This window comes from Aquarana catesbeiana, linkage group LG08 (assembly GCF_042186555.1).
Source record: "Aquarana catesbeiana isolate 2022-GZ linkage group LG08, ASM4218655v1, whole genome shotgun sequence".
Classification (NCBI taxonomy): domain Eukaryota; kingdom Metazoa; phylum Chordata; class Amphibia; order Anura; family Ranidae; genus Aquarana; species Aquarana catesbeiana.
Window position 1 is genome coordinate 101,941,220 of NC_133331.1, and position 72,089 is coordinate 102,013,308.

Genomic DNA, 72,089 nt, shown 5'->3' on the forward strand with positions numbered 1-72,089 from the left:
ATAGGGATCTATTAATAAAAGCTGAATAAAGTGTCACTGTAATTTTCCTAAGAGATTAATGCATGTAGTGTCAGATCCATCTAGTGGCCAAAATGCGGTATAGTTTTTTGAAATACCTCAATGAGAAAACTATACCGCATTTTGGCCACTAGATGGCGCTGATGGTACAGGCATTAACCTCTTGGAAAAATTACAGTGATACTTTCATCAGTTTGCATGAATGCTTCTGACATCCATGCAACAAATGTTTTATAAATAGGTTGCATAGTGGTTTCTTTTACATTTGTGATGTATCCACCCTTTTGCAGGACAGAATATTTTACATGTTTAACATACATTTACTACAGTAAACCCGAGCTCCCAACTGTCCCTGATTTTGAGGGACTGTCCCTGATTTGGAGCAATGTCTCTCTGTCCCTCTTTCCCCCTAATCTGTCCCTCATTTTGGTCTGATCTATACAGTTGTATATAAAATGCACTTTTTATCTTTCAAAAAGTGTTTCCCAGTGCTAAACCTTTCATCCAAAATCAAAATTTGTAAATTTTAAAAGCCAATATAAAGGAATAGTAGTAAAAAAAAGCCCTGGTGGGTTTAAATAATCTTTTTTTTAGGTTAATTCTCCTTTAAGGGGGCGTAACAGGGGGCCTATGCCACGTAGGCATAGGACGGTATCCTATGCCTACATGATTTTGCTAGTAGGTGTCGCTCATTCCCATCTCAAAAAGTTGGGAGGTATGCAGTAAACATTTACTTAGTACTTGTATATTTTTTTATGTATTTTGGTTGCACAAGTATTATTGCAGAGGTTACCACTCCATAAAATACTTTTGCTTCAACAGGAGATAACTGTGATTTTCTTATAAGGTGTTTATTGAGGAGAGAAGAAAAAACCTGTTTGAAGTCATGATAAAATACATCTTTATGAGATAATTCATAAAATGAGACTTTCAATAATTTAAACCCATTTTATGTAAATAATAGCAATTCAATACCTATGTGGTTATGTTTGCGGAGTGCATGTTTATGCCTCGTGAGAGAAAATAACGAATGGAGTCAAGTAAATACAGCCTAGGGTATGTGTAAGTATCATGCAATTTAAAAGAAAGTTTAGAATATATTGCTGAACTTCATTCATATTTCACAGAGATAAATTGAAGGTTGTTTAAGAGTTTTCTTGCAGCATATATTAATTCACTAAGATATATAATTTGATCTTCTTCTTGGTAAATTGCTGCAAGTGAAAATTATGGCTTGCCTGCCACCTGCTGGACAGCATATCCTATTGCAATGTATTCTGTAGAGGAAATGTAGATATTAACTGTAGCAAGGACTTTTTTCCACCTAATAGATAATTTGTCACCAGTAGAGGACAGTTTGAACCAGTAATATTTATGACATTATCAGTATAAGCACTAATTCATAAAATATTCACTCAAGAATGCGCTTAGCCATTAATTATGCTATTGACGCAGGAAGGATGGCTTTTCTATATGTTAATAAATAATCTTTATTTTATATTAAATACTTCAAGAAAGCAAACACAAAACTACTACACAAAAAAACATATTTTAAGCAGAAAAACATATTTTAAGCAGAAAAACATATTGTAAAAGATATCTATACATTATATAATGCAAAAGCAAAGGAAACCTTCCATAAAATATGCACAGGGAACTCCATTGCTACCTACCTCTGAAAATGCTAGTTGCCTGTTTATACTAACCCTTTGGTTTCCATTTTATTCTGACCCTCAATAAGTGCACAGATCAGGAAAGTCAGAGAAAAGTCAGACAAGCTTATCTACATACTCGTTCTGGGTAAGTAATGTAAAGTTTTGAAGCATGATGGTCAGCATGACAGCCAGGCAACAAGCCAGCCTGCATTAGGGTTGCCACCTCATCCCATTAAACCCTAACACATATTAGTTACTCAGGTTCTGAGGCTAACTTAATGCCGATAAGGCACTGAGTATAATTACATCTAAATCAGCCAGAGAACCTGTGTAATTAATATGTGTTTGGTTTTAAAGGGATGAGCTGGCAACCCTAGCCTGCATGCTTCTCTCCTTCTTTAAAATATATGCTTCAAAGTATATTTTTTTAGTTTTAGATAAAGTGGAGACCTGTTTATATTGCTGTGTCCCCATTAAGGAGATTCACCCTCTCTATTTATCCTAGTGACAAATATCGCTATGTTCGAGAGTACACACTGCCATCCCAAACCAAGCGTAGTGACATCATCCAAGCAGTGACCCTACGCGTTTTGTCACAGGGCACTTGACTTCATCAAAAAAAGAAAAAGAAAATCAAAAAGAATTATCCTTATCGTAAACTGAAAAAAATTATTATAACATATATAAAACAATTATTTTATATAAAAAAATACTATGAAAAAATGTATAAATCTACTAAAGAATCCCCTTTATATTTTGTGTTTATCTGCCCAGTATTTCACAATATCCCTACACCCTTACATATCATTACCTATTAAAATCAATACTACATTATTCCTCTCATTTACACGCCGCAATATTACAGTTTTGCAGAGTTCTGTGGATGGGAAACTACAAGTACCAACAACCTTTACCGCTATTGGCTTGCAGTTCTCAATGAACTACCATGGCGCTGTTGAGTGCTGTGGTAGTTCACTGTCTCTTCCTGTCAGTGTGTCTCTGCCTGCCTGTACAAGGTACGAGCAGACAGATACACTCAAGGAATCCTGCATGGCACTCACAATCTGCTGATGGTGGGTGCAATGCTTTACAAGCTCCAAGTAAAGAAAATAAAATACATTTCTTTTTACCTGCAAAAGGATGAAAAGGATGTGCATGTATTTTCTTTTTTTTTTTTAAAGGTGAACTTATCCTTTAGAACCACAGGAAGAATCACTTCTCTAGTACAGCTCCCTTCCTCCTACCATCTCTGCTCTTCTGGGAGTTTATTTAAATACTTTGTATGCTGACCCAGCTCATCCACTCCCCTCCTCTCCCTACATAACATTTTATATAACAACCAGGGGAGGAGTAAATTAGTTAATTAGTAACCTAATTTTTAGGTTGTGGGAACCCCTGCTAAAACCATTTCATTAGGAGTAAGTGAAAAAGATGCCTCATACATTGGTGGTCAGTGGAAGGAATGCAACCCCTTATAGTTTTCATCAGAATTCTACCCTTTGAGACAGATAAAATTATCATTGGTGTCATGGCACTGGTTGGGTCGTGGAACAATGCAGGCACCATTGAGATTAAGGAACCCTTAGCCACCTTTGTAGGAACACTGGTTGAAAATGTCTGCTATAGAATGTCACTTGAGTGGCAGCTCTGAGTCTGCTGGAGCTGCTGACATAACATTTCACATGGTGGTGCCCACCAACAGTCTCAGCACTTTTGGATATCCACATAAGGTAGGTTTTTACAGGTAAATAGCATGCACAAAATATGTTAAATGTTGATATATTCTTAAGGGAAAGCTTTTGTTAAAATAAATAGTTTGATGATGTGGTCTCTTTAACCCCTTCGGATCCGCGCTATAGCCAAATGATGGCTACAGCGCGGACCTACTTTGCCGGGAAGCGGTCAATAGACGTCCTCCCCTTTGCATGCTCCCCGCGCGTGGCACCCGCTGTGATCACTGAGTCAATGAGACTCGGGTGACCACAGATCGGAGTATCCCGGCCCCTTACCACGTGATCAGCTGTCAGCCAATGACAGCTGATCATGTGATGTAAACAGAAGATCGGTAATAGTTTTTTTTTTCTCCTCGCGTGAGGAGAAAAAAAAGCAGATCATCGACTTCTCTCGGTCGGTCCCGAAGAGGAAGATGCACAGCCATCTCATCTGTGCCCACCAGTACCGCCTGCCAGTGCCCACAGTGCCACAAATCAGTGCCCACCAGTGCATAACTGTGCCAGCAATAAGTGCCCCCTATCAATGCCCACGAACGCCACCTATCAATGTCCACCAGTGGTGCCAATCAGTGCCTCATCAGTGCCACCAGTAAGCAAGTGGTTAAAACACTGGTGGTATAGTGGTCAGCAGAGTTACCAACTGTCAGTAAATTTACAAACAGTCTGTAAAATCCATAATTTTTGCATCTGGCCATGAATGTCTGTAACGGACATATTGTCTCAAAGGGTAGAATTCCAATGAAAACTATAAGGGGTTGAATTCCTTCCACTGACCACCATGTATGAGGCATATTTTTCACTTACTCCTAATGAATTGGTTTTAGCAGAGATTCCCAGGACCTAAAAATTATTTTATGGGTTTCTCTGGAGTGGTCAGTATCCCTCTTCAGTCATAGATGAAAATTACAAAGTGTCAGTTTGGAGCCAAATATTCAGGACCATTCAGGAGCTCATAGTTTATAATGTATCATTTCTACATTTGAGAGTTGCAGAAGCACACAAAATAATAGTAAATGGGTTATTTATATTGTCATTGGTATTCATGAACATTTATATCAATATACATATTAGTAGTATGAGCACAGAGAAATAATGATTATAGAAAATCTAACGCTAACAATATAACAGGTTTAGTTGTATACATTCACCTTACAAATGTTGGGCATAAGTGAAAAGTATCCATTGAGTTGCTTGTTATGCATGTCTTATAGAGCACCCAATCAGCTTCTAATTCAGATGTTATTATAAGAGTTCCCTAATGCTGAACTGTGTATAGATGAATGCAGAAAAAAAAATCATTAATAATTAATAGTTTCTATCTGAGTCGCCTCTGCTTGGCAGCAGTAGCAGTGTCCCTTTTGTAGAATCTTCATGAAAGTCTGTTTGAGCTTAGGATTCCCAATGGCAAGCACAAGGGAGTGTAGGGAAGGGTAAGCACCAATGACCATAGTGCAAAAACTGCCCTCCATTCCTTTAACTAATATTCCGGATACGTAGAGATTAAATGCTAATGTGTAAAGGGAGAAGAAAATTAAGAAGGCACCCAACATTTTAACAGCTCTATAATGGGCATGTAGCGATGGCTCTCTGAAGCCAGTTCTCTCTTGCCCTTTAACCTTGCGCATGTGCCTGAAAAGAGAGCCCACAACCAGCCCAGATGAAACACAAAACAGAAGAAATGGAGGAGCAGTGCTCACCGCTGAAGTGGCAGAGAAGGTTGCGAAGTCTGAGCCACCTAAAATAAATGGTGACGACCTATTATTTTTGTCAAATTTGTCCACGTTGAAAACATTGTTGAGGCTAGTGTAAGTATAAGAGTTGCTACATAGTGCTGAGATTCCAGCGCTAGCTAAGATAAAATAAGGGACGCATCTGTCAAAATGGGTTTTCAAAAAGACAAAAATGCATTGCTGAATATTGACTATTCTTACACAGTAGAATGTGGAGAGTAAAGCAGTCAGCCATATGTTGATGTTATGGAAAAACAGCCATACATATTGTAGATTGTTTATGCTGCTTTGTGAGTTAACAGCATCTGAAAATACGTACGACAACAAGTACAAACCTAACACCAGAAACTGAAAACCAAAGCGAGACAAACTAAGGCAAGTAAGAATTATGTTGCCAGAGCCAAGTTTTTTCTGGGTCACCAGGACTAGTAAGAATACAATCGCAATGTAACCATTCACCAAGGTTCCAATGAGGGTCTCCAACGCCAACAAAGATAATGATAAGCATTCATATGGCGACAGTCCTGGAGGCGGCAGTTGTGAATTTACTTGCTGTGTTTGATTGTCTGGCTTATACATTTTCTCTCTTTTTATCTTGGATATGAATGTGTCTCTCTTGTTTGGTTTGCTGTACTCTTCGAATCGGACTCCTTCCCTGGTGTATGTTCCTCTTTTATGTACGAAAAAAGGATTATGTTAGATTTAATGTGTTGTGCTGTCAGTATATTGAATGCAAATGAAAAGAACATTTACTCATGAGGTATCCATATTGTTGACTCTTTGCATATATCATTTGCTACGCGATTCAAAGTTGGCGTGTATATTTTCAGTGTTTAATGCTAATTAACGACCGCATCATTTTGAACACAGGATGTTTCCACTTTATGGCACACACGCTATGGAAAATGATTTGTTTGTCTACTTTTTTAGAGTCAAATTATTAAAACTTAAAATAATGTTTTGATGCCATCTGGTGGACATTGAAAAACAGTTGCAAAAAACTGTTGCAAAACAGTTGAGTAAGGGGTACTAAGATGAAAAAGAAAATAGAGCTGCAATGCAGAAGGTGAACACTGCTTTGTAACATGGGGTCCTAGAATAACAAATGGATGTAGCTATATGTCATTATTATTATTATTACTATACAGGATTTATATAGTGCCAACAGTTTGTGCAGTGCTTTACAAAATGAAGGCAGACATTACAGTAACAATACAATTTGTTACAAGAGGAATCAGAGGGTCCTGCTCATTAGAGCTTACAATCTAGAAGGGAGGGTCAAGTGATCAGGCACGGACTGGGACAAAAAATAGGCCCGGGCATTTTAGGCTGAGCAGCCCATTTTTTTTTTCACACAGATCAGGGAAGTATGACATGTTTGATATTTAACCAACCCCCTCGTCGGGCCCCCTCCTGTCACAGGGCACTGCCAGTCATAAGCAGCTGAGACATTTCATGGTCTGCAGCTGCACATATACAAGAGGAGTGTATATGTGCGGCTATCCTGGCTGGAAAGCTCAGGATTATTCAGACTAGAATCCAAACACACCTGAGCTCACCCCTGCCAATGGGAATGCTGTAGCTGGCTTTAAGGCCTCAGCCCGGGTTCACACTACTGCGGTGTGAGATACCACATGTAATTCGCACAGGAATCACAGCACATCCCTGTGTGAATGTGGTATCTCTGGGGTGCGATTTGACCCATGGATTTGTATGGCTCAAATCGCACTGCATTTACACCACACTGGTGCAGGACCCTTTTTTGTCTGCACCAGAATCAGATTGGACAGCTGCAGAGCTGGCCGCGGTGAGGCTGGGTGAGCGGCATCAGCCCAAGGAGCAGCCCAGCTGCCTTGGGAGTGGGCGGTGGGGACTGGGGACCCGGCCAGAAGGACATGGATGCAGCCCTCTCCGCGGAGTTGGCCACGGAGAGCCCGGCAGCGGGTGAGCAGGGGCCGGCCCAAGCAGCTGCCCAGGAAGTCAGAGTCAGGCCCAAAATTGACATGCTGTCTGGCAGCCCTGGCCCACTGGGCATATGCCGGTGTGCCCTATGGCCAGTTAGGGCCTGCAAGTGATACAAAAGGTAATAACTGTGCGGGATGAACTGATGGAAAAAGTAAAAAACAGTGGATTAGTTAGAAGCAGGATAGGCTTCTTTAAAGAGAAGGGTTTTCAGGGATCATCTAAAGATGGATATATTAGGAGACAGTCAGACAGATTGGGGTAGGGAGTTCCAAAGGATGGGAGAAGCTCTAGAGAAATCCTGGAGGCAAGCATGGGAGGAGGTGAGAAGGGAGCTAGAGAGCAGGAGGTCTTGGGAGGACGAAAGAGATCGGCTTGGTTGATATTTTGAGACCAGGTTAGTGATGTAGCGGGGGGGCATAGTTGTGGATGGCTTTGTAAGTTGCTGTTTGTACTAACATTGGGTTAGTGGAAGCCAGTGGAGGGATTGGAAGAGAGGGTTGGAGGACATTGAGCGGTTGGTAAGGTGGATGAGTCTTGCCGAAGCATTCATGATAGAGTGAAGGGGATAGCCTATGTAAAGGTAATCCACTGAGGAGGGAACGGGAGATGAACAGGGAGTGAATCAGAAACGTAGTGGTGTCAATAGTCAACCACTTTCCGACCACCCCATAGAAGTTTTACTGCTACAGGATGGCCGCTTTGTGCAGAATCACAGAATCTGCACTTTTGGGTTTTTGGCAAGAGCGTGCACTGCCGGCGGCTCGCTCCTGCTGTGATTTTACACAGCGGGAGCGGATCAGCAGGTCCCGAGGACTCGATGTCTGCCAGGACCTGCCAATCGTTCGGTCCTCTGACAGAATGACAATCTGCCTATGTAAACAAGACAGACTGTCATTCCGTGAGTACAGAAGACATGGATCCTGTGTTCCTGTGAAGCAGGAACACCGATTCATGTCTTCAAGTAGTAAAAGCACCTCCCCACAGTTAGTAATCATCCCCTAGGCACACATTTGACCCTTTGATCACCCCTGATGTTAACCCCTTCCCTGCTATTTTTAGCGTTGATCACTGTAGTAATGTCACTGGTCCCCAAAAAAGCATCAAAAGTGTCAGTTAGGTGTCATCTGCCGCAATATTGCAGTCCCACTATCACTGCCATTACAAGTAAAAAAAAAATAAATATCCCATAGTTTGTAGATGCTGTAACTTTTGCGCAAACCAATCAATATATGCTTATTGGGATTTTTTACCAAAAATATGTAGCAGAATACATATTGGCCTAAATTGATGAAGAAATTAAATTTTTAAAAATTTTTTATTGGATGTGTTTTACAGCAGAAAGTAAAGCTTCGTACACATGATGGGATTGTTGGTCAACAGAGCGTCAGACTTTTGTCAAAAGGGCGTGTGCCAGAATCTTGTCTTGCATACTAACGGAACACAATTGTCGGCCAACAAACACGAACGTAGTGACATACTACGTGGAATTTCAGCTCTTGAGCGTCACCCTTTGGGCACCTTCTGCTAATGTCGCGTTTGGTGAGCATTTATTCCGAGCATGCGTGTTTGTACTTTGGACTATTGTGTGACGGACTTGTGTACAGACAATACGAATATCTGACAACAGACCATTGTCCACAGAAAATTTACTAGTCTGCCGTCCAACATTTGTTGGCCAAAAGTTGGACAACAATTGTCTAAAGGAGGGTACTAATGGTCGGATTTTAGGCAAACAGTCTGTCATCACACAATCCGCTGCCAACAATTGGGTCGTGTACAAGGCTTAAGATATATTGTTTTTTTTTTTCAAAATTGTCAGTTGTTCTTTGTTTCTAGTCCAAAAAAATTAAAACCGCAGAGGTGATCAAAAACCACCAAAAGAAAACTCTATTTGTAGGAAAAAAAGATCAATTTTATTTAGGTACAGTGTCACACGACCACGTAATTGTCAGTTAAAGCAATGCAGTGCCATATCGCAAAAAATGGCCCGGTCAGGAAGGGGGGGTAAAACTTCTGGAACAGCTGAAGTGGTTAAAAAGGGGCGTATTCTTGAGATGTTGCAGAGGTTGTCATGACCAAGAAAGTTGACACATTGCTGTAGTATGAAAGAAAAAACCCTGTGGTTTTTATCATAAGATGAGTGTGCTGCTGCCTTCTACCTACATTGTGTCTGTGGACAGTTAGGGGACGTCCAGTCTTGACATTCTGCAAGGGGCATATTTATAAAGCAGTAAATGTGAAATTCACCGATTATTGATAGCTATATAAATATACCCTCCTGGAGGATGAATGATTGTGGTCAGTTGCACATTGAAACTGGTGGTAGGAAAAAAATGTAAGTGTATTAACCAGTTGCCGAGCGCGGCACGCCGATATACATCGGCACAATGGCAGCGGTGGGCAAATGGGCGTACCTGTAGCGCCACGCATGTGCCTGCTGCGTACAGCTTGACTGTCCTTGCGGGAACGGCGGACTCGATGTCCGGTGCCTTCATCGCCCCCTAGTGGTTAACCCCTTCACTGCCAGTGAAAAAAAATCACAATAAGCGTATATTGATTGGTTTGCGCAAAAGTTATATCGTCTACAAAATAGGGGATAGTTTTATGGCATTTTTATTATTATTATTTTTTTATTCGTAATGGCGGCGATCTGCAATTTTTATCGCAACTGCAACATTATGGCGGACACATCGGACACTTTTGACACTATTTTGAGACCATTGTCATTTATACAGCGATCAGTGCTATAAAAATGCACTGATTACTGTGTAAATGACACTGGCAGGGAAGGGGTTAAACACTAGGGGGCGATCAAGGGGTTAAGTGTGTCCTAGGGAGTGATTCTAACTGTGGGGGGATGGGCTACCACTGACATGCCAGCGATCACAGCTCCCGATGACAGGGAGTAGTAAATCCCTGTCATGTCACTAGGCAGAACAGGGAAATGCCTTGTTTACATAGGCATCTCCCCATTCTGCCACCCCGTGACATGATTGCGGGATACCGGCGGACATCAAGTCCGTGGGAGCCGCAGGCACTGTAACGCACCCCACCGGCAGCACGCGCAAGCCCACTAGCCCCACAAATTAAAGGGAATGTACATTTGCCCACTGCTGCCATTGTGCTGACGTATATCGGCATGCAGCAGTCGACAAGTGGTTAATAGTTGCAATAACTCCCTTCCAAAAGAGATGCAGTTTTGGGCAACACCATGGTCTCTAGAGTCTCTAGAGCACCTAGTACAGTCTGAATTTTCTCGTATGCCCATCCTGTACAATCTGGCAAGAAATGTACCCGTAAGACAATAAAGAGCTGGGACAGACGTTGTGCTGTATTGAGAGAGTACAATTGTATGGTACGTAGTACCTCCTCCCATTGGTCTTCCTCAAACATACCCACATTGTTCTCCCAGCTGGTTATTACTCTGGTTGGGAAGCTGTTTTGAAATATGGACATTAGCATGGAATAAGATCTGGAGATAAAACCCTTACAGTGGGATAATTCCGTCACGTAGTGGAAGACAGGAGTCGGAGATTGTATCCATAGGACTCTGCCTGCCTGCGATCTCACCGCATGGTGTAGCTGCACATAAGGGAAATACAGGGATTGGGGCAGCCCAAATTTAGCCCGTAATTCTTGAAAGGAGCACAATTTCCCGCTAGTAAAGATATGCACCAGGTGTGTGATACCATAGAAATTCCATCTTGCTGTACATATAAGGTATTGTAGTTCCTCATTGTATTTATTGTTCCAAATTGGACTATAGCCAATGAAACCAGTGACATCCTGTAGCTGTCTAACTTTGTTCCATATCTTTTGCATTAGGACATACGTAGGGATTGAGTTTATTAGATTTAGCAAAGGCCAATGCTTTCAGACCCATGGCTACATTATTTGTTCCTGCGACCTGTGTAAGAAGGGCCATGGTTGGGTCTCCTTTGCCCCCCACCCTGGTAGTCTTCTTGGGGATAACATGGGCAATATATTGGAGCTGGGCTGCTATGGGAGGGGTGTACTCACTTTTGTGAGATACTGTATAATCTTAGAAGATTTTTGTTGAATTGAATGGTTTGGTTACAGGTACTGTTTTCTATTTAAAGTGGATGTAAACCCAAGAAAATGTTTTTTAATTAAGGCTTGCACCTTGTACAGTATAGGATTTCATGTCATCTGTGCCCAGTCTTGCCACAAAGAGTTAATTCAGCTCTCAGCAGTCCTGTTATTTTTTTTCAGTGAGATAAACACTGACACACAGAGAAATAGGAGTCAGTTCTTCCCCCTTGCTGTAAATGACAGGTGCTTTACATATCTCATGCAGGAGCCTAAGAGAAACATTCAGATCCCCTCCTCCTTTCTTCTCCAGCTCTCCCAGGATTGGCTGCTCCACACTTCAGAATGATTGGGCATGCTGAAGTTATGTGGTGACTTTTCTGGGTTTTGACTAGATGTTAGTGATCATAGCAGAAATACGCAGGAGAAAATGCATGTTGACAAGGGGAGTGTAGAGGTGGATGGGGAGTCTACTGACATCACGACTCCACCCACTGAGCTCCAGACAACAGACCCACCCACAGAATCTGCAGGTTTTTGGGTCTCATAATAGACAGAGGGGAGACATTTGACAGGTAAAGATACATGCAGTAGGCATGTATATCCTTATAGATAACCACTATGACAGTAGTTTAGAAAGGATGAGAGTGGGTTTACATCCACTTTAAGGCTTGGGTTTCATATTGTTGGACCTGGGTATAAGAAGGCCTCTGTGCTATATAATTTAAGGGGAATTCTGTGTTCAGGCAGGTTTTTCCTCTATGATGTACTGATGTTAGGGTTCCAAGAGTTACCACTCTAGTAAAGACACAAGACACTGGTGTTTTCTTCCAAGAATCAGCCTGCAGATGTTAGTGCTGCAAAAAAATGGCTGGCAGAAAAGGTTTAATGGGTCAGAATTGGCCAAAATGTAAACACAAGCAAAACATTAAGGTTTAAAAAAATGTTACCCTAGTGAATTACTACAAAAATTTGCCAGGACATTCCCACCTGTCCATATTCACATATTTACATGGGACCTTCTCAAGTTGTATAACGTGATAGAGCTGAACTTTGTGTTCGAGGTTAGCACAGCTGGCTTGGTCTGTTATTTAACACTTCCGTTTGTATAGGCGTTTGCGTTGTAATGTGCAAGGTTTTTGGTAGTAAAATCCACTCTGGTAACAAAATATGCCACATTTGCATGTTCAGTTTCTGTTTTGCGGAACTTTACACAGAAGAGGTAACAAAAGCACACAACGGAATTAGCTCCTACAAATAACAAGGGATAATGGTCAGGGTTTAAACTGAGGCTCTTAATTGCTAAATATTTAATGTTTCCCCTGCAGCTGGAAAAGTCCAGACACACATTGTTGACAGTACTGAGGGTAATGGTGGTGCTGCACATTGCATACATTTAAAACAGGTAGGAAGCTGCCAGCTGCCTCTCAGATGTTTTGGTCAGAAGCCATTGGGGCTCTTGGCAGCTGGCCTCTCTGCTGTTAGTTTTTCCTTTTTGACCTGATGTCAAAGCGTATGAAATATTTGGATCGTTTTGTCTGAATTTCAGCTAGTCATATCTGAAGCATATGCAGATGCTATATTTTCATTAAAAATGCTTAAATCCCTAGCAGGTAGCTCAAGTATTGTAATAAATATTGTCAGCACTTCTTATGAGGACTCATAAAGAAGACAGGGAGGGGAGCGTACAGGAAGGACAAATTGGTGACATTGAGCCTCATAATCCACAGGCCCTGTGGTACTTTCACTTGCACCTATGGAATTAGTTTCACCACTGTCTGAGTATAATTAAAGCTAATTTCTAGGCAAGTACTGTAGCTAAAAACACCACTGAATTACATGTTTAAAATGTCTTGGCTGATAAAACATTTGTAATCCTATTCAGCCAGACTTGCAGTCCAGCCGCTCAAGACAGTATAGCAAGGTTGGTGACTTTACTGCATTTAAGAAAATTAGCTTGATCATTGACCTGTCCCCAGCCTGCTGATTGGCCATTGAAGGAGAATCACTACTCATGCTCAGAATTGCATTAACTGTACGGCACAATGCAGTTTATAACCTAATAGGCCTTCATTTTTCTAGTTTAATTCCTGTTGGGTAAGTATAATAGGAAACGAATATAAAGACATTGCTTATACAGGCTGTTTTTAAAAACACCTTCATATTTTTTAATTAATACATAAATGGATTAGATAGTGGCCTTTCATAGTTGTCCGCAGTTAACCTTTTATTATCCTACTAAAAAACAAAATGTAGCCAGGTGCTGCTGGCTGTGTGATCCTCCACAACTCTCACCCTGAGCTTCCCTGCTGTGTGAGTATCGAAGCAGCTCTGTGTGAAATCCTCCCGCTCGCTCCTGTTCCCCCTCCCTCCTGGCAGCAGAAGACCTGAGCCATACAGGGGGGGGGGGGTGAGTATTTATAATGCAGATGCTAAGGATTCTGAAAACTGTAGTCCTTAAAGGGGCGCTGCACAATAAAAGTCAATGGAGGCTAATGGAGCTGCAGATTTTGATATCCAGAATTGCTTGCCACACAGAGGAGGAGAGATCAGTGTTTTTTCTGGACAATTCCTTAGACATTGGGGAGACCCGTGCTGGGAAAGAGACAATGCAGATCACTTTCTCGAGTCTGTGCACTGTATGAGAGAGATCCTGGGACTGAGACACTGAGAGGTCTTTCGCTGAGCTGGGACCAGAGCTGGAGACACCTGTTGCCTGTGTCAGTAAGAGGTTTATGAGGACCAGAGCTGAGTCTCGTGGTAACCTGAACAGGAGGTTCAGAGACTTTTAGCACAGCAGACCGCGTACAGGACCAGACTCATTGCATGTCTTTAGGGGTGAGCCAAATCTTCTGCTCTTATCTCTACTCTCACACATTTAAGGCAATAGAGATCGATCCTTTTCAGCAGCCCATCAGCCATCCATTACACACTTTTAAAAGGACAGCTTTATGTGCACCACTTTATAGAAGGGCCCCAATGAATGCTAGCCAACATTGACATTGAGGTGCCAGGTACTTTGCTGTCACCTCCAGGGTTACCCCTTCATTAGGAACACACCCACCATTGGGGCTGTATGCAATGTGTGCACACAAGGATCTTTACTCTTTTGGACTAGCTAACACTGATACTTGAGATCCAGATTGCATTGGTTAAAATTGGCTTAGCATCACTGCAGTATAATAATTGACATAATTTAGGCCAGTGTTCACCCTATTTAGTTCAGCAGCTTTAAACATGTTGAACTGCCTGTCTACTGGTTTATGCCTTGTTAACTTGCTTGATTACAATATACTTCCTTTATCTTATCACTCAGCAGTCTGTGGCCTATTTAGTGAATACTGGTATGGTGTGGCAATATACTAACTCTTGGTTTGAACAGTTTACAACCTGGTGTTTCAGTAGGGACCAAGCAGTTTAACCACTTGACCCTCAGGCCTTTCCTGGCACTTTTTGTTTACAATATAACAATCAGTGTTTTTTGCTAGAACATTTCTTAGAACCTCCAAACATTATATATTTTCTTAAAGCAGAGGCCATAGAGAATAGATTGGTGCATTTTTTTATGTCACATGGTATATGCGCAAGTTTAAAAAATACAGTTTTTTTTATTTTAATGTAAAAAAACAATATATAACCCATTTTTGGTAAAAAAAAAGTAATCAGATACCAAACATGTCACTTATTAAAACTGTGCATGCCCATACGATGGCGAGAAGCTACATACATTTGAACTACTACCCATAGGCGATGATTTAAAAGCCTTTACAGTACCACTTTAGATTTACACAGGAGGTCTGGTGCTAGAATTACTGCCCATGATCTGACATTCGCGGTCATACATCACATGTGTGTGATGAACGCTGTTTGCGCGCATGCGGGACCGAATGTGCATTTGCTTTTGCACGCGAGCACGGGGGGCACTTTCAATTTGTTTTTTGTTTTTTTTATTTTTTATTTATTTTTATATTTACACTGTCACTTTTCATTTTTTTATCACTTTTATTGCTGTCACAAGGAATGTAAACATTCTTATTGCAGCAATAGGCATGTGATAGATACTCTTTATGGAGAGATCTGGGTGTCTACCTTTAAAAGCATTTGATCACACCAAGATCGGTGTGATCAAATTCTTTTCATTTTTAAAACTGGTGCCGTTTACATCTGGGTATGTCAGGTCATCGCTTCTAATTCCCTGTATTATAGAGACATACAAAGCAGTTCCAGTCTTTGTTCTTCTCTATGATCAGCCAGCGGAAGCACCGGTGTTCTGCCAAAACAGCCAACTCACCAAAATCTCCAACCACCTCACTTTCGGTGACTCTCCAGCAGCTGTATTTGGAGATTTGGACGAGTTGGCTGTTTTCACAGAACACCGACAGCGTATACACAATGGTATACGATGAGTTGATTGTTTTGACAGAACACCGGCTAAGGAGAAAAAAAGTTGCCACTGCCTTGGAGGCGGCCATGTTGTGAGTTATTAGCGGGCGGACTAACAATGTTTACTTATTACAGCCCTCAAATTTTCCACTCGCCTACTCGCATTTTGCAAGTGGAAAATGGGGGCTTGCGAGCTGGGCTGCCTGCCTGGTAGAGGGGGGGAGAGCACCGCCGGCGGGGTTAATTGGGAGCCGCTCTCCCAGCGATCGATCCGGGGAGGAAGAGGAGAGCCGCAGGATAGCACGCTGTTACCGGCGCTTACATTATAATTATCTCCGCTCTGCTCGACACAGCCCCGCCTCCTCCTGACCTGCGCCTGTGATAGACAGAATGCCGGTCCAATGCTGGGATGCGTTTGATCTATCACAGGCATGGGTCAGGAGGAGGCGGGGCTGTGTCGAGCAGAGCGGAGACAAATATAATGTAAGCGCCAGTAACAGCGTGCTATCCTGCGGCTCTCCTCTTCCTCCAGCCATGCATTCCTCTGCCCAGGCGAGGCTGCAATGGGCACAGTGAGACTGCACTGGGCACAGTAAGGCTGATATGGGCACAGTGTGGTTGCAATGGGCACAGTGAGATTGCAATGGCCACAGTGTGGTTGCAATGGGCACAGTGTGGCTGCAATGGGCACAGTGAGACTGCAATGAGCACAGAGAGGATGATATGGGCACAGTGTGGTTGCAATGGGCACAATGAGGCTGCTATGGGCGCAGTGTGGTTGCAATGGGCACAGTGATGCTGCAATTGGCACAGTGAGACTACAATGGGCACAGTGAGGCTGATATGGGCACAGTGTGGCTGATATGGGCACAGTGTGGTTGCAATGGGCACAGTGAGACTGCAATGGGTACAGTGTGGCTGCAACAGGCACAGAGTGGCTGCAATGGGCACAGAGTGGCTGCAACGGCCACAATGTGGCTGCAATGGTGGGCATAGTGTGGCTGCAATGGTGGGCACAGTGTGGCTGCAATGGTGGGCACAGTGTGGCTGCAATGGTGGGCACAGTGAGGCTGCAATAGTGGGCACAGTGTGTCTGCAAAAGTGGGCACAGGTGAGGCTGCATTGATGAGCGCAGGGGAGGCTGCATTGATGAGCACAGGTGAGGCTGCATTGAGGGGCACAGGTGAGGCTTCACTGATAAAGTTGTTGTTAATATTTATTTTTGTAACTTATTTTTGCATAAAACATTTAAGTGTCATTTCATGAGATAACTTATGAGGGCATGTTCAGGGGCCGGGCAGGGTAGGGATTGAGTGGGCCCCGGGTGGGCCCCACTCAGGCCCTGCGCCTGTAATAGACAGAATGCCGGTCCAATGCTGGGATGCGTTTGATCTATCACAGGCATGGGTCAGGAGGAGGCGGGGCTGTGTCGAGCAGAGCGGAGACAATTATAATGTAAGCGCCGGTAACAGCATGCTATCCTGCGGCTCTCCTCTTCCTCCAGCCATGCATTCCTTTGCCCAGGCGAGGCTGCAATGGGCACAGTGAGACTGCATTGGGCACAGTAAGGCTGATATGGGCACAGTGTGGTTGCAATGGGCACAGTGAGACTGCAATGGGCACAGTGAGGCTGATATGGGCACAGTGTGGTTGCAATGGGCACAGTGAGGCTGAAATGGGCACAGTGTGGTTGCAATGGGCACAGTGATGCTGCAATTGGCACAGTGAGACTAAAATGGGCACAGTGAGGTTGATATGGGCACAGTGAGGCTGATATGGGCACAGTGTGGCTGCAATGGGCACAGTGTGGTTGCAATGGGCACAGTGAGATTGCATTGGCTCAGTGTGGCTGCAACGGACACAGTGTGGCTGCAACGGGAACAGTGTGGCTGCAACGGACACAATGTGGCTGCAATGGTGGGCATAGGGTGGCTGCAATGGTGGGCACAGTGTGGCTGCAATGGTGGGCACAGTGTGGCTGCAATGGTGGGAACAGTGTGGCTGCAATGGTGGGCACAGTGAGACTGCAATAGTGGGCACAGTGTGTCTGCAAAAGTGGGCACAGGTGAGGCTGCATTGATGAGCGCAGGTGAGTCTGCATTGAGGGGCACAGGTGAGGGTGCACTGATAAAGTTGTTGTTAATATTTATTTTTGTAACTTATTTTTGCATAAAACATTTAAGTGTCATTTCATGAGATAACTTATGAGGGCATGTTCAGGGGCAGGGCAGGGTAGGGATTGATTGGGGCACTGGTGGCAAGTAACCCCTGAGGCCTTGCTAGTAGTTTAGGACTTGAAATTTTGAGCCCTGCTTATTATATCGTGTACCGTATTGTATACGCTGCCGGTGTTCTGTGAAAACAGGTAATTCATCGATATCTTGAATTACTGCTGCTGGAGAATCACTGGAAGTGACCTGGTTGGAGATTTTGGCCGGTTGGCTGTTTTGGCAGAACATGGGCTGGTTGATCGGGTGTCCCAGTGGGATGGGACAGCCCAATGAAACTGCGGAAGGCAGCGTGAGGGGGGGAGTCCACTCTCGCTGCTTGTAAATGTAATCCAGTGGCTTGCTTTTACAAGGATTGCTTTTACAAGAGAGCGTTTGCTCTAAAAAAACAGTACCAGGATGATACCTGCAGCTGCAGGCATCATCCCAGTATAACCACTTGAAGTCTAGAGATATATGGGTACATCGCTGACAGCAAGTGGTTAAAGAGTCCAGGCAAAACAGAGGACCCATCATAACCACTGGTTCTTGCTGAGGTAAGCACTAAAAAGTAAAAAAATAGAATAAAAAGATTATGCAATAGGTTCTGGAATGGTGGGATATGTTTAAGTAAGAACACTGGCAGAAATGAGAATATACTGTATGTGTCATGAACATACTGCTCCTAGTTCTGCATGCCGCGTACACACGAGTGGACTTTTCGACCAGACTGGTTCCGACGGACCAGTCAAAAATCTGACGGACTTTAGATTTGGAACATGTTTCAAATCTTTACGTCGGAACTCCACCGGACCCAGTTGCTATTGAAAAGTCCGCTCCTCTGTATGCTAGTCCGATGGACGAAAACTGACGCTAGGGCAGCTATTGGCTACTGGCTATCAACTTCCTTATTTTAGTCCAGTCATACGTCATCACGGACGAATAAGTCGGACTTTGGTGTGATCGTGTGTAGGCAAGTCTGTTCGTTGGGAAAGTCCGTCGGAAGTCCGCCGAAAGTCCATCGGATAGACTGTCAGACCAGTCCGGTCGAAAAGTCCACTTGTGTGTACGCGGCATAAAGCACACAGGATCACAGAGGCGCAACAGGCATCCATCTGTGAACAGACGTGCACTAATGCTCAGGGGCGTGCGCAGATCACAGGGATCGAGCACACGCACACAGTAACTATTCCTTGGCGCACAGTGACCTTCAAAAGGGGTTTCAGCTGCACCAGTTCTTTGCTGTTTGATTTGCAGATTTACCCTGTGACCTGATCCTGAGCCTGCATCTGATCTAAACTTACCCGGCTTCCTGACCTCACTGCTGTCTCCAGTCCTGACCCTTCGCTTCTTCGCTATCCTTGCTCTGTTTACTTGTCTGCCTGATCCTCTGTTACCAACCCGGCCTGAACTCTGACCATTCCTTGCCTGCTGTCTCTGCTCACTGATCCGCTGTGTATGACATGGTTTGTTTGACCTTTCTCCTGCCTGCTGTCCTGCATCTTTGTGCATCTGCAATTGCTGCCCTCAGCGCTCCTGCATCTGCTGATCTGCATCCACAAGTGCACCTGCATCCTGTACCCTAAATCCACAGCACCTAAGAGCCGGCTTGTTCAGCTGCCATCATCTTCAGCCAAGAGAACCCTGCAGGCACTCATACCTCACTGTACTCCTACGATCACTGTCACAACTCCAGTGACTCTGAAACCAGGGCTGTACAAGAAGTCTCCCTCTGCACGTCAGGCTCACCTCCAAGGTACATGTCAGGATGGTTCACCTTACTGAAAATTGTGCTGAAGTGTGTAATTACATATGGACAGGTAAGCCTAATAAGCATGTTCTCATTCTAATACCTGTGGATGTTTAACATTGATTGATCACCATTCACCAACCTCCAGTTTCTGTTACATACAAATACTGACCTAATGCTTCATTTAAACTAATGCCTTTTCCTTCAAACATTTTTCTCAAGTCAGTTTGATTCATTAAATGTAGATATGCTGTCAGTCTACTTGTTTGTATTGTGTTCAAGGGAGTCTAAATCTTTTTCTCTCCATCTCCCATGCTCTACATCTTTCACTTTCTCTTTATCCCCCCATCTTTTTATTCCCTCTTTCTCCTTTCCTTTCCCTCTCTCTCTGGAACATACTATCCTATTGATTTATAGGGCTATTTATGAAGTTGCATCTGGATCGATGACAGAAAAAAAAATCTTCACTGATGGTATTATTGGCAACATATAGACAGATGATGAAAATACTGGTATTACTAGGCTGTGTAAAAGAGATTCATTGTCATTACACATGGTAGCATTAGCATTGTATTGCCACCTAATTTATGCACAACTTCTTGAATAAAACTTTGGGCTGGGTGACTGTAGACCAAAGATACTATGAACACTGCTCAGGTGATTAATAGACAGCAATCCGGTGTGGGTGCCTGCCCCGTCTCACCACCGCAGTTTCAAGGGTAAAGGGAAAAATCGGCCGCATACCACTATGGAGCTGATGCTAACAAAATTTTTTGTCACCAGACAAGCGAATAAGGAACAAATGTTGACACATTTCACACAGACATTTTGTGCTTAAAGTGATTGTAAAGGCAGAAGGTTTTTTTTTTAATGAATGCATTCGGTGCATTAGGATAAAACGCCTTCTGTGTGCAGCAGCCCCCTTCAGCCCCCCTAATACTTACCTGAGCCCATCTCTATCCAGAAATGTTGCACAAGAGACTCGGCTGCCCGGGACTCTCCTCCTCATTAGCTGAGACAGCAGTGGAGCGCCATTTGCTCCCACTGCTGTCAATTAAAGCCAGTGAGCCAATGAGGAGAGAGAGGGGGCAGAGCCTAGCCAGGGCTCCATTTTTGAATGGACACAGGGAGCTGCGACTCGGCTCCAGTGTCCCCATAGCAAGCTGCTTGCTGTGGGGGCACTCATCAGGAGGGAGGGGCCAGGAGCGCCAAAGAGGGACCCGAGAAGAGGAGGAACGGGGTTGCAAAACCACGGCACAGAGCACGTAGGTATAACATGTTTGTTATTCTTAAGAAAAAAAATATGAGACTTTACAATCACTTTAATTATAACCGACTGTAGAGTTAGGCAATGGTAGAGTTACGAGTCGGTACTGTGGAATTGGAATTCAAAGTCACAGCTCAAAGTCCCAACAGCAGTTTTTAGGACTACCTTTTTGTGTCTGCAAGAATTGGCTAGCTGCTGGCTCCCTTATGATTTATTTATGCTGTTTTATTGGGTTTTTATTTTTATTTTCAAATGTATTCATATTATATCTTTTCTGCTATGTTAAAAAAATATTTACAAAATTGAAGGGGTGGGGTTTAGTGTTTAAGGGTTTATTTTTTGGAGGGAAGTATATTATATTTTTCTTATATTATTATATTATATATTTCTTTGTAATAAATTTTATACCGGATCACGCCATGTGGGCTTTTCTTTTCTATGATATACAGTGACCTGCAATCCAACCTGACCTATAGCGGATGACTATACTATTTCAAGGCGTGTGTTTTGCAGATTTTTGGTGAGTGTAAACCCCGTTGGGGAGAGTGACGCACGTGAGGTGGACCTGGGTGGATTGGTGCACGGATTTATATCTACTAGGACCACTATCTATCTTCAGAACTATTTTCACCATTATCATCCTTCTTTCTCATATACAACTTATAATATGAATGCCGGTCAAATGAGAAAAGAAGAAAAAAGAAGACTGACAGGAGCGCTGCTATAGCATTTGATGTGTACGGGACTTCTGGACTGCATAATTTGCTATTTTTATATGTTTGTGGTTTTTTATAAGCAGCTGCTATTGTGATCACAATTGATGTGAAATTGTTCTATGGGGAGTGCCTTATTTATTTATTTTCACTCTATCTTTACTATATACTGGTTTTATTGAAGTTTATTGAAGTCTTTGAGTAACATAGCGTTGAGCGGTGTTGATAGGCCTTTAATACACTTTTGTTTAATATATTTTTCTTTTGCTAGATATTTTTTTGGTGTGCACATCATATATTTCTTGCCTACACAATCAAAGCTGTGTCCTGCTTGACAAAAGCAAAGCTCATTTGTATGCAGCATCTCTCTGCATTTTATGGCCTTGATCAGGCGAGGAAGGCTTGTGGGGACTTTAGGTGGTCATGTTTGGCCTTTGCTTGGCAGAAATACAGCACCAACAACAGCTGGCTGCCAACTGTCTCATCTGTGATACCCCCACACACTGGTACTCAGCATTGGCCATTGCTGCAGCAGCAGTGTGCTATGCATAGACGTGCGCACAGGGTGTGCTGGGTGTGCATGGGCACACTCTAATCATCCCCTGCGGTTCAGATTCCTCCTGCTGCCCGGGCTCCCCACTCTCTCCCAGCTTTCTATGCTTCAGTTTGTGAATGCCGCTCAGTACAGAGCACTTCCCATTCATTTACTATCCAGTGCAGCTGAGGCTGTAGAGAAAGGGACTGGGGAATCTCCGTCCTCAGTCACTTTGTCTGTTTTAAAAGTGAGACATCAGGGGTCTGTTTAGACCCCTGATATTTCACCAAAGTCCCCTCAATGGGACTCCAAATAAAAAAAAAAAATAGTAAAAAAAAATTAAAAAAGAATATTTGAAAAAATTTTTTTTTAAATTGTTAAAAATTATAAAAAAATAAATAATAAAATGTAAAAAAAAAAAAACTACTGACACCATCATCAGCCCTACTGATACCGTCCACTGCTCTACTGACACCATACTCTGCTCTACTGACTGACACCATCTACTGTCTCACTGACATCAACATCTGCCCTACTGACACCTTCTATATCTTAATACATTTTAAAATGTTTGTCTACATTTTTTTAAGAGTGTGTGCTTATATATATATATATATATATATATATATATATATATATATATATATATATATATTAAAAAAACACACACCCATGTGTGTTTGAACTCTAGGGTGCACACTCTAATGCAATAGGCTGCGACTGCCTATGGTGTCATTATTGAGTACCTCTATGATTATGGCATGAAGACAGGCTCTGGAGGAGTGGGTTTGGGTTTCTTTTCACTGCATGTAGCCTTATTCAGGACATGTACAGTATTTTGGCACATTGTGAGGAGGCAACCAAAATATTGAGCTACAACATGGCAGGGACTAGTACACATTTCCAAAAACCTAGCATCTGACTACTTTGCATTTGTGATGAGAAACCAGTCAAAATTACAATTCAGTGAATTCATCAAATTGCTTGCCGAGTTCAAACTACAAACTGAATTACACAAAGTCAGCTGGAGGAGAAACGTGTGTCCCTCTGGAGGACTGCTAGGCATACTATTGGCAGCCACATGGGGTGGAAAGCGTGGTACAGCTGTGGGTGATATACAAAGTAAGCCAGTCAATACTCTCTGGGAAGGTGGATGTGCTTGTCACTCCCAACTCTGCTGAAGGCCCTCTCTGACTTAATACCTGCAGCAGGGAAGGCCAGCCCCACTGTCTGACCCACCTGGCATTTTGGGGAGCACTTCCAGGCTCTTTGTTCTCCAATTCAATATTAACGTGGCAATACATAAACATTTTATTTTAAATAACATCTGAAATATTATCGTCATACAACCTTCTTTTTACATTTTTTAACAGAATGTGCGTCCACAGTTGCATTTTGTTAATGCATGCTTTAGATAGAAACATGTATTAATCTAATTCTGTTCATCACTACTGTTTGTTTTGTAATACATCATAGATGGTATAAGATTAATACATTGACCTTAATCATGCTCTTCATTGACCTTTATGACTTCTTCTTCCTCCTTTTTTTCTCATTTATATTGGTTCCACATAAGCAGTTTTAATGTGCCCTCTGTTAATATTAACATTTGTAACTATAAGCTGTTCTCCCTTTCCATTGGATTTCAGCCACTGAAATCCCTTCAGGGCTCTTGCTTACATAAAGGAACATGTAAAACACACATTAAAATGCCCAAGTAAAGCAAAACAATTACAAATGTGTTTGCATGGCTGCCTCTCTAAAACAGACCAGCAATAATAGCAATACATTTTTGTTTTTTCAAAGTAGCAAATCTTGATTTGTGACTGCTAGAGATGAATAGGTTAACAATACGCATATGCTTTTTATTGTTTACAACAAACTGGCAAGGATGATGACTTCTAATAGTTGGACCATGAGGAAGAGCCATAAAACCAAGACTATATTAATGAAACAACCTTACCGCCACCCTATTGGAATGTCACCTTCTGAGCCCTCCCATATGCCATAAAACACTGACTTAGAAATTAAGTAGCTGTTCACTAATAGTCCAAAAGGAGGACATAGAGGATCTGCTCACCACCCTTATCCAAAATGAAGTAATAAGTGGACAGTCTTCTGGAAGGACTTCAAGATTAGGCAAAGCCAAAGACTACAGGTGAGAAAACATTAACAATGTATTTATATATACTATACCAGTTATGATTTCTGTTGTGTTTAAACTCTGTCCTACATTGTCAAAAAAAAGGTCTGCTCATATAATGCAATAGTATATGCAAAGTATGGGAGAACCAGATATATAAAGGACCTATTAATGTTTTTTCATCTCATGATAAAATGTGGAGGTCTAATGCCAGTGTTTACATTTCTGTGTTGTACTGGCTTCCAGTGCCAGCCCTTTGTGTCAGCATGGGCTCATTCACAACAGTCTGCAATGTAATCTAATGCATGTGTGCTGGTGTGCACGGTGAGGGGCAGTGTGATGCAGTGTTATTCAACTCTATGCACCACAGCACATTGTGGCTTTGGCACTGTTATCCAAGTGACCCACAGTTTCTGAATTCTGCACTGTTAACTAAACTATTAACTAGCAATGTAAATTAAAACATATTTTAAAAAAATAATAATAAAAAAAAAATCCATATATATATATATATATATATATATATATATATATATATATTGATAGATATCTATATCTCTCGATAGATAGATAGATAGATAGATAGATAGATAGATAGATAGATAGATAGATAGATAGATAGATAGATAGATAGATAGATAGATAGATAGATTTATACAGTATTTCACAAAAGTGAGTACACCCTTCACATTTTTAAAAATATTTTATTATATTTTTTTTTATGCGGCAACACTGAAGAAATGACACTTTGCTACAATGTAAAGTGGCAAGTGCACAGCTTGTATAACAGTGTAAATCTGCTGTCCACTCAAAATGTCCAAATTGGGCCCAATTAGCCATTTCTCTCTCCAGTGTCATGTGACTTGTTAGTGTTATGAGGCCTCAGGTGCGAATGGGGAGCAGGTGCGTTAAATTTGGTGTTATCGCTCTCACTCTCTCATACTGGTCACTGGAAGTTCAACATGGCACCTCATGGCAAAGAACTCTCTGAGGATCTGAAAAAAAAATGTTGCTCTACGGCTATAAGAAGATTGCCAACACCCTGAAACTGAGCTGCAGCACGGTGGCCAAGACCATACAGTGGTTTAACAGGACAGGTTCCACTCAGAACAGGCCTCGCCATGGTCGACCAAAGAAGTTGATTGCACGTGCACAACATCATATCCAGAGGTTGTTTTTGGGAAATAGATGTATGAGTGCTGCCAGCATTGCTGCAAAGGTTGAAGGGGTGGGGGGTCAGCCTGTCAGTGCTCAGACCATATGCCGCACACTGCATCAAATTGGACTGCTTGGCTCTCGTCCCAAAATGAAGATTATTCTAAAGATGATGCACAAGGAAGCCTGCAAACAGTTTGCTGAAGACAAGCAGACTAAGGACATGGATTACTGGAACCATGTCCTCTGGTGTGATGAGACCAAGATAAACGTATTTGTTTCCGATGGTGTTAAGCGTGTGGCGACAACCAGGTGAGGAGTACAATGACAAGTGTGTCTTGCCTACAGTCAAGCATGGTGGTCGGAGTGTCATGGTCTGGGGCTGCATGAGTGCTGCCAGCACTGGGGAGCTACAGTTCATTGAGGGAACCATGAATGCCAACATGTACCGTGACATACTAAAGCCGAGCATGATCTAGGCCGCAGGGCTGTATTCCAACATGATTTGTAAAAAATATATACTGCGCTGTGAAAAAATACAAAAGATAGCAGCCAGCACAGCTGTAGACAAATAAGCAATGTGTATATATGGAAAAGTGCAGCGCTAATTTATGTAAATAAACTTTTATAAAAAAGCTAATTTAGCAGAAAAAAACAATTCAAAACCAATACATTTCTTTGCACCTTATCTGAAATACAGAGAATATCACTGTGTAAATTTGAGAGACCACATCATTCACAAGTATGGAAAGCAATCACTCACAAATGTGGAACGCAATCCACATTACTCACAAGTGTGGAGAGCAATCATAATAAATAAATATTAAAGTCCAAAAGTGAAATGATGAAAAGTATATTCCGTAAAACTCCAAACAGGAAAGTGTAACCACCGATGTGACCCTTTAAATATTAAAGGATAGCCCGAAACACCGCCACCATTAGTTGGAAGGAGGCTTAAACACACCTCCAAGACGGCCACTGCCTTGCTAAAGAAGCTGAGGGTAAAGGTGATGGACTGGCCAAGCATGTCTCCATACCTAAACCCTATTGAGCATCTGTGGGGCATCATCAAATGGAAGGTGGAGGAGCGCATATTTTCTAGCTTTAAAATTTCTGCAGTTATTTTCCCAGGTCTGTACACCTGCTGCTGCTCCCATTATGAAGGGTTCAATTATTCCTCTTGAAGTTTCATTTTAGTTTATACTATAAAAGGAAAGGTGGGTGGCATAATTAGGGGCAGAACAGGGTAGGTGTTGGGTGTGGCGAGTGGTGGTGGAGTAATTCTTAAATTGTAAGTCCACCCTAAAACTAAAATCCCTGCATTTACAGACACCCACCATCTAAGACTAACTTATCTAGCCCTGTAAAGAAGAAATCAGTATACCTACCTTTTTACATACCAATCTGATCCGGTCTCTAGCAGCGAAGCTCTGCAGAGGACACAGCCGAGAAAGGCTGTGAAATGAATAGGTAGTGTTGTAACCCATAGAGTTACTATGGGGCTTCCGTTGTCGGAGGTGTCCTCTGCACCCGCCTCCACAGTGAAGCCGCGGCTGCCAGCTCAGCGTGGGATCGAGTCAGATCGGCTTCAAAAAAGGTATGTATACTGATTTCTTCTTTACAGGACTAGATAGGTTAGTATTAGATTGTGGGTGTCTGTAGATGCAGGGATTTTAGTGTTAGGGTGGACTTTTACTTTAAGGCCTGGCTAGTAGTTCAGGACTTGAAATTTTGAGCCATATACAGTATCTCACAAAAGTGAGTACATCCCTCACATTTTTGTAAATATTTTTTTATATCTTTTCATGTGACAACATTGAATAAATGACACTTTGCTGCAATGTAAAGTAGTGAGTGTACAGCTTGTATAACAGTGTAAATTTGCTGTCCACTCAAAATAACTCAACACACAGCAATTAATGTCTGAACCGCTGGAGTGAAAATGTCCAAATTGGGCCCAAAGTGTCAATATTTTGTGTGGCCACCATTATTTTCTAGCACTGCCTTAACCCTCTTGGGCATGGAGTTCACCAGAGCTTCACAGGTTGCCACTGGAGTTCTCTTCCACTCCTCCATGATGACATCACAGAGCTGGTGGATGTTAGAGACCTTGCATTCCCCCACCTTCCATTTGAGGATGCCTCACAGATACGCAATAGGGTTTAAGTCTGGAGACATGCTTGGCCAGTCCATCAACTTTACCCTCAGCTTCTTTAGCAAGGCAGTGGTCATCTTGGAGGTCTGTTTGGGGTCGTTATCATGTAGGAATACTGCCCTGCGGCACAGTCTCAGAAGGGAGAGGATCATGCTCTGCTTCAGCATGGCACAGTACATGTTGGCATTTATGGTTCCCTTAATGAACTGTAGCTCCGCAGTGGCGGCAGCACTCATGCAGCCCCAGACCATGACACTCCCACCTCCATGCTTGACTGTAGGCAAGACACACTTGCTTTTGTACTCCTCACTTAGTTGCCGCACACACGCTTGACACCATCTGAAGCAAATAAGTTTATCTTGGTCTCATCAGACCACAGGACATGGTTCCTGTAATCAATTTCCTTAGTCTGCTTGTCTTCAGAAAACCTTCCCTCTGGGATGACAGCCATGCAGACCAATTTGATGCAGTGTGCAGCGTATGGTCTAAGCACTGACAGGCTGACCCTCCCACCCCTTCAACCTCTGCAGCAATGCTGACAGTGCTCATACGTCTATTTCCCAAAGACAGCCTCTGGATATGATGCTGAGCACGTGCACTCAACTTCTTTGGTCGACCACGGCGAGACCTGTTCTGAGGGGAACCTGTCCAGTTAAACTGCTGTATGGTCTTGGCCACCATGCTGCAGCTCATTTGCCGGGTCTTGGCAATCTTCTTATAGCCTACGCCATCTTTATGTAGAGCAACAATTATTTTTTTCAGATCCTCAGAGAGTTCTTTGCCATGAAGTGCCATGTTGAACTTCCAGTGACCAGTATGAGAGAGAGAGAGAGATAACACCAAATTTAACACACCTGCTCCCCATTCACACCTGAGACCTTGTAATACTAACGAGTCACACTGGGGAGGGGAAATGGCTAATTGGGCCCAATTTGGACATTTTCACTCATGCCGTGTACACACAAGCGGACTTTTCGACCGGACTGGACCGTCGGACCGAGTCCGGCGGACAATTCGACTGTTTGGGCTTCATCGGACCTGCAGTGGACTTTTTCGGTCGAAAATCTGACGGACTTTAGATTTGGAACATGTTTCAAATCTTTACGTCGGAACTCCGCCGGACCCAGTTCCTATAGAAAAGTATGCTCGTCTGTATGCTAGTCCGACGGACAAAAAAATGGCGCTAGGGCAGCTATTGGCTACTGGCTATCAACTTCCTTATTTTAGTCCGGTCATACGTCATCACATACGAATCTGTTGGACTTTGGTGTGATCGTGTGTAGGCAAGTCCGTTCCTTGGGAAAGTCCATCGGAAGTCCGCCGAAGGCCTGTCGCATAGACCGTCGGACCAGTCCGGTCGAAAAGTCTGCTCGTGTGTACGCTGCATGAGGGGTGTACTCACTTTTGTTGCCAGCGGTTTAGACATTAATGGCTGTGTGTTGAGTTATTTTGAAGGGACAGCAAATTTAATATACAAGCTGTACACTCACTACTTTACATTGTAGCAAAGTGTCATTTCTTCAGTGTTGTCACATGAAAAGATATAATAAAATGTTTACAAAAATGTGAGGGGTGTACTCACTTTTGTGAGTTACTGTATATAGGTTAATTAAAAAAAAAGTTATGCTTGCTTTAGCATTCTTTTCAGTATAGCTCGTACTAAGAAATTAAACTGCATTATGATTTAACAGAACTAGAAAGAAAACATAAACTGACGGTATATTTCAAACATATGTTTTCTCACTCAGGTTCTATGTGGCACAGTAACATGAGAGGACAGATTGCATTGTCTGTGGTCACTGGACTCCATTTGGTAATGTTGAACACAGAATAATATTTGCACGGAGAACCTTTTAAGTATATAACCGGCAAATGCAAAAATATAATACATTTACACAATTGCAGCTTTTGGAACACATACATAATTACATAGCAAATGTTAATTTATGCCAGCAGTGAACCTTATATAATAATAACCTCTTCTAAGGGGAAATATGTAGCCTGCCACATCTGATTTCTGCTAGTTGCCTGGCTGCCATGTATATCCAATAGCTTCAGTACATTCTAAGTTATGGACCTAGAGCAAGTATGCAAATAGGACTTTACTCTTATGTCACTTGCTCCACCAGCAGGTCAGTGAGCCAGAAACTATTAATACCACAGGAAGACATGCAACTAGCATTTTCAGTGAGGGGGTCAGCAATAGCAACCCCCATATTTTTTGCAATAATGTGACAAGAGATGTAAAATATGGTTTAAAATGGAAACCTGCCGTAAAAAAAAAAACTATAGGGTGGCTGTCATTGGTGATCTCCTAGTGAAAATCCTAGTTGCTTACAGTTATTATTATCCCTCCAGCTTCTATACTTTCACCCTACGTTCACATCTCTGCGTGTGGCTGCAACCACCCGCAGTGAAAACGCACTGCTCTGCGGAAACGCTCAGAGCTGCCTTTCATTCTGAATGGCACCCCCACGTATGTAAAATCACAGTGCGTGTGCGGGAACCACAAAAATATTGCATGGTCAAAAAGACCATGCAATTTCCCTGTGGTGCGTTTTTGAAAAGGTGCATGCACCTTTTTTTTTTCTTTGCAGAAACGCAGGCACAGCAGCCCATTCATTTGAATGGACTGCCGTGCCATTCCAAATGCGGCATACACAAAACGCGGATATGTGAATCTAGGGTCAGAGTTGCTCTGGCTTTATTTGCTGCATGCTTGTTCTCACTTCATTGCATAAAGCTGAGTGAGAATGGTTACTACCATGCTAATATTATTATTATTATTATTAAACAGGATTTATATAGAGCCAATAGTTGCTCAGCACTTTACAAAATGATTGCAGACATTACAGTTAGAATATAGACACATAGCTAAGAATTTGAAGTGAGATCTCAATACCAGGGGTCTCTGAATGCTTTGAAGTTACTTTGTCACATGTGACACAAAAACTGAGCTGTACATCAGATTAAAACAATGTAGAAATTGCCTTTACCTATCAAATTCATGTTGCCATTGCTAGATATTAATACCAAACATCAGCAGCATTGCCACCTAATATTTAAAACGTCAACTCCCGGTAAAGCAAAAATCCTCCCTTACAATGGGCTGCCACCGCACACTGCAAGGGTTAAATGCTTGTTTAGGTCTAGGGTACCAGTAAAAGCACTTACCTGATCCCTCATGCCCACAGACTACCTTTACACTGCTAGACTGAACCTACATCCTCTTCTCCTCTACTATCTGGTGATTGCAGGTCCACTGATATCATCAAGTACAAGGCAGAGGCCATAGCCCTGCATTGGATATGGTGACACCAAGGGACAGTCCACTGCTGGAGGAGTAGGGATCTAGTAAGCAAGAGGTAGAGGCAAGCACCAGCTGCTGTAGGTAAAATCAGTATTTCCAGTACCTTACCTTGACAAGCATTTATGCATTGCAGCGTGGGCGCAGCCCCAATACAAGGAAGGATTTTTTTCCCCCTGAGATACGCTTTAAATTTCCTACTCAAAAGATACTATACTTAAAGAGGAAGTAAACCCTGATGGGTTTTACTTCCTCTTTGCTTCCCTGCAAATGTAAAGCATAATGGGCTACTATGCATCGCATAGTAGCCCATTATGTGTCATTTACCTGACACAGAAGCCTGTGATGTCCGCAATGTCCCCGCTGGCTGGAAGTGTCCATCTTAGCCCCTCTTCCTCCTGGGGCTGAGAACTCCGGCTCTGTGACTGGCTGGAGTCGCGTGACGTCACTGCCACGCACGCGAGACCCGCCAGTCACGGCATGACCGCCAGCTAGAAACGGCACAGCATGCCCTTTCTAAAGTGCGCATGCGCCCAATACATTGGCACATGTGCAGAACAACTCATCGTACAGGGAATTGTAAATATCTCCTAAACCGTGTAGGTTTAAGAGATATTACCAGGACCTACAGGTAAGCCTTAATCTAGTCTTACCTGTAGGTGAAAGTGGTTGTAAAGGATTTACAACCACTTTAAAGCGTTGTTCCGCCTGGGGAAAAAAAATTAAAAGTCAGCAGCTACAAATACTGCAGCTGCTAACTTTTAATATATGGACACTTAGCTGTCTAGGAAACCCGAGATGGAGGAACTCCAGCCGATTTTCGGATCAGCTGTCAGGTGCCATTCCTTGTAAGGGAGATCGGCAGTGAAGCCTTTTGGCTTTGCAGCCAGTTCCCTACTGCGCGAAGCATGCTGTGCTTTCTAACTGGCCCAGCGGTGGAGGAAGGAGGAGAAGGGGCAAACCTCCGAAGAACGGCGCCGTGGTGCTGTCTCCTAAAAGTGGGGAAGGGTACCTGTCAAAAACAGGTACCCGTTCCCCCCTCCCCCCTGAAAGGTGGCAAATGTGGCACCTGAGGGGGGTAGGAAGCAGATAAGCAAGAGGTTCCACTTTAGGGTGGAACTCCACTTTAAGAGTTTGGCACTTACCTCGCTGTATACTTGGAGGAATAGTGCCTGAAGCTTCTGCAAAGATTTGATGCTTCTGTAGCCCCCATACCTGCTATCTGCTTCTCTGATTTTGTGCTTGCATTTTAGAGAGGGATGATGTCACTGCTGACTCAGGATTACTTTGCAGACAGAGCTTTAGTGGGCATAGCAGAGCAAACAATTAATAAGAGAACCAGAATCTTCACTAAGTGGAAGGCTGAGTTCACACATATGCGATGTGGGAACCAGTGCGATTCCTGTGTGGGTTCCCGCATCGCATGTCACTCGCAGGCAGTTCACACTGCCCTCTGCGAACCGCTGTGGGTGTGAATAGAAAGTTAAAGACGCCCCAGATTGCAGTGCCAACTGTCAAATGGTACAGGAATCAGTTGCATGGGTGTGAACACCCATGCAATCCAATTCCAATGCGGACCAAAAAAAGGGTACTGCACTATTTTGGTGCTAATGTGATGCGATTTCAGACATAGAGTTATTACAAGTCATACTATCACAAAGTCGGATCAAAGTAGTATCCTGTTCATTCAAGTCGGATGGATGTAGGACCAATGTAAGACTGATGTCGCAGAGCAAAGTACTACTACTGTTGTGTAGTATCAGTGTGAATCCAGCCTTTTTACTGCTGCTGTAATCACCGGATTATCATGTCGGATTTCACAAGTTAGGACGAGGATTCGACTTTGATCTGATTTCAATGATGTTGAATGGGCTGAAAACGGATCAAAGTCAGACCAAAATAGTGCAGAAACCTTTTCTAAAGTCAGACCGACTTGAGTCAGACCAGTTAAGATGGCTCTCATAGGGAATCATTGATTTACACATGTCATGCGACATGTGCTCCCAAAGTCAGAGCGTATGTTGCACCAGTGTGAACCAGGTCTTAAACATTAGCCATAAGTATTTTGATGCACTTCAGTATGGAAATAACACAAGCTTTATACAATAAAAGACTAATAATAGTACATACATTCAATGTACACACAGTTAATATCAGCAAAGGGCCCAACAAGAGTCCCCGTGGAATTGTACCCATATACCCGGTAATATATAGTCATTAATAAAGATACCTCCAGATGAATGTTGCAGTATAGTCCCATTGCAGGGGCCCCAGAGGATGATTATCATGCTGCATCTGCCTTGCCAATGGAGACCTGAAGACAAGATGGGGGGAACCTCCAGCCATTGTTCAACCAGCCTGAAATGTATCTTCTTGCTAGCAGAAACTGTAGAACTCAGAGTCAGCCTGTACATCTTAGTCCCTAGTGGATTTTCATCTGCCATGCAACTGGACGTCTAACTACAAAAGTGGCCATCGGATGCCTAACCTGGCTCCAGCCTATGCTGGTTTTTGAGCTCTGAACTAAAACTAGCTATAGAATCCCAGACCAGAAGGGATTGGGTTAACTAAAATAGCAGGAGCTGTATATAAATTCTATTGCCATTGACAGGTTTACCAACTAAAATACAGCAAGATGACAACTACACACGTACACCGTGGGCTCCATTCACAGAACCAGATTGCATGCAGTATGTACAGTAGGTTTTTCATAATAGAAGGAAATATGGGATATTAAAACACAACACAGCTACAAAATTTTATTGAAAACGTTAATTTAAAAATTTACAAATCATCATAATACAGTGTCCATATGATTATGGAGAAATGACAGTAACTCCAGCTCTACATGTTTCGTCATGCAATGGCTTCTTCCGGAGTCTTTTTTTTTATATTGAGTCTTTTCAGGAGTGAATCCAAAATGAAAGTTGTAGGTTGCCCTGATTTCATTTTGTTTTTATGCATGGTCAAAAGCAATTGGACAAGTATTGAAATTGCCTAAAAAATGCATGTGTGCGGCCAGCATAATTTTCTTTGCATGAATAACAAAATATTTACTAACTTTCAGGACAAAGATTATACTGCCGCCTACAGGAGGGTGAGATATTTACTGACAAAAAATTGTAGGCCAGCTTAGGATAACCCCTCCTACAACCAGCATGCCTTAGTGTTTTACCATTTTCCTTAGGACAATAGATGCATTTTCTTCAGTCCTGTTGGGAAAAGTCCAATGTACTAAAATGCTAGCATTTTTTCTTCATTTTTTTTAGTTTTTCCGTTCAATCAGGATTCCTACATTACTGCTTGCTAGAGCTGGTCTCTATGACTGCAGCTATCTGGAGCAGACTATCCTTAGCCTGGCTTTTGTAGTATATCTGAAGATTCACTATGTTAGAATGCCAAATGTGCTAATAAGCATCAGGAGCTACCTCATTTGGATTGTTGGGCTCCTGTGAATGCTTGCTTCCTGACAGTTCTTTATTTATATATATTATATATATATATATATATATATATATATATATATATATATATATATATATATATATATATATATATATATATATATATATATATATATATATATTTATATATATTTATATATATTCCCTTTTTATTATTATAAATTATTTAACTGAAACAAAGCCAATACACATATCTTATTATCGACTACAAATTCTGATTCCCCCCTCCTTCCCCAGAAAAAAAAAACAAAACAAAAAACAACAAAAAAAAAAACATCCCGATCTATCTCCCTCTTAACCCTCTTCCCTCCTACTAGACCTCTGCTCTCCTACAGGACCACCCCCCCCCCCCTACAGATCTATTACATAGTTTTACATAGAGTCATATCTCTTGTCCTTCTCTTGGGTACAACCATCTTCATAATTCATAATTCTCTTCCATTCACTATTAATTATTAATCCCCTCAGGCACCAAATATAGTCATGTAGTCTCTAGACTTTTTAAACTTTAACCAGTTTCCCCATAAGGTATCATATACCTCTAGGGAATCTTCTGCAGTATGTATTGTTTGTTCAACCTTTACTACCCATTCCCTCATAGTCAGGGCTTCTGGTGTTCGCCATAGTCTCGGTATCAAACTTTTGGCTGCATTTAGCAGATGTGGTACTAGGGTGTTCTTATACCGGGTAGTTGTTTTTTCCATGCCACGGAACAAGCATCTCCATGGCTCTGTTTGGGTATGTTCTCCTGTGATTTAATAGATTACCCTAATAACATCCTCCCAATAAAGCTGTATCCTTATACATTCCCACCACAAATGCAGGAAGGTCCCCTGAGTGTCGCACTCCCTCCAACATGTTGGGTAACATCCACTCCCAACCTCCGCGTCCTCTGTGGAGTCACATACAGCCTAGCAAATAGCTTGTACAACATCTGTTGTCTTAGCATCAGATGACGAAAAACAAGCTAATCTTAAAGCGGGGTTCCACCCAAATTTTGAACAATATTTGTATGTATTCTCTTCCTTGCCTAGATGCTGACATGCCGTTTTAAAAAAATTAAATCGCCGTAATTACCTTTTATTTTTCTATTCTTCTTTGCACTTCCTGGTTCTCCTCCCGTGGGAGTTGGCGTGTTTCTAGCCTCTCCCAGACTCCGCACAGTCTCCTAGGAGCTAGTCTCAGGCTTCCCAGGATGCCACTGAGCATGTGCGGGAACGAGCGGTGAATGCTGGGAGCACAGCATTCACCGCATCCAGGAAATAAATGCTTGTGGGCTTCAAATGCCCACAATGAAGATGGAAACCGCCTGCAGTGAATAATATAAGTTATTCTTTCCGACTAAATCTGACACAGGCGGACATATTACACACAATATGTGAGTATGTAATGCTGAGAAGAAAAGTTTGTGAATGAACTAAAAAAAAAAAAAAAACGATAGATAGGTGGACCCCCGCTTTAAGACCTTCCTCCTATTTTCTTCATCTCAAATGGCTCCTATTTCCTCCTCCAATTTCCCAAAATATGGTGGATATATGGGTTCTGCTTCTCTTACCAATATTTTATAGATTTTGGATATACTTTGCTTTAAGCACAGTGGGCAGCTGATCAATTTTTCTATTAATCTCATGTTGCCTTTTCCTCGCAATGGCTGCTGTAGGGATTGTGTAAAGTGCAGTATTTGTGTATACCTCCATCTATCTAGTGGCATGCTTCCCCATTTTTGGGTTATTTCAATATATGTGCAAATTCGATTCCCTTTGATCACATCCTGTAACTATCACTTCTTTTTTGCCCATCTAGTGAAATATAAATAATCCTCTTTCCCTGGCTTTATTTGAAATTGAAAATAAAATTATTTGTATTTATTAGTCAAATTAAAGGTACATGGTATTTCCAATGATATAGTCTACAAAGACTATCCATATTCTAAAAGTGTTTCTAGTCAGTGGGTTTTATGCTATTAGCTAATTCTTTGTGTCATCGTGGTATCCATACCATCTTACCTAAATGCACTTTGCTTTGTGTCAACTCTATATCTACCCAACTTTTACCTTCCTTATTGTGCGTCCAGTCGGCTATCTGGGAAAAATGATTGCCTGATAATATTTCTTGAAGTCTGGTGCTCCTAACCCCCTTGCCTGTTTTCCCTTTGCCAACACAGCATAGGAGATCCTAGGGCATTTATGTACCCATTTATATTTTAGCACCATTGATCTTAATTTCCTAAAATATTATTAAGGTAATCTGATTGGAATCATTTGAAAGATATATGTTAATTTTGGTAGGATATTCATGTTTAATACATTTATTCTCCCTAACCAAGAAAGGGGTTTATGTCTCAGGAGATTCAGCTGTTCCTTAATCTTATTGAGGATTGGAATATAATTGGCCTTATACAAGGTCGCTAAAGATGCGGTTAATTTTACACCAAGATATCCCAGTTCCTCTCTGCACCATACAAAGGGGAATTTAGGTTGTATTGCCTGCTGATCTTTATTAGAGGTTGTTTGATTGAAGATCTCTGATTTAGGTGTATTAATTTTAAAATTTGAGAATTTCCCATACTGGTCCAGTTCCTTTAACACACTTGGTATTGTTATCCTGGGATTGGAGATATAGAATAACACATCATCTGCATATGCAGCCACTTTATACTCCCTACCTCCTATTCTCACCCATCTAATGTCTGTATTTTTACGGATCGCGTCCAGCAAAGGTTTCAATGCTATCATGAACAGCATTGGGGAAATTGGACACCCCTGCCCGGTGCCATTAAATAGTTTGATAGAGGGGGACAGACTTCCTTTTACTTTAATTTTAGCTGTTGGATGGTGGAAGAATGCTGAAATCCTTTGCATCATCTTATCTCCAATACCCAATGACTTAAGGCAACTGTCTTTCCCTTCCCGACCTGTCACAAATCCTACCTGATCATTATGGATCCATCTTAGCAGTAATGATTTTAACCTTTCTGCGATTATTTTAGCAAAGATCTTTATATCTGTATTTAACAATGATATCGGTCTGTAGCTTGCGGGGGCCGCAGGATCTTTTCCTTCCTTCAGAATAAGAGTTATATAGGCCAATAGTGACTCCCCCCATAGATTCTCCCCCTCTCCAAGCACATTCAGGTAGTCACATAGTTGGGGGACCAGGAGTTTTTGGAACCTTTTATAATACAAAATGGAATACCCATCAGGTCCCGGGCTCATCCCCAGGGCAATATTCTTTATTGATTTTATCACCTCCCCCTGTGTAATCAGGCCCTCTAATTGATCTAACTCGTCCTTGGGTACCATTGGAAGGTCTAGTCCCTGAAGGTACTCCTGTATTGCAAAGTTCTCCTCCCTTAGCTATTTCAGGAGATGAGTGCACTATTTCTCCTTTATCGTTTTAAAATTTTGGGATAAAGGCTGCGTTTTTTTTTCCCTTACTGCTCTCGCCAACCATTTCCCCGGTTTATTTCCCCCATTGGTACCTCTCCTTCATAACTATATGAAATGCGCGTTCTTTCTCTTGTTCCAGTAGTGCTGCTAGCTCCCCTTTTTTTTCAATTAACTCTCGCTTCTCTGGGATACTTTTAGGCTTAGTCTGTTGATCCAACTCCTGAATCTCTCTATAAAGGGTATTCATCTTCTTCTGTGTTTTTTTTTTTTTTCTTTTTTTGAGCTCCTATACCTATTAATATCCCCCTTATATAGGCGTTATGTCAGGGGTAGGCAACCTCGGCTCTCCAGCTGTGGTGAAACTACAAGTCCCATGAGACATTGCAAGACCCTGACATTCACAGGTATGACTCCTAAAGGCAGAAGCATGATGGGATTTGAAGTTTCAAAACAGCTGGAGTGCCAGGGTTGCCTACCCCTGCTTTATGTTATTCCAACAGAGTGGACCGTGAGGTTTCTGGTGTATCATTAATGGAGAAAAACCCTACCAGCTCCTGTTCCATCTTCTTAATTACTGTAGGGTCCTGAATAAGAGAGTCATTCAATTTCCAAGTCATTCCCCCTCGGTTTCCTGTCAGTATTTCTAACTGAATCACTACTGGGGCATGATCGGAGATAGTAATTGTTTTGATGACTGCATTTTAAGAGAGACTATTAATTGATGTTCTATTAATACGTAGTCAATCCATGAGTATGACCCATGAACAGCAAAATTATAAGTATAGTCTCGGGCCTCTGGGTGTCTGATCCTCCAGGCGTCCACTAGCTGATGTTCTATTAATAATTTTTTTGTTTCTTTCTGCCTTTGGGCTGTAAAGCGGGTAGAACCCCCCAGTGGTATCTATCCGCAAGTCTATACACATGTTAAGGTCTCCTAATACAATAAGTTTCCCTTCTTTAAATTCCGTCAACCTTCTCAAGATTTTCTTCAAGAACTTGGTTCCCTATTGGGGGAATAAATATTTGCAAAGATACATTCCATATTAAACAGTCTCTCCTTAATAAATATAAACCTTTCCTCAGGATCTGCCAGCTGCGCCTTTAGAACAAACACCGTACTTCTATCAAATCCAATAGCTACTCCCAGTGAGCGACTCGAAGTTGAGTCTCCGTAAAACCACATGGGGAACAAATGAGAAGACAGTCTATGTCCCGAAGCATGAGCTTTATGTGTCTCCTGCAGGCAAACCACATTTGCCCTATATTGGTGCAGTTCTTTATTTACCTTGTACCTTTTACAAGAGGTGTTTAGGCCTCTTACATTATAAGTCACTAAATCTATTGAAGCCATAGTTGATCAAAGGGAGCAACTATCACATCTTTCTGGAGAAGCGACGCTTGAGAGGGGATATGGTTTCAATTTACAAATACAATACTGGTGACCTCACAATAGGGAAAAAAACATTTTCGTGGAAGGGTGTTCAATAAGACACGTGGCCACTCACTAAAATTAAAAGAAAAGAGGTTTAACCTTAAACTGCGTAGAGGGTTCTTTACGGCAAGGATGTAGAATTCCCTTCCACAGGTGGTGGTTTCAGTGAGGGGCATCGATAGTTTCAGAAAACTGTTAGATAAGCACCTGAACGATTGCAACATAGAGGGTTATACAATGTAATACTGACATATAATCACACACATAGGTTGAACATGTCTTTTTTCAACGTCACCTACTATGTAACTATCCTTTCTCTCACAAAAGGTCCTGGAAGGATAGGAGGCAGAGAAAGAACCCCCCCCAGCAACAACAACAACCACCCCTCCCCCCCCCCCTCCAGGGAGGTTATCCCCATGGAGGGCTGAACAAGTATCCATATCTTGTTCAATGTACGGATATGGCCGCACCTATCCTGGTGTCGGCTCTTGTCCATACATCCAAAGGGGTGACCACTCTTGACACTCCCGACCCGCTGAATTTCCAAGCCCCAGTTCCCTCCCCCCTCTCCCGTTGCCTTATTTTCTTCCCCCTTTTACTCTTTGACTTTCAGGGCTCTAGGTCCCCTCCCAAGCTTTAAATGTCTCTCAGAGTCAATGGGTCCTCATCCCACTTTCCCAGCTGTAAAAAAAAAAAAGGTTGGTTAGTCAAGGGAAGGGCGATCTCACTGAATATGCCTCAAGGATGGAATTATCTCTCTACCTACTACGTGTCTTACTTCCCCTTCCCTCCTCCCCCCCTTCCCTAATTCCGAGACCATCGCCTGTTGCTTAGAACTGTTGATGTTCTCCTCCCAGCCTGGCAGAGATGGGGGCGGGGTAAAGGATCTTATTTTCATGCAAAAGTCCCTCAGATCTTCTGAGAATCTCAGTATTGCGGTGCAGATTCCTTTTTCCCCTTGAGACAGGCTGGAAAGCCCCAACGAGATGGTACATTGGATGGTCGCATTTGTTCTGTCAGTGGTTTAAGGAGTCTTCTTCTTGTCAATGTCTCCACCGACAGATCCGCAAAGATCTGAAGATTTGTCCCTTCATAAGAGATTCCTCCCGAGCTTCATGCTTTTTCTGTTACCATTGTTTTCTCCTCCGCATAATGGAACCTCACTATTACATCTCTTGGGGTGTCAGCAACTTGGCTTCGATACCCTGTCAGCCTATGTACTCTGTCGATTTTTAATATTTCTGAGATCTCTTTTCTCAGCATGAGATTGAATAGGCCGAGCATCACTCCTGGTAACTCTTCTTCCTTATACTTCTCTGGTAAGCCTCTTACACGTAAATTTTTGTGTTAAGTTTGGTTTTCTTGATCCTCGATTTTATATGAGAGGGTTCTATTGGCTCTCTGCAGGGACTTCATCTGCTCACGATATCTGAGCGAACTGCTGCAATATCCGTTTTCAATGATGTTTCAATTTTAGCCAACATATCCGCCAAGATTTCTTTAATTTGCAGCATACCCGTCTGGGTTTCCCCTGATCTTACTTCCTTCTCCATTAATATGTCTGGGCCCCCTTTACTTTTTTGCTCCCCGCTTTGCACTCTAAAGCCTACCGAAAGGTTACCCCCAGTACTTATTGGCCAAGTTGATGCCAGGTCGTTGGACTTACCGACTGCTCCTTGCCTGGGGCTACCAAAACCCTCTTCGGGTATGCTTGTCTCTGCTGATAGATAGCGCTGAATTCCCCCCCTGCTTTGTTTGCTTTGCCTCTCATTTTTACTGGGTGTATAAGTAAGTAGGTAGCTAGGTATACGAAAAGAATATGTTTCGTAAGTAGTTTGCTGGAGGGCCAAGGTGGAGACAGATCTTTTCCACTCAGAGATTCCCCTTATGTGCAGATATTTACAGAGTCCCTCTATGTAATCAAGCTTACTATACAGTCCTGGTCTCTCCATTTTCAATACTGAGCCGAGGGCCCACTGTGTGTAAGACAGGAACAGCTCCCCTTTAGGGTTCCGGTGTCTGCCTGGGGGAGAAAGTCTCCTAATTCAGGCCAGCTGACAGATATTTAGGGGGTGGCCCACAAGTGTACACAGCCGGCAACCCACTGTGTGAAGCACAGTAGCTGGTCCCCCCAAAGCTCCAGTGCCCACGTGGGATCAAAGGTCCCCCAGTCCAGGATAGCTAATAGGTATTAGGGGAGTGGGTGGCCCACAGGTGTACACAGCCGACAGCCCACTGTGTGTGAGACAGGGGCCAGACCTTCTAAGGTTCCCAAATCAGCCTGAGAGTGAGAGTCTCCCAATTCAGGTACGCTGACAGGTGTTTAGGGGGATAGATGGCCCACAAATATACACAGCCCGTCACCCACTGTGTATAAAACCGGAGCTAGTCCCTTTAAAGTTCCTCTGTCTGCCTGGGAGCAAGGATCTCTCAATTCAAGTCAGCTAACAGGTATTCAGGGAAGTGGGGTGGCCCACAGATATTCACCGGGCAATCAATAGTTCAGGTAGTTCAGATAGATATACATATGGCAATCCATAGTCTACAGTTTATAGCTACCAACCTCCAGAACACTTTCTCCTCCTCATTAAATGGCTGGAGATTCTCCTACTTCTCTGGGCTCCATAAGTACAGTCATGATAGCAGTGTGTGCCCAAGGCTGAAGCTGAAGCTGGGGTTTGGGGACAGTTGGATTCCATGGAGCAGCCGCTCCTCTCTGCTGCGGTCCCTTTAATCTATTTGTCCGAGGTCCCAGTAGGCATACAGGTCTATTGCTGAGGATTTCAGGCAGAGACAATACCCGCCAAGGAATCGGTGGAGCTGGTCAGGAGCGAGAGCAGGGTCCGTGATCTAAAGACCGGCAGCCTTCCAGCGTGGCGGCTCATTCTTGGCATCAGGCAGCGGCGGAGGGTCGGGTGGAAGCTAATCCGTCCAGCGTGAGCGTGATCGTCATCACGTGTCAATTCTCACCCCTCCTCCGTAAGCCCACCTGCTTCCTACCAGTCCTCAGCTTCTTCAGGAGACTTAACAGGTACTGCATATATGATCACCACTATAAATTGAAAACAGTATATTTAGACAAACAAATAGTTGATATCAAACAAAACACAATATTGTTAATACATTAGAAATCCTAAGAGAACTAACATACTGTATCTCATATATACATAAGCTTGTAAACCAACCCAGAGTTTCCCTTACCTGAAAAATTACGAAAATCTTAAAATCAATGAAATTGGGCTCCAAAATCAAGAGGGCATATAGAGAGAGAAATTTTGTAATTCATGTTTTCAAATAAAATGTTGATATATTTTATATCTGTGTTGTGTTTTGGCACCTTTAAAATCCCACATCTCCTTCCATTATCAAAATTCTATTAACTAAGGGATGTGGTGCCGATAGCTTTCTGACATCCAGCAACCCATTGACATGTACAGTAGGTGTCCAGACACATTTTCCTAAATACTGCTCGTGTCCTCCTAAAATTGTCAATTAACTATAACGTTCTCTGGTACATACTCGGTAAATACCGCATGAACGGGCGTTAAACTCAATTCACAGAAGGAAATAAATAATTAAATGCATGCGGTAATTAAGTAGTGATTGAGGCATGCAATATTTATGGAATGTGTACTCACTGTTAAAGCGGCGTTCTGCCATTCAAGGTAAGGAAAACTGGCAGTAAAGCCTTTCGGCTTCACAGCCGGGTCCCTACTGCTCATGTGCGAAGCGATTTCTGAATGGCCCAGCAGTGGGACAAGGAGGAGGGGGGCCGAACTTCTGAGTTCTCTGAAGTGGGCATGGGCACCTGTCAAAAACAGGTACCCGCTCCCCCCTTCCCCTGAAAGGTGCCAAATGTGGCACTGGAGGGGGGGAGGCAGATAAGTGGAACTTCCACTTTTGGGTGGAACTCTGCTTTAAGGAACGGGCAGCCGCCGGCATCCTTAACAACCAGTAACTCTCATGGTTGTTAAGGAGCGGGCGGCAACCGAGTCCTTAACAACCGATAAGTCATCAGCTGTCAGTAGGTTTCCGCGCTGACAGCTGAATGTAACAAAAGGCTTTACCTGCATTAAAAAAGTCAAGGAAAAAATTCCCTTCAGGTCTGGTATGGATTTGGAGGGCAAAATAAAAATGGCATGGGGTTCCCCCTAAAATCTTTACCGGGCCCTTATCTGAGCATGCAGCCCGGCAGATCAGCAAAGGGGGGGGGTGAACGAGCACCCCCCCATCTGAACCATATCAGGCCCCTTGTGACATCAACGACCCAGCATGCCCTGGTCATAATGTCACAAAGTGCGGGGACATCAACAGATGAAGTTTATTTAGCAGTGGGAGGAGGCGGAGCTGTCATAGGGTGGGAGCCTTTATCGGGAGTGGGTCAGCGGGCATCGTGATGGATGTTGGATAATTTTTTTAATAAAGGACTTTTCAAAAACTGCCTCCTGTGTTTATTTACACTATACTTTTTCCTAGATGAATGAGTAGGAGTACCCCCTATTCACATGGGGGGGCAGGATCTGCCCCCTCTCTCTCTCTCTCTCTCTCTCTCTCTCCTTCCTTCTTTCCTCTGGTGTGTGTAACCCAGCTAGCAGGAACGGGAAGTACCTATCTATAACCATCAACTCTGTTGAAATTAACAAACAACTATTTACAAATACAGAAAATAGAGGGCAGCAGATTCCTACATTAAATTACATAAATAACATACAAAATAACAAAATAACATACAAAATGTAGGTTTACATGAACACTACATTGTAGTCTAGTATGTAATCATTTGCTGTGTTTCTTTTTGTTGTGTATTGTTACTCTACCAGTTATTGTGTATTATTCAAAGATTGTGGTGTCCATTTATGAAGCAGTGGAAAATATCCACTGCTCAGTTCTCCGGCATTCACAGAGGAGATTGTTCTCCTTTGAGTGCCTGTATATGAAGCGGTGTAGATCGCTTCTCCTTTTGTTAAGTGAATCCATCTACAAACGCTTCAAACAGTGGAGAACGCCTCCCGCTTCTGGCATCTCGGGGGACATAGCGAGATTACAGTACCAAAAGTTCACCGAAACACAGAGATGTCCGTTTGTTAAGCAGCGGTAAATTATCACTGCTCAGTACATGGACATTAGAACAAAAGGGTGAACCGCTCCACGTCGTGTACTGAAGAAAACGCCCTCCTCAAAGGGAAAGCCAGGAGCAGGCTCAGCACGAGCAATACTGAAGAAATAGATTCTGGACAGCCGCACTCCGATAAAAGCCTTTATTGTAATGAATAGTCAACGTTCATGTGACAACAGAAGCATGACAAACAACTGACGCGTTTCACAACATCATTGTTACTTAGTCATAGCTAACATGGACATTCCCAGAGGAGACCGCCCACCTTAGTTAATAAAATAATTAGTCCCCCTACAATATATATATATATATATATATATATATATATATATATATATATGACAGAGGGACATGGTTACTATCTTGGGGGTCTGTTCGAGGAAGAATGAGGAAGAAGGAAGTCAGTAATCTTCCTTCTTCCCCCAGGATTCTGTCTTCACTTCCTGATTCACCACCTCTTCTGGTGAATAGGGGAGGGTGAATCCTGATAAAGATCGCCAGTGAACTCCTGAGATCGCACACCTTCGTAAACTGTCTGTTTCTGTGACAGTCAATGACAGATTATCTGTGTGTGATGATCAGCGGAAAACATGTTACATAGTTACATAGTAGGTGAGGTTGAAAAAAGACACAAGTCCATCAAGTCCAACCTATGTGTGTGATTATGTGTCAGTATTACATTATATATCCCTGTATGTTGCGGTCATTCAGGTGATTATCTAATAGTTTCTTGAAGCTATCAATGCTCCCCGCTGAGACCACCGCCTGTGGAAGGGAATTCCACATCCTTGCCGCTCTTACAGTAAAGAACCCTCTACGTAGTTTAAGGTTAAACCTCTTTTCTTCTAATTGTAATGAGTGGCCACGAGTCTTATTAAACTCTCTTCTGTGAAAAAGTTTTAACCCTATTGTGGGGTCACCAGTACAGTATTTGTAAATTGAAATCATATCCCCTCTCAAGCGTCTCTTCTCCATAGAGAATAAGTTCAGTGCTTGCAACCTTTCCTCATAACTAAGATCCTCCAGACCCTTTATTATCTTTGTTGCCCTTCTTTGTACTCGCTCCATTTCCAGTACATCCTTCCTGAGGACTGGTGCCCAGAACTGGACAGCATACTCCAGGTGCGGCCAGACCAGAGCCTTGTAGAGTGGGAGAATTATCGTTTTATCTCTTACATTGATCCCCTTTTAATGCATGCCAATATTCTGTTTGCTTTATTAGCAGCAGCTTGGCATTGCATGCCATTGCTGAGCCTATCATCTACTAGGACCCCCAGGTCCTTTTCCATCCTAGATTCCCCCAGAGGTTCTCTCCCCAGTGTATAGATTGCATTCATATTTTTGCCACCCAAATGCATTATTTTACATTTTTCTACATTGAACCTCATTTGCCATGTAGTCGCCCACCCCATTAATTTGTTCAGGTCTTTTTGCAAGGTTTCCACATCCTGCGGAGAAGTTATTGCCCTGCTTAGCTTAGTATCATCTGCAAATACAGAGATTGAACTGTTTATCCCATCCTCCAGGTCGTTTATAAACAAATTAAATAGGATTGGTCCCAGCACAGAACCCTGGGGAACCCCACTACCCACCCCTGACCATTCCGAGTACTCCCCATTTATCACCACCCTCTGAACTCGCCCTTGTAGCCAGTTTTCAATCCATGTACTCACCCTATGGTCCATGCCAATGGACCTTATTTTGTACAGTAAACGTTTATGGGGAACTGTGTCAAATGCTTTTGCAAAATCCAGATACACCACGTCTACGGGCCTTCCTTTATCTAGATGGCAACTCACCTCCTCATAGAAGGTTAATAGATTGGTTTGGCAAGAACGATTCTTCATGAATCCATGCTGATTACTGCTAATGATATTGTTCTTATTACTAAAATCTTGTATATAGTCCCTTATCATCCCCTCCAAGAGTTTACATACTATTGATGTTAGACTAACTGGTCTGTAATTCCCAGGGATGTATTTTGGGCCCTTTTTAAATATTGGTGCTACATTGGCTTTTCTCCAATCAGCTGGTACCATTCCAGTCAATAGACTGTCTGTAAAAATTAGGAACAACGGTCTGGCAATCACTTGACTGAGTTCCCTAAGTACCCTCGGATGCAAGCCATCTAGTCCCGGTGATTTATTAATGTTAAATTTCTCAAGTCTAATTTTAATTCTGTCCTCTGTTAACCATGGAGGTGCTTCCTGTGTTGTGTCATGAGGATAAACACTGCAGTTTTGGTTACTGAAGCCCCCCGATTCACTCGTGAAGACTGAGGAGAAGAATAAATTCAATACCTTCGCCATCTCCCCATCCTTTGTAACCAGATGTCCTTCCTCATTCTTTATGGGGCCAATATGGTCTGTCCTCCCTTTTTTACTGTTTACATACTTAAAGAATTTCTTGGGATTTTTTTTGCTCTCCTCCGCTATGTGTCTTTCATGTTCTATCTTAGCCGTCCTAATTGCACCCTTACATTTCTTGTTGCATTCTTTATAAAGTCTGAATGCTGAGGATGATCCCTCAACCTTGTATTTTTTGAAGGCCTTCTCCTTTGTTTTTATATGCATTTTTACATTGGAGTTAAGCCATCCAGGATTTTTGTTCGCTCTTTTAAATTTATTACCCAATGGGATACATTGGCTAATGCCCTTATTTAATATGCTCTTAAAGCAAACCCATCTCTCCTCCGTATTCTTTGTTCCTAATATTTTATCCCAATTTATGCCTTTTAGCAAGGTTTGTAGTTTAGGGAAGTTGGCTCTTTTGAAATTCAGTGTCTTTGTGTTCCCTTCATGTTTCCTATTTGTGTGATTTATACTGAAACTAATTGACCTATGATCGCTGTTACCTAAATTGCCCCGTATTTCCACATCTGTGATCAGGTCTGTATTGTTGGTAATCAGTAGATCCAGTAATGTTTTATTTCTAGTTGGTGCGTCTACCATCTGACCCATAAAATTGTCCTGCAAGACATTAAGGAACTGGCGAGCCTTCAATGAATGCGCGGTTCCCTCCGCCCAGTCTATGTCTGGATAATTAAAATCCCCCATTATGATAACACTTCCCATCCTTGCTGCTAATCCAATTTGTGATAGGAGATCCGTCTCCACTTCCTCCCTCAGGTTAGGGGGCCTATAGCATACTCCCAGTATTATTTTCCCCTTAGCTTCATCCCTTTGGAGCTCTACCCATAAGGATTCCACCTCCTCTCTAGCTCCCTCAGTGATGTCATCTGTCATATTCGCTTGTACATTATTCTTGATATATAGGCATACTCCACCCCCTTTTTTACCCTCTCTATCCTTGCGGTATAGGGTATACCCTTGAATGTTTGCCAGCCAATCATGAGAGCTGTTGAACCAGGTCTCTGAAATTCCCACAAAATCCAAATCCTCCTTGTACAACAGTATCTCTAGTTCACCCATCTTGTCCGCCATGCTCCTGGCATTGGTGAACATGCCACATAGTTTAGACCGGACGCATATTGTCCTCGTATTGGGTGTTTCGAGATTGCAACTATGACTTGCTACTATACTCGCCTTGTGTTTTTGTGCTTTGGTTAACCTACCACTAATGCCCCCAATACTACCCTCTGGACTATCTTCCGCGCTGGCTATCTCTGTCTCTGGACCCTCCCCCCCATCGCCTAATTTAAAAACCCCTCTAACTTTTTGGCCATCTTCATTCCCAGCAGATCTGCACCCTCCTCATTTAGGTGCAGTCCGTCCCTTCTATAGTACCGGTTACCGACTGAGAAGTCGGCCCAGTCCTCCAGGAACCCAAACCCCTCCTTACTACACCAGCTCTTCAGCCACTTGTTTACTTCCCTAATCTCCCTCTGCCTTTCTGGTGTGGCTCGATGTACCGGTAGTATTCCTGAGAATACTACCTTGGAGGTCCTTTTCCTCAATTTAGCTCCTAAGTCCCTAAAATCGTTCTTTAGGACACTCCATCTGCCTTTGACTTTGTCATTGGTGCCAACGTGCACCATGACAGCCGGGTCTTCCCCAGCCCCTCCCAGTAATCTGTCCACAAGATCCGTGATGTGCCGAACCCGAGCGCCCGGTAGACAACATACTGTTCGGCACTTCAGGTCTTGGTTACAGATTGCCCTCTCTGTCCTTCTGAGGATTGAGTCCCCTACCACCAGAATCTGTCTTTCCTTTCCCTTTGCTGCCCCCCCACTCTCACTGGAGGAGTTCTTCCCCTGGCAGCTAGGAGAGTCCCTCAGCTCCAGCAGTGCTGGTCCCTGACTGGTTTCACCAATGTCACTCAATGGAGTGTACTTATTGGGATGCTCCAGTCCTGGATCAGCCTCTCTGGCACTTCCCCCTCTACTCCTCCTGACTGTCACCCATCTACTCTTTGCTAGTGCCTGCACCTCTTTGTCTCCACCCGCCTCTGTGCTGGCCCCTGCCGGCACCTGCCGTGTACGTTCCTGGTTCTCCTTTAGTATGGAGGGACTTCTCAGTGCTGACAGTTGCTTCCCCAGATTCAGAACCTGGGCTTCCAGGGAAACAATGTGCTTACATTTTGCACAGCAGTATTCGCCCTCGATCGGATGATCAAGGAACGCATACATGCAGCAAGATGTACAAAGAGTCGCCTCTCCACACCCGCCGGGCATCGTACCTATTAAATTTAGTGAGGATTTGGGGATTTTACCCTGTCCAAATTACCTAACAGCTAGCTTCCTGGCACTAATACTCAAGACAATACACAGGTACACAACAAGACAATACACAGGTACTCACAGACCTACGTGCAATCGCAGAACAGTCGCAGACCTACGTGCACTCGCAATACTCAAGTATACAGTACACAGTACTGTACAGTACACTTGGGGGAGTACTTCTCCCCCGAGTATCTCGGTTTCATAAACCATTGATGAGCTGAGATCAGCGGCGATCCCCTGGATCACTGCTGTTCACAGTTTCATAAATGGACACCACAGTTATTACCAGGGACTTGCTGCCAAATATCCAGTTTCCATGTATGGCCAATGTAAAGCTACAGTATATTTTTATAGTGCACCTGTGATCTACCCACAACAACATATTACATCTGGACTTAAATGAACATATTCAGTAACATGTTACACATACAGTATACTGTATATGCAGCATTTACTCTGTAGAATTAATGCTTGACAAGTAACTGTTAGTTATGATTGTTTTTCAGATTTGTAAGGGATCGTGTGAGTTGGATTGTGAGAACTCGAAGCAGTAAGTAACCTCCAGTCATCGATATCAAACAACCCAATAATACATGTCTGTAAATACAAAATTACGGTACTTTTATTGTGCCTAAATGAAACAGGATAATGTAATACAAATAACAGGTGACATATTAAGAATTATCTGCTGTTATCATCTGCAGTAAAATAAAAGCAATAACTGATTAAAGTGATTGTAAACAATCACCTTGTAAAACAACCCATTCAGTTTAAAATGGAAATGAAAGGCAAAATATTTGTGTATAGATATAAAAAAACATTATAAATACCTTTTGTTTCTAACTTTTATAAATGATCACATTCCCTCTGTGAAGAAGCAGCACACTGAGCTTTCTTTCCAGCACAGCTAAATATATAAATATAAAAATAATACAAAAAAAATTTATAAAGATATATTGAATAAAAAAAAAAAAAACATTAAAAAGATATATAGATATAAAAAAAATTATAAATACCTCTTTTCTAATTTTTATAAATAGTCACATTCCCTCTGTTCTCAGCTGCATAGCTGCATAAGAGCTGGGGGAGGAGAAAAAGCAGCACACTGAGCTTTCCAGCACAGCTAAATTATATATATATATATATATATATATATATATATATATATATATATATATATATATATATATATATATATATATATATATATATATATATAAAAATTATAAAGATATATTGATATATAGATTAAAAAAAAAACATTATAAAGATATATTGATATAAAAAAAACATTATACATACCTTTTTTTTAAATTTTTATAAATGGTCGCATTCCCTCTGTTCTCAGCTGCATAAGAGCTGGGGTGGCAAAAGAAGCAGCACACTGAGTTGGAGAACTGACCATGGTGTGCGCTCCTGCTTAGTGTGGTGGGTTTTTAATAGGAAGTAGAGGGATTGGTAGGAACACCAGGGATTTCACATAAATGAAGCAATACAAAGAGAACAGGATACTTTCTCATACAAGTACATGGTACAGCAGGCACATATCAGGTATATGAAGTGTTAGGGTAACAAACGCTTTAAGACGAGCGAGTTGAATTACACAAACCCAATGTAGCCCATTTACATCTATGTACATATGTTTACATGTTTTTGGTGCATGCTTTGAGGTAATGCCAAATTATTTTCAATAGATCTTCAAATCATATCCACAGATCAAACAATTTATCTAACTCATTTTTTTAGCACACTGCAATGCCAAGCATCTGTCCTTTATTACATGTGTTGCTGTACGCTGAGAGCCAATTGTGTTTGTTTTCTCCGTGTATGTACAATGGGGTGTCATTTGAAATTCATTGCAGTGCAAATATGCGCATGTTGTTGTCATCCATTCTTAAATAACAAGCGTTATTAATTGCACTGGTAAGTTGCACAGGCATAAGTGTGTGTAAGTTGCCCAGAGTGGTGGCATCACTTACCAAAAGTGAAGCACAGGTGGGGATGAGCCACCGCTTGACTTTCTTGGCAAAAGTCAACATTTGCATAATAAAACTCCCTAGGTTTTGGGGCACCTGGCCATGTAACTTAGGGAATTGCTGACCATATAGTTAACTATTATTAAGTCACATTAGTACTTAAAGAGCAACTCCACTTTTGTAGAGAAAAGAACATTCCCCTCTGGGTAATCTATGTACATTGCAAGGATTTTAACAAACTTTGTTGCAGATTCCTACCTTTTGTTTTTTTGTGAAGAAATCCCTGTGTGTTTCTCTGTGCCCATGTGGGAAAATCTATCTAATAGGAGTGGTTTCATAATTATCAATCAGCTGTTGTACCTGCAGGGCACTAATGAGTAAAGCTGCTGGGCCTGCATCCCTTCAGACGTGTTCCAATTGGGAGTATCCCACCACAAATTACATTTTTGTTCCAGGGGATGCCTGAAATCTGACTTGTATCTTAGCGCAGACTTCTGGGAAAATCGGTGAGCCAATCACACAAGCACGAAATTATGTTTCTGGGGAGCATTCTGTACACATTCTGTGCACAGAACACCTCCAGGTAGCCATATTGCATTGAATTTTCAGAAAATGACAGTTGCAGATTGGCTGCAGATTGGCTGAAGATTGAAAAGGAAAGGTAATAACATTCAATTATAAGATGACTTGTATCGTAATTGTACATGCTATATTATTTTTTAATTATTTGCTATTTTTTTCCCCCACGAAAGTGGAGTTACCCTTTAAGCAACTTTATTCTCACTTGTGACTTGCTGGCTGCAATACCAAACAAATGAAGTTTCAAAGACTACAGACCTTATGAAATTGTATTCCAAGCAGGGTGTTATATGCATTTTTATATTCTCTTGTATTTACGTTACGTCCCTTTGTATAGTTTACATTCAAACTGTAAGGCTTTGTTGATTAGAGAAAGATCTTGTGTGCTGTAGGTGAAGTGACCTTGTTTAATTCTGTTTATCATGTGCCATGTCTCCTAAAGCAAATATAAACTAATTGTTCTGCTTTTTTCTGCAGCTGCTCTAAGACAGAATGGATACATCAGTGGTACATATGGTAAGATCCTTAAATAACTGATAATGGTTTAAGGAATAATGTTATTGGGTCTGGCATTTTGGGTAGTGGCCTGTTAAAGGACATTTGTTGTTATTACATTCACATACATGTATTCTAGTTTAAGAGTATGAGAGAATTGGTTTATTTATAAAAAAATTGTCATAAACATTTGTGCAAGCTGAACAAAGTGTCACTGTATGTTTTCAAAAAGCTTCATTCCTGTATCATTAGCGCCATCTAGTGGCCAAAATGTTGTATAATTTCCTGAACTACCCCAATGAGAAAATATACTGCATTTAGCCACTAGATGGAGCTGATGATGCAGCTGAAAACATACAGTCACAATATGTTTAGCTTACACAAATCTCTCAGACATTCCTGCAATTAATATAAAAGAAAAAAAAAAAAACAGTGCTTACTTAGGGGTTGATTTACTAATATAGTTTATTTTAGTTATTAAATATAACGATTATAGACTAATTAAGATAGCTGTATTCAGCTTCATTCACTGTTCCTGCAAAAGAACCTCATGCCACACATGGAGTGCATTGATTTCAATAAGTCAGCTGACTCATAGGTTGTGAAAAGAAGCAGTAAAGTGAAACCACTGTATTGCGCAGCAAAATAATAAGCAGAGCTTGTGTATGTGATGAACAAATATGGCTGCCCCTATATATATATATATATATATATATATATATAATTGTATAGCTATACACAGAAACAATGTTTTGTTTTACATTAACACAAACTGATGACATCAGTTGCAACTAGCTGATCACATTTGGACCAGGATCACAATATTTTGCGTTACTCTGCAGCGCACTGCAAAGTGTGGTAGTTTGCGTTCTCAAAAACAGGTCAGGTGTGGTTTAGTCTGTGCTAGATTGGTTTGCCAGCTTATTTAAAATGAATAGGCTGTTGTATGGCAACATATGTTACAGCACAATATTAACGTGCGTTTGTTAGCGCATCACAAAAAATGTGAACCTGGCCTTATGCGTTTATCTAAAAAACATTAGAAAAAAAAAATATATTTTTTCTTTATCTTCTTGCTGCCCATCCACAGTATATGGCGGCACAGCCAAGCTAGGTGATGTACTGATACTGGGGTATCATGTGATCGCTAAGATTGGTCATAGCGTTCACTTGATTACAATGTCAACAAAACAGTTATGAATGACTTCCATTCATGATTGTATTGTAATGCTGTGATTGGCCCACAGCTTTCACACGATACCTGGGCCAATTATAGCACTTTGTACCATGTGATTAGCTGTAGCCAATCACAGCATGTCAACACTAAGCTGTCATGAATAAAGAGCCATTCATGACAGTAAACTATTGCTTATAACAGTTATGCCCCGTACACACGGTCGGATTTTCCGATGGAAAATGTCCGATCGGAGCGTGTTGTCGGAAATTCCGACTGTGTGTGGGCTCCATCGGACATTTTCCATCAGATTTTCCGACACACAAAGTTGGAGAGCAGGAGATAAAATTTTCCGACAACAAAATCCGTTGTCGGAAATTCCGATCGTGTGTACGCAAATCCGACGGACAAAGTGCCACGCATGCTCAGAATAAATAAAGAGATGAAAGCTATTGGCCACTGCCCCATTTATAGTCCCGACGTACGTGTTTTACGTCACCGCGTTCAGAACGATCGGATTTTCCGACAACTTTGTGTGACCGTGTGTATGCAAGACAAGTTTGAGCCAACATCCGTCGGAAAAAATCCTAGGATTTTGTTGTCTGAATGTCCGAACAAAGTCCGACCGTGTGTACGGGGCATAACAGTGTTAAAAAAAATCCCTGAAAACCCCCCTCAGGTTAGTATAGTGACACTAAACTACTCTGATGAAAGTATGTGGAAAAAAAATGTAAAAAGAGAAAAAAAATGTTTATAAAATTGAATAAAAAATTATTTACATTATTATTATTTATTTTTTTTTTTTACATACTGTCACCAGTCAACATCCCTGAGCACCACCACACTAGTCATATGATGACACTGTACTGCACTGGTGACAGTAGATAAAAAAAAAATTGTGAAACATTTTTTATTTAATTTCTTCATTTTCCAAAAAATTGTGTCAAAAATGACAACTTCAAAAAAACTTGCCATGCCTCTTTAGTCTTTTCAAAGCTAGTATTAGTTGAAGTCCCATTTTAACCGCTGAGGACGATCTCACCAACGCTCTTTTGTCTTGTGCCCCAGGCTTGTTGTCACTGCCGGAGTCCTGCTTCTCATGTTTGGAATCACGTGTGCCTGCCTGCGGTGCTGGTATCTTAGACAGCAGCGCCACCCTGAGAGGGGAGAAGAGCAGCCCTATGAAGTCACAGTCATAGCCATTGACCACGACAGCACCATCCAGAGCACTATGACCTGTGAGTCATGTAGCGTATTATATGCTCCTTGTTCTACTATGAAGCAGTGCTATTATGTATGCAGCAGCAGGTACAAGGATGACAAGGCATTAGTGATTCATATGCTGACACTGTCTAATTTGCATTGCATGGCTGTGAATATATATAATCGCATTATGTGGATAAATAAATTAAACACCATTAAACAGATCCTGATAATTACATACAAAATACCTACTGTGTGTAAATAATTCCTTGACATCCGCACAGTAATTAATTTAAAGCTTGGGAGTGATGCTCAGGAATACAGATAACCTTGTTCTGGTGCCTACTGGTGTTCACTGTTGGGCTCATACATACTGTACAAAGCATCAACTTCTTCAAAAGGTTTCCACACATTATCACTTCCATCACAAATCCACAAAGCAATGAGTTTTATTTACAGTGCATTCGGAAAGTACACAGCTCTTCACTTTTTCCACATTTTGTTACAGCCTTATTTCAAAATGAATTAAATTCATTATTTTTCTCAAAATTCTACAAACTACTGTATACCCCATAGTGATAACGTGAAATAATTTTGTTTGAAATCTTTGCAAAGTTATTAAAAGGAAAAAGGAAAAAAAAAAAGGTACATAAGTATTCACAGCCTTTGCCATGACACTCAAATCCTGTTTCCACTGATTATCCTTGAGATATTTCAACAACTTGATTGGAGTCCACCTGTGAAAAATGCAGTTGATTGGACATGATTTGGAACGGCACACACCTGTCTATATAAGGTCCCACAGTTAACAGTGCATGTCAGAGCACAAACCAAGCCAAGAAGTCCAAGGAATTGTCTGTAGACCTCTGAGACAGGATATATCAAGGCATAGATCGGGGGAAGGGTACAGAAAAGTTTCTGCAGCATTGAAGGTCCCAATGAGCACAATGGCCTCCATCATCTGTAAATTGAAGATGTTTGGAATCACCAGGACTCTTCCTAGAGCGGGTCATCCGGACAAACTAAGAGGTCGGGGGAGAAGGACTTTAGCCAGGGAGGTGACCAAAAACCCGATGGTCACTCTGACAGAGCTCTCTGTTGAGAGAGGAAAACCTTCCAGTAGAACAATCATCTCTGCAGCCCTCCACCAATCAGGCCTGTATGGTAGAGTGGCCAGATGGAAGCCACTCCTCAGTAAAAAGGCACATGACAGCCCACCTGGAGTTTGCTTGAAGGACTCTCAGACCATGAGAAACAAAATTCTCTGGTCTGATGAAACAAAGATTGAACTCTTTGGCCTGAATGGCAAGTGTCATGTCTGGAGGAAACCAGGCACTGCTCATCACCTGGCCAATACCATCCCTACAGTGAAGCATGGTGGTGGCAGGATCATGCTGTGGGGATGTTTTCCAGCAGCAGGAACTGGGAGACTAGTCAGGATTGAAGGAAAGATGAATGCAGCAATGTACAGAGACATCCTTGATGAAAACCTGCTCCAGAGCGCTATGGACCTCAGACTGGGGCAAAGGTTCATCTTACAACAGGACAACAACCCTAAGCACACAGCCAAGATAACATAGGAGTACAACTTTGAATGGTCTTGAGTGGCCCAGCCAGGCTTCCTTCCCAAGAGGGCAAGACCCCTCAACAGGGATCTCCTCAAGCAGGCTGTACTCAGGACTCAGGAACACTGCCCTAGCACCACATTCTTCCACCCCACCCCCACTGCACAAAAATTGAGCAGCCCTACCCCTGCTCCACTGGTTCCATGGAACCAAAGCTAGGCCTAGCAGCCTACTCTATCTATGAGGGTGCAACATGAGCAAGCATATCTCCAAGGATGACAGGGAATAAAATGATTAATATAGAAATTCAATAGCTTTGAGAGGTGGGCAATAGGAGTACGGATAAGGAGGAGATGGAAATGATGATGATGATGATGATGATTGAAGCTAATCAGGCAGGAAACAAAAAAAGTGGGCTAAAGAAAGCTGCTGCAGCTTTAAAGAGGTATGTTTTGGAGATGCAAGTTTGCAGGAAATTGTAAAGAGCAATCAGCTTCAACACAGGAGAGGAACACTTGCTACAAATGTGGGAATAAAAGGTAAGGCTAGAAGTCAGCTTTAAGGCATGGTGGTCATTTTGTGTTGCCAACCATCCAACCTGAATGCTAATCATAATCTGTCAGATAAGGGTACTGACCGAGACCGAGATGCTGAGACCGGTAACCTCTTGCGACTAAGCACACTCCACTCCTGAAGATGGTACAGGGGGTGAAGGGCACAAAGAGGTACGAGTCACCAGCAGGCTGGGCAGGTCTTGTGTGAAGGTCACCAGCAGGGAGACAGCTGTGCAGGACTGGAAGATGCTGAAGCTCAAGAAGGAAGATGAACAGTTAATGCAGCAACAGGCCGGGGGTCAAACACTGATTACTAATAAGAGTCTTAGCTAGGCAAGAACAGTCTAGTGCAAAGGACTGTTAGCAGGTCTGTCAGAAGGCTGATGACTTAGTACTGAAGATTGATAGCAAAGTCCGTAAACAGGCCGAGGGTCAAACACAGGAAGCAAGTGGAGACGTCCGAGAGGTAAGCCGAGGGTCAGATGTAGGAAGAGATCAGAGCAGGTCAAGGTCAATCCAGGTCACAACAGGTAATCAAAAATCAGGATACAAGCAGGAAACACACAGGGAGCTGAAAGACAAACCAACAATCTGGTCATGGCACAGAGTGGCTTTATAGGCCAGTGGAAGGCTCATGTTCTGCGCGCCCAGTTGCGTATTGCGTATGTTCCACTGAATCGCGCAGCGCATTAGCTGTTTCGCTGAATTGCATGCACACATTGGCCATTTAGCTGAATTGCGCACGCGCATTAGCCGTTTCGCTGTTTTGTGCCCAGGGATGCACCAGAGTGCCGCTCTACCGCGCATGTGCGAAGGTAGGCAGCGATATTGGCGAGACTGGTACTTGCTTCTCTCCTGACATAATCTAGTCAATACCCTTCACATTTGGTTTTAGAGTCCTAGATCACTAAGACACACTGTCAGCAGGCAAAGGATAAAGGTAAGGCAATATACAATATAATATTACTACTTAGAAATCATTGGCTAACCTCCTCATTGACTCCTTCTAACAATCTTTATCTAACAACAAGCTTATGTAGGTTTTGGCAGGAATCTTCATATGAAATGCACAATTAAAACTACCATAAAATCCCATCAATAGTACATCGATAATGTGCCAAGACGTCCTCTCTTAAACTCTGTATCTCTTTTTGCTTACAGCTTTGCAGTCAGTATTTGGCCCAGCCGCCCGCAGGATATTTGCTGTGTCACACTCTCATGGTCCTCCGCCTCAGCTGACGACTGTGGGACCTGAAACCCCACCGTGTTATGAAGAGGCCTTGCGGATGAGTCGCTTCACTGTCGCCCGCAGTACTCATAAGCCTTGCAGTCTTGCTCCTGTCCCTGAAGAAAGAAATTAGATACCCATATCATAAAGGGTATTTTGATATAACAAAGCCATAGCTTTATTTCATAGGTATGAATGTGAGTTAGGGACCTTAGATTGTAAGCTCCTTGAGGGTATAGGGACTGATGTGAATGTAATATATATATATGTAAAGCGCTGCGTAAATTGACGGCGCTATATAAGTACCTGAAATAAATAAATAAATAAATTTCCAGCAAAGATGAAAAAAGATCTGAGAGCAGCACTGCATTAGCAATCAGCTCTGTACCAGAAAGTATCATTGGGTCTGTGGGAACTCTCCTGGGTTGCTCAGCCTCAAATCCTATTCTTCACCCACAACTTTTTAATGTTTTGAAATTTTTAGAACTACTAAAATAATTATTATAATTTTTTTCTTTAAATGTAGTAGATTCTAGCTTGACCTGTAGGAGTTTTTAAATAAAAAAACATAAAAAAATCACTACAAGGGTTAATAAATCTAAAGGGAGCTGTGATAGGGATCATCAAGAGTGGCCCACTATGCCCACCCTTTCTGTCCAGCTGCTCCATTCATAGACACCAGTACTAAAGCTTCTATGAATGAAATGCGATCTATGAATAGAGGGAGTGAGTGGACCTTTTAATCATCTGCCCAACCTCCATTCATAGAATGTATAATTCAGCTTTTATTCATTTATGTAAAACTTTTGTCTAAAAAGGAAAACATGTTGCTGTAACTTAAATAGTGTTAGCTGGAGTTCAGCTTCAATTTGTTAGTTAAGTCCATCTAAACTTACTAGTCTGAAGCTGGGTATACATGCATTGAAATTAACTGGCCAAATTTCAATCTGTGTGTAGCCCTGTATGTTTAACAGGATCTGATCTGGATCATTAGACCAGCTTCTGTGGAGTGGTCCTGCTGGAAACCATTATTCTAGATCCCTGCATTCACATTGCTTGTGTGGATGCAGGAATCCTTGAGATTTTTTTTTTGCTCAGCCTGTGTATGCCAAACTTATTACTGACCTCCCTCAAGCCTGACAATGCTCTTCATTTTGAGTCCTGGCCCCCTCCCCCTGCCGAGTGCCCAAGTAGAAATCCTCTTGCTATTGGAGCATTCCAGCAGCAGGCTCACTCCCAAGCTGCTCTCTGTGTGTCCATTCACACACAGAACATGGTTTAGCCCCACCCCCACTCTCTCCTCATTGGCTCACTGGCTGTGATTGACAGGAGATGGGAGACAGGTTTGACAGAAGAGCTCTTATGCACATCGCTGGATTGAGATGGGGCTTAAGTATAAGAGGGGGGAGCTGCACCCAGAAGGTTTTCTACTTTAATGAATAGAATGCATTATTTATAAAAACCTTGAGCCTTTACAGCCACTTTAAACATCACTACAGGGTAGTGCAGGGTAGCGCAGGGTAGCGTAGGGTTTCCCACCCCCCAAACGTTACCAAGCAGGGAATGCTTGGAAGGATTTTTAAGCAAGTAAAACACTTAAAAATGTAACCAGCAATTTTTATTTTATTTTTTTAAGTTATGATTTGTTAATGTGAACATGTAGAAAGTAGGTGTTATCCTAATTTGGCTGCAAAAGCAAATGCACTTCAGTGATGATTTGGGGAGCCATGTCAGCTGCTGGTGTTGGTCCACTGTGCTTTATCAAGTCCAAAGTCAGCACAGCCCTCTACCAGCTTTATTGAGATCCTGATTTCATTTTCCAGCAGGACTTGGCATCTGCCCACACTGCCAAAAGTACCAATACCTGGTTTAATGATTATGGTATCACTGTGCTTGATTGGCCAGCAAACTTGCCTAACCAAAACCCCATATAGAATCTGGGGGGTATGGTCAAGAGGAAGATGAAAGACACCAGACCCAACAATGCAAACGTGCTAAAGGCCGCTATCAAAGCAACCTGGGCTTCCATTACACCTCAGCAGTGCCACAGGCTGATCGCCTACATGCCACTCCGCATTGATGCAGTAATTCATGCAAAAGGATCCCCGACCAAGTATTGAGTGCATACTATACTGTACATAGACATACTTTTTAGTAAGCCAACATTTCTGTATTATAGATCCTTTTTTTTATTGGTCTTATGTAACATTCTAATTTTGTGAGATACTGAATGTTGGGTTTTCACTAGCTGTAAGTCATAATCATCAAAATTACAAGAAAAAAATGCTTGAAATATCACTCTGTGTGTAACGCATCTATATAAAATATATGAGTTTTACTTTTTCAATGTAATTACTAAAATACATTTTTGATGATATTCTAATTTTATGAGATGCACCTGTATGTATGTATGTATGTATGTATGTATGTATGTGTATATATATATATATATATATATATATATATATACACACACACATATATATATATAGACACACACACACCACAATACAAAATAGCTGCAGCACGTGTCTTCATTAGGGTTTTGTCACATGGACGTACTATGTGTGTCCACACGGGATGCATACACTGAGGGAAAGAAGTATTTGACCCCCTGCTGATGTTGTATGTTTGCCTGATGACAAAGAAATGATCAGTCTGTAATTTTAAAGAGGAAGTAAACTCTCCCACTCTGATGCTTCTTTTCATTTAGTCCATTATAATAAGTAATTATCAAACTATAGCCACTGTAATCCAGCCCAAATCACATATTACTTACTGTTTAAAGAAACTTTAAAAAACTTGTTTCCAGGGGTAAGGCAGCGCCATTTTAAGTATTGTTTTCTGAGTCCACAGGAGAGTGTATTTCCACCCTTACATTGAGCACTTCCTGTACTGTTAACCAAGCCTCCTTCTCAATCCAGCATTTCTATGGCAACCCTGCTTCCCTGCTCATAGCTGACTTGTTTTATTTCATAGTATTTACATGTGTCGATTATCTAGTGTTTGCCTATGTCAGTCTTATCAGCTTCAGCTGATAGACTGCAGTAATGCTGTCCGATGCCCAGAACATGATTCACGTGGGGTGTAGTAGGAAGTTCTGAGTGATTATGCAGTCTCGTGAGATTTCAGTGTTGTGCCGTAGGAAGTCCTGATAATAGACAGACAAGCACGCAGAGTGTGCCGTAAATCAGGGGAGATATGGGCACGCTCAGTGACATCATTCTAAAGAACAAAAAGGATAACAATACTAAGCAAGTAAGGAGATATCTACAAGCAGTATTCATTAGGGTTTTTTATGCTGATTTACATGGGACAAAGTTGTGGGGGAGAGTTTACAACCAGTTTAATGGTAGGTTTATTTTAATAGTGAGAGACAGAAAAACAACAAAAATATCCAGAAAAACACATTTCAAAAAGTTATAAATTGAGTTGCAATGAATGAAATACGTATTTGATCCCTATCAATCAGCAAGATTTCTGGCTCCCTGGTTTCTTCTATACAGGTAGCAAGCTGAGATTAGGAGCACTCTCTTAGGCTGGATTCACACCTATGCATTTTTAGTACTTTTTGCATTTTGCAGATTTGCACTACAGTCCATTTAACTTGCTTTCCTATGGAACACGTTCTGTAGTGCAAATCTGCAAAATGCAAAAAGCACTAAAACTGCATAGGTGTGAATCCAGCCTTAAAGGGAATGCTCCTAATCTCACTTTGTTACCTGTATAAAAGACCCCTGTCTACAGAAGCTATTAACCAATCAGATTGCAATCTCTCCACCATTGCCAAGATCAAAAAGCTGTTCAAGGATGTCAAGGACAAGATTGTAGACCTAAACAAGGCTGGAACGGGCTACAAGATCATCTGCAAGCAGCTTGGTGAGAGGGTGACAACAGTTGGTGTGATTATTTGCAAATGGAAAAAACACAAAATAACAGTCAATCTCCCTCGGTCTGGGGCTCCATGCAAGATCTCTCCTCGTGGAGTTTCAATGTTCATGAGAACGGTGAGGAATCGGCCCAGAACTACACGGGAGAATCTTGTCAATGATCTCAAGGCAGCTGGGACTATAGTCACCAAGAAAACAATTGGTAAAACACTACGCTGTAAAGGGCTGAAATCCTGCAGCACCCGTAAGGTCCCCCTGCTCAAGAAAACACATGTACAGGCCCATCTGAAGTTTGCTAATGAACATCTGAATGATTCAGAGGAGAACTGGGTGAAAGCCTTGTGGTCAGATGAGACCAAATTCAAGCTCCTTGACATCAACTCAACTTGCCATGTTTGGAGGAGGAGGAATGCTGCCTATGACCCCAAGCACACCACCCCCACCGTCAAACATGGAGGTGGAAACATTATGCTTTGAGGGTGTTTTTCTGCTAAGGTGACAGGACAACTTCACCGCATCAAAGGGACGATGGACAGGGCCATGTACCAGCAAATCTTGGGTGAGAACCTCCTTCCCTCAGCCAGGGCATTGGAAATGGGTTGTGGATGGGTATTCCAGCATGACAATGACCCAAAACATACCGCCAAGGCAACAAAGAGCGGCTCAAGAAGAAGCACAATAAAGTGCTACTAAACCCAGTAATATAAAAGTAGTTCCTCTGCCCCCCCCCCCCACAGTGCCCACAGCTTATAAATCTTCTTTTTACATTAAAATACTGCCACTATATACCTTTTTTGCTGATCTGTATACCACAATCACATGATAAACTGCACAGTTTGTCCAGCACTGAGTTTCCAGGTAGGAGGAGATTTCCACTACAGCCTGTATACACTCCTACACGTGTGATGTCAAAATCATGTGACCTGAACAGTTCAACTGAAACAGGAAATGTTCTCTCTAGCAATAGAGCCTTAACCGGTTCAATACAGGGCATTTTCAACCCCTTCCTTCCCAGACCAATTTTTAGTTTTCAGCGCTGTCGTACTTTAAACAACAATTGCGCGGTCGTGCGACGTTGTACCCAAACAAAACTGACTTCCTTTTTTTCCCCACAAATAGAGCTTTCTTTTGGCTGTATTTGATCACCTCTACGGTTTTTATTTTTTGCGCTATAAACAAAAGAAGAGCGACAATTTTGAAAAAAACACAATATTTTTTACTTTTTGCTATAATAAATATCCCAATTTTTTTTTTAAAAAGCAAATTTTTTCCTCAGTTTCGGCCGATACGTATTCTTCTACATATTTTTGGTAAAAAAAAATCGCAATAAGCGTATATTGATTGGTTTGCGCAAAAGTTATAGCGTCTACAAAATACGGGATAGATTTATGGCATGTTTTTAAAAAAATTATTTATTTATTTTTTTACTAGTAATAGCGATCGCGATTTTTTTTCATGACTGCGACATTATGGCGGACACATCGGACACTTTTGACACATTTTTGGGACCATTCACATTTATACAGCGATCAATGCTATAAAAATGCATTGATTACTGTGTAAATGTGACAGGCAGTGAAGGGGTTAACCACTAGTGGGACACAAGGGATTAAATGTGTTTCCTAGGGAATGCTTCCAACTGTAGGGGGCGGGGACGTACAAGGGGAGGAGACCGATCAGTGTTCCTCTGTTCTGGGAACACAAATCGCTCTCCTCTCACCTGACAGGATGTGGATCTGTGTGTTTACACACACAGATCCACGGTCCGGCCTGGTTAACGGGCAATCGCGGGTGACCGGCGGACATCGCGGCCGCCGGGCGCACGCACCGGGTCCGGAGCAACACGGCGGGTGCGCCCCCTAGATGGCTGGGAACCCGAGGCCGTCATATGATGTCCACCCAGGATGGGAGATGCCATCTGTGGACGTCATATGACTATATGTGGGTAGGGAAGTGGTTAACTGAGCATGTGCAGGATAGCTACCCTCACTGTATTATATGCCCTTGCCAAGATAGACAGTGCAGGAAGGAAGGATCTGTCCATATAGTGTAAAAGAGCCTTTTTACACAACGCAGAGAAAAAAACCCTGCATACACAGACAGATTTTCCTGTTGTGGGTTTAGTAACACTTTAAGGTGCTGGTGTGGCCTAGCCAGTCTCCAGACCTTAATTCCATAGAAAATATGTGGAGGGAGCTGAAGGTTCGAGTTACCAAACGTCAGCCTCGAAACCTTAATGATTTGGAGAGGATCTGCAAAGAGGAGTGGGACAAAATCCCTCCTGAGATGTGTGCATCTGCATGCAAGCAGTATTATTCATGCCATTTGGGACACATCTGCTGCTCCCAATTTTACATCCATGTGGGTGTGTGCTGACAAAACAGGGCCCCCACACAGTCTCTGCTGAACTGGCAGAATTTCCATTCATGTATGGCCAGATTGAAGCTAATGAGTCAAATCTGGTTTATACAGGCTGAAGGTTTTTTACCTTAACGCATTCTCTGCATTAAGGTCAAAAAACTTTTACTGTCTGGCCGGGTAACAAAACTTGAAACTCTTGCTAGTTTGTCTTTTTGGAACTTGGGAACTTTGAAAACATGTTGTTCCTGATAGATGAATAAAGAAAATGAGTGATACAGCCACTTTGTATTGCTATGTGGGGAGCTTTGGACAGGTTACAGCTAACAGCACTGGTGTTTAAATAACCGGTGTCTATTGTATATATACAGTATATATACTAACATGCCACTTTATTAGGTACACAATTGCTTGGTAACACAAATTGCTAATCAGCCAATCACATTGCAAGAACACAATGCATTTAGGCATCTAGACGTGGTGAAGACAACTTGCTGAAGTTCAGAATGGGGAAAAAAGGGGATTTAAGTGACTTTGAACTTTGAACATGGTTGTTGGTGCCAGATGGGCTGGTCTGAGTATTTAAAAAACTGCTAATCTACTGGGATTTTCACTCACAAACATCTCTAGGATTTACAGAGAATGGTCCAAAAAAGAGAAAATATCCAGTGAGCGGTAGTTGTGTGGAATAAAATGCATTGCTGATGTCAGAGGTCAGAGGAGAATGGGCAGACTGGTTTGAGATGATAAAAAGACAACAGTAACGCAAATAACCACTTGTTACAACCAAGGTATGCAGAATACAATTTCCCAACGCACAACACATCGAACCTTGAAGCAGATTGGCTACAGCAGCAGAAGACCACAACGGGTGCCACTCCTGTCAGCTAAGAACAGGAAACTGAGGCTACAATTCGCACAGGATCACCAAAATTGGACAATAGAAGATTGGGAAAACATTGCTTGGTCTTATGATCAAAAGTTAACAATTGCATCTCTGTTTCCATCATTTAATCTCAACATCTGATCAATTGAAATATGATCATATTCAGAGCATCATGGGCCTGGTGCTGAGGATTTTGGTGGGCCTTTTTATGGAAATAAATTCCCAACTCCTTCATGCTCTGGAAAGGTCTCTGGGAGCTCTGGAAGCAATGACAATCTCTATGAGGGTAGAGACTGCGGCTCTCCCAGAGATTGCCTGACAAAGATACCAGTGCTCCCGCAGAGACTACTCCAGAGAATTCTGCCACAGAGACTACCCCACATGTCACAAGGACTGTCCCCCATGTCATAGGGAGTGTCCCACATGTCACAAGGACTGTCCCTCATGTCATAGGGAGTGTCCCACATGTCACAAGGACTGTCCCCCATGTCATAGGGAGTGTCCCACATGTCACAAGGACTGTCCCCCATGTCATAGGGAGTGTTGCACATGTCACAGGGACTATCCCCCATTACAGAAACTGTCCCACCTCACAGAGACTGTCCCTCATGTCACAGGGACTGTCCCACATGTCACAGAGACTGTCCCTCATGTCACAGGGACTGTCCCACATCACAGGGACTGTCCCATATGTCACAGGGACTACCACACATGTCACAGAAACTGTCCCACATGTCACAGGGACTACCGCACAGTTCACAGGGACTGTCCGACATCACAGAAACTGTCCCATATCACAGGGACTGTCCCACATGTCCCAAACTGTCCCATGTCACAGGGGCTACCTCACATGTCACAGAAATTGTCCCATGTCACAGAGACTGCCCCCAGCCCTCACTGTCTAGGAAGGAGAAGCACCAGTGCTGTAAGAGCAGCAGAAGACAGACATTTGGAAATGTGAAGGGGGAGGGGAATGCCAGTAGTCACCAAATGTTCTGCTCTGCAATTAAATCTGCTGCCTCCACATGCCCACACAGCAACACGTTGGAAAAACATTGGATTGTGGGTATAATCCTATACCCATAAACCCATGTTTTTCCTTCAAGTTAAGAGGGCTGGGCTGGAAGGGAGTATTTGTCTTTTAGATACGTGCCCCCTTCTATGACACTGCAGTAAGAGGAGAGACTCCACTGCAGCATTTTTATTGAACAGCTGGGGCCAATGGTACTTTACCATTGGTCCAAGACTCCAAGCTGTCCATTGAGCTCAGTGCCTTTGACAAGAAGTGAGGAGAGGTACTGTGAGCTCATCCTCTCAGTCTGCTGCAAACAGAGTGTGCCAGCTTGTATTTAAGCACTTACGGACTGCCCGGCAACATTATATGGCAGCTGTTTAACGTGGAATACCGTGGTTATGGCAGCAGATAGCTGCCATAACCACGGTATCGTTTCAAACTGTGGGCAGTCCACTTTCAGATAAAAGTGGTCTCTGCGCCAGATCACTTTTAATGGAGGAGGAAGAGGTGCCCCCCCCCGCCACTCCCCGATGGTCTCCGCCGCTTACCGGAGCCATCGGTATCGGCGGAGACGATCGGGTCCTCTCCCCTGTGAGGCTGGATGCCAAGTGAAGGAATGACGGCTCGCACTCGGCTCCATACCATTGGATGACGGAAGCGACGTCAAACATCACTTCCATCCAATGGTCTTAAAGGGGGGGAAAAAAATTTTATCGAAAGAAAAAATTACTTTTTTTTTTGCATTTAGGTATAAATGTGAGATGTGAGGTCTTTTTGACCCCAGATCTCACGTCCTGTCATGCTTTTTTTCTATTACAAGGGATGTTTACATTTCTTGTAATAGGAATAAAAGAGACCCAAACTTTTTTTTAAATGGACGGTGTAAAAATAAAAAGTAAAATACATAATAATAATAATAAAAAAATATTTAAAGCGTCACGTCCCACCCTGTCCCGCCGAGCTCGCGTGCAGAAGCGAAAGCATGCATAAGTCACACCTGCATATGAAAACAGTGTTCAAACCAGACATGTGAGCAATAATTCTAGCAAAAGACCTCCTCTGTAACTCAAAATTGGTAACCTGTAGAAACCTAAGCCTATGGAGATTTTTAAGGGTCAAAGTTTGTTGCCATTCCAAGAGCAGGCACAATTTTGAAGCATGACATGTTAGGTATCAATTTACTCAGCGTAACATTATCTACAATATAAACATAAATAGGCTAACTTTACTGTTTTCTTATTTTTTTACAAAAAAATTGCATTTGTAAGACTGTGTGACATAAAGTATTGCAACGACCGCCATTTTGTTTTTTAGGGTGTCTGAAAAAATATATAATATTTGGGGGTTCTAAGTAATTTTCTAGCAAAACAAAAAAATGATTTTAACTTGTAAACAACAAATCTCAAAGAGGCTCGGTCCTTACTGGCCGCTCTGTATGTAGCCTCTGACTGGCTGTGTGAGGACCCCCATAGGTCGTAGGAGCCCCAAATTTTGACCAGTAGTGGGATAGGACTTCAGTTACATACACCTTTGAAGCTTGATCTTTTTTTGGGGGGTTTTGTTGTGTGTGACAGGGGGCCTATTTTATGGTAGGGGCCTGGTGCTGCAGCTCCAATTGCCGATTGTTAATCCGGCCCTGATCATATTCATCAACAAAACATCTCAGTGTTGCCAATTGATGCAAAACCATCAATAATATTTTGCCCTAGTCAATTTACTTAGTTTAGTACTTAGTTTGATCAAATCCAAACAAAATTAAGTCTAAGTAGATTGAAAGGTAAGTTTTGGCTATTTGATTGTCTGTGGGTTGTTCATTTTATTTGAATCTCACATCGACTAGATAAAGAAAAAAACATTTAAGAATGTTTGGCTACCATAACAGTGATAGTAAAATTAGCCATGTAACATTCCCAGCGACCAGCAGATGGTGCACTACTGACATTTCACTCATTTCTGTACCATTTAAATTCTCATCACTGTGGAGATAAATGTGAATCCCTCTAAATAAACCAATGAACGTTACCATGGGAATTCTGAGTGAAGTACAAATGTGATCACATGCCAGAGATATCATTTCATTATCGCCTAGTGCTCCCTCTGGTGCTTTCCAGTTATCGCTGGCCGTCTCCGGGTCACATAAGGGAGATTAATTGTAAATATTTGGAATAATGAAGTTATAGTAACATTCAGTAGGTAAATGATTCAAAGGGAAGCAGTGCTATAAATTAGGTATGGTAGTAGGAAGATAAGTGAAATTTTCTAGGCAATGAAATAATAGGCTAACATTGGGCTGATTTACTAAGGTTGTGGAGCATTTTCACATAATAAATTTTGTGACTATTCACTTATCCAATCATGTCCAAATGAGAATGGAAAACACGAATTTTCCTTTTCACATGACTGAATAATGTGAATATTCAAACGATTTATTATGTGTGAAGGTTCTCAACCATTTTAGTAGATCAACCTCAATATGTCAGCTAAAGGGTGCATGCAGTAAGCAGTGTAGCACCCTCTAGTGCTAGAATAGTGTAAATAGGTTTGTTCGTGTAGGTAATTGCTAGCTTGGCTGAGAGCCAGGCTGAGATGAATCCGGGTCAGGGTGCATGACTCAGGGAGGCTGGATGACTCGTCAGGCAGCACCTCTGGTATCTCCCCCTACTTGCTGGAACCTTGGAGAAGCTTCCTAAAGAATGGGTGAGAGGTTAGGAGGAGCTGCCTGGAGTATTGAGGAGTGGACTGGCAGGTGGTGGGCACCTCTAAATACTCTGGGTCATGCCAGCAGGGGGCAGTGAGTGTCGGGTGGAAGATTGGAGATGGAGTGCTGTTGGAGGCCTTTTAGGGAGCCCCCTAGTCTAGGGGGGTGACCTTGGGCCTTGAGCTTGGATGCTGGAGGGACACAGGAGCAAGGAGAGGATAGCAGGAGCAGGTCAGCACTTCCAGGAGATTTCCTGAGTGTCAGTCTGGGAGGACTGGTGAGTGACAGCCTGGGATGGTTGGGAGCGTCAGTCTGGGAGGACTGTGGAAAAGTATCAAGGAGGGCTAGTGAAAGGGGCTGCTGCAGCCAGGAGGGCTGGCAGAGCCTGAAGAGGTGGTGCTGGGACCAGTGACCACGAGAGGAAGTTTGTGAATTGTGCTAGTGGTGTCACCCCCTTTCCAAGTATAGGGGCTTGTGGTCCCTGCCTGTAATGGGCCTTTGCTACTAACTTTCTTCAGGGTGACACTACTGAGGATCTGTATGCAAGTTTGTGCAGAAGGGAGAAGAGAAGTGTATATAGACTGTATATAGTTGTGTCTCTGAAGAGTTTGCTGAGAAGTCAAGTGGCCATAATTTACTCATCCCCACTCAAGTTTTTTAACCCCTCAATATAACACAAAAACAAAGCTGATGGACTGTTCACTGACTCTAATGCCGCGCACACACGATCGGAAATGCCTCCAGCAAAACTCCAATGAGAGCTTTATATCAGAAAATGCGACCGTGTGTATGCTCCATTGGTCTTTTGATGGCGGAATTCCAGCCAGCAAAAGATTAAGAGCATGTTCTCTATTTTTCGGTCGGGAAAAGTTCCTATTCGAAATTGTGATCGTCTGTATGCAATTCGGACACGCAAAAAATCACGCACGCTGCCACACTTCTAAATAGAGAAATTTAAGCAGATCCTGCTTATAAATAACAAAGGGGATGCAATTTCTCTTGTTAATTGGGAGTGATCTGCTCCGTTTTCTGTGCAGTGTGTGCACCAGATATAGCATAGAGAGCAGGAAAGCTGGAGCTGCTTGCTCCAACATCCTCTGCCTGCCCCCTACCCCTTGCTCAGCTGAGAGTGAGCCAAAAAGGCTGTGCACCCTGTGTTTGCCAGAGCATAGCCAGGCATATAGGCTGGGAACCCGAAAAGATCCCCCCTTAGTTATACACCAAGTGTTGACCTGTACCAGACTCTCCCACTTAAGTGGAATTAAAGTTCTAAAGGTAGAAGGTTTATATTTCAATGCATTCTGTGCATTAGGATCAAAAACCTTCTGTGTGCAGCAGCCTCCCCCCAGCCATCCTAATACTTACCTGAGCCCCATCCTGATCCAGTGATGTGGCACAAGAGCCTCGGCTGTTGCGGGACTCTCGCTCATTGGCAGAGACAGCAGCGGGTGCAAACGGCTCCCGCTGCTGTCAATCAAAGGCAGTGAGCCAATGAGATGAGAGAGGAGATAGGCTGAGCCACAGCTCTATGTCTGAATGGACATACAGAGCAGTGGCTCGGCTTGGGTGTCCCCAGAGCAAGCTGCTTGCTCTGGGGGCATTCAGTGGTTTTGCACAGAGTAGCCCGGATACTCCTCTTCTCGAGTCCCTCTTCTGTGCTCCTGGCCCCTCCTTCCTTTCGAGTGCCCCCACAGCAAGCAGCTTGCTATGGAGGCACCTGAGCTGAGCTGCAGCTCCCTGTGTCCATTCAGACATGGAGCTGCCGTTCGGCCCTGCCCCCTCTCTCTCCTGATTAGCTAACTGACTTTGATTGACAGCTGCGAGAGCCAATGGCATGTCTCAGCCAATCAGGAGGGAGAGTCACGGACTGCCGAGACATTCGTGGACATCACTGGACAGAGAGGAGCTCATGTAAGTATTAGGGGGACTGAGGGGGGTTTCTGCACACAGAAGGTGTTTTATCTTAATGCATAGAATGCATTAAGATAAAACACCTTCTGACTTTACAACTCCATGCAGCTCACAGCAGGGGTCCGGTGCATCCCTGTTCTGTTTCAGGGACAAATCAGGCCCACATTTTTACCTGAATTTGGACCTGAAATGGAGCCAAAGAAGCACAGGTCCCCTGTGCAATCCGCTTCGCAGCCACCCCGGAGATTTGTGAACTTGCTCCATTGAGAGCCAGTCACACTCTCCTGTCATGAGAATTGGATGTAGAGACCCCCACATCCAATTCACAATAGTGTGAACCCAGCTTTAATGGGCCCCCCAGAGCTGGTAGCCATAGTGTACTAGTATGGGACAGGTAAGTATCTGTTTTTGAAAAGTCAGCAGGTTCAGTTTTTGTAACTGCTGACTTTTTATTTTTACAAATATGACTGGAGCTCCTCTTTAAGCTGATGTCATGGTTTCCTGTTTCAGGGTGGCTTCTTTCTCTTACAACATTTTATGGAGCCATCCTTGCATGCAGGGACTAAAGTTGTGACCCTTTCACCGTGTATATCAATAGAAACACACGGCCCCATAGCCTAGGACAGCAAGGCACTCCCCTACTTCTCTCCCCTCCTCCGCACCTCCGAACTACAAGACTGGCTGGGGAAGGTGCTATCCACTTTAAACTCTTTCCTGTGTACATTGGAAGTTCAGGGAAGCAGCACTGAGAGATCAAAAGCCAACAGCAGTGAAAGTTATAAACTGCAAGTGCTGGGGTAAGAATTTGTTCAAATATTTTACGGGGGAATGTTTGTAAGCAAAAAGACTCTGAGGGTTTAATACTACTTTAAGAATGTACAGTACATAAATACTTGGGATGCACCGATACTGGTATCGGTGCCGATACCAGGCATTTGAGCGAGTATCGGTACTGGCCCAAATGCTTCCGATACCAAAACCGATACTTCCGGATCAATGGACCTCCTTGTTGGTTGCCCGCACAGTACTGTCTCCATAGTTGAGTACTTCTGCCCGCTCGTGGCATTTCCCCCGGCTGGCGGTGACGAGCCCTGATGGCAGCTGTCATTTCCGGGTGCGCCAGCCGTTGCCGGCTCTGTTCATCGATCCGGCATCCATTTGGCTCACCAGGGTTAGAGGCAGCCATTTATTCCATCAGGCTCAGCAGAGTCAACTACGGAACCCGTGAGTCACAGGGCCTCATTGGCACACTACCATTTCCCTGCATGGGCTTGTGATCAATTTACCTAATGTCATCAGCCTGTTTTCCAATAAATGATTGCTGCTTTGAACTTCTAATCTGTCCCTACCTACTTACTAGAATAGTGTTCCCTCTGAATTTTGTGAGTTCTAAATTGCCCACTAGATGGCGCTTCTATATATATGCACACACACACACAGACACACTGAAATTGCATGTGATTATTTGCAGTGTGTTTTGTGCCCTTTTTTTGTATTGACGCAAATCGCACTGCAAAGTATCGGTACTCGGTATCGGCGAGTACTTGACCAAAAATATCAGTACTTTTACTCACCGATTAAAAAACAGTATTGGTGCAACCCTAATAAATACAAAGCTGTATTTGTGTCTTTTAGACCTGGTTATATAGGGTAAGAGGGGGTACAAGGAAACTAAATTTTAATAAAATAACTGTTCCATAAACATGAAG

General features: G+C 42.6%; 2 protein-coding genes across 2 annotated transcripts; one reads left to right on the top strand and one right to left on the bottom strand.

The window, feature by feature from the left end:
• Positions 1-4,704: 4,704 nt before the first annotated feature.
• Positions 4,705-5,715, bottom strand: LOC141106691 (taste receptor type 2 member 1-like). Its single transcript, XM_073597629.1, has one exon. It carries the CDS (start codon positions 5,713-5,715, stop codon positions 4,705-4,707), a length of 1,011 nt encoding a protein of 336 aa, XP_073453730.1.
• A 1,316-nt stretch (positions 5,716-7,031) lies between these two features.
• On the top strand, positions 7,032-57,770 carry TMEM52B (transmembrane protein 52B). The gene is given in 6 exon segments (XM_073597630.1): positions 7,032-7,080; positions 29,208-29,272; positions 49,355-49,398; positions 51,881-51,919; positions 54,141-54,310; positions 57,556-57,770. Coding segments are annotated over 6 exon segments (582 nt in total).
• The last annotated feature ends 14,319 nt before the right edge of the window (positions 57,771-72,089 follow it).

Excerpts from the sequence above, each read along its gene's own strand:
- LOC141106691 (XM_073597629.1), bottom strand. The coding sequence starts at position 5,715 with ATGTATAAGCCAGACAATCAAACACAGCAAGTAAATTCACAACTGCCG.